General features: G+C 40.0%; 1 protein-coding gene and 1 non-coding gene across 5 annotated transcripts; one reads left to right on the forward strand and one right to left on the reverse strand.

Annotated features, from left to right (window-relative positions):
* Positions 1-6,144: 6,144 nt before the first annotated feature.
* On the forward strand, positions 6,145-37,910 carry PAPOLG (poly(A) polymerase gamma). 4 transcript variants are annotated; one of them, XM_047852652.1, is made up of 22 exons: positions 6,145-6,390; positions 9,488-9,649; positions 11,118-11,184; positions 14,908-14,989; positions 15,219-15,328; positions 16,592-16,645; positions 18,450-18,561; positions 20,588-20,677; positions 22,880-23,018; positions 23,732-23,804; positions 24,571-24,691; positions 25,029-25,113; positions 25,502-25,555; positions 27,108-27,227; positions 28,175-28,284; positions 29,905-30,026; positions 30,270-30,445; positions 30,830-30,918; positions 30,999-31,219; positions 31,709-31,774; positions 31,960-32,016; positions 33,885-37,910. In XM_047852652.1, exons 1-22 carry the CDS (start codon positions 6,374-6,376, stop codon positions 33,981-33,983), a joined length of 2,226 nt encoding a protein of 741 aa, XP_047708608.1. In that variant the 5' UTR covers positions 6,145-6,373; the 3' UTR covers positions 33,984-37,910. The 4 variants fall into 4 exon arrangements, with proteins under 4 accessions (XP_047708608.1, XP_047708610.1, XP_047708609.1 ...); XM_047852654.1 differs by lacking the exons at positions 30,270-30,445; positions 30,830-30,918; positions 30,999-31,219; ... (1 more) ...; positions 31,960-32,016; positions 33,885-37,910 and adding an exon at positions 28,985-29,068; XM_047852653.1 differs by lacking the exons at positions 30,270-30,445; positions 30,830-30,918; positions 30,999-31,219; ... (1 more) ...; positions 31,960-32,016; positions 33,885-37,910 and having other exon boundaries at positions 28,985-29,942.
* LOC125163208 (U6 spliceosomal RNA) lies at positions 13,220-13,324 on the reverse strand. The gene has a single exon (XR_007151353.1). It is a non-coding gene; the product is annotated as a U6 spliceosomal RNA (small nuclear RNA).
* Positions 37,911-72,089: the final 34,179 nt, after the last annotated feature.

Here is a 72,089-nt window from a genome sequence, read left to right on the forward strand (position 1 = left end):
CTCTCTCTCCCTCTCAAAAATAAATAAACATGAAAAAAAAAAAGAAGTTGCAGCCCCTTATGCAAGGGGTAGAAACCCATCCCAGGAAGCTAAGTGTGGGCACAGCTGTTTCTGCTGGTAGAAAGAGAGACCCTAGTCCTTTCTGGCACAATATGTGGGCAACCCCAGTGTCATCTCCCAAGGTCATTTTTGGATGATCCTACCTGAAGCACCATACTCTTCTATTCATACTTTATTATTTATTTATTTTTTAAAAGTGTATTTATTTATTTTGAGAGAGACAGGGACAGCACAAGTGGGGGAAGGCAGAGAGAGGGAGAGGGAAAATCCTAAGCAGGCTTGACGTTATCAGTGCAGAGCCCAACACAGGGCTTGAACTCACGAACCGTGAGATCATGACCTGAGCCAAAACCAAGAGTTGGACATGTAACCAAATGAGCCACTTAGGCATCCCTATTCGTACTTTAAAAAGTGTTAGTTATAACCTGCAAATGACCAGTACGAACAATCCTATGCTACAACAATCTGCCAGAGAAAGGAAATGCTTTGAGCTAGTAAAGGTTGTTCAGAGATGAAAAGGTTCCAATAGAATACTTGTATAACATTCAGACACATCAGAATATTAAGTTGAAGGCAAAGTGGAGATTGTCTACCAATTGGGGCAAAAAGATGGAGAGATAATAAGATGAAGGAAGACATAAAGGAGAATAATATTTGAAATTAATTCCTGCAACAAATATTTATGTTTATGAAGTTCTGGGACTGAGCTGGTGAGCAAGACAGATATGCCCTACTTGTTCTACAGACAAGTAAACAGCCCAGTAGATGTTTAAAAAGCTAAAATAATTTTAAAAGATTTTTCCCCTGAATTACTTGCATGAACATTTTAAACTCTCCCAAGTTGCATTTCTGTTTACCTGAACAAACAAACAAAAAAGAGCTGATTGATGGAACACAAGGAATTTTCAAAGTTAAAAAAAAGGGGGGGGGGAACTTAACCTAATCTTTTAAAAAGTACTCAGGAAAAAAATGTTCAATGTTTACTATGTTCTAGACACATTTTAGGGAAAAGACCGTCATACAAAGGCCTATTTGGACAGAATTTTTAAACTTCAAAAATAAGAATTGTACAAGTGTTTAAGACTCACCAGGGAACAATAAAGCACCATCTACCAAGCTTTGAAGGGAATGTTATGATTTAGTAAAAGGGCATTTTCAAATATGCCAGAACTAGGAAAATGTACCCCCTTTCTAAATAACCTATTTCAAGACTCATTCTAGAGCAAGAGATGATCATAAAGAAAAACTCAAGGATAGGGAAGTTGTAGCTGGAAGAGACTGGCAGTAAGCACCAAAAACATTTCATTTGTAGGGGTGAGTCTTGATAATTGGTGTAAATACAGTTATACCACAAGGAAAGTAGACAAAACATGAATCCACAGAGTAGGAAATATAAATGGCTGGTGAAATACCACTGATCAGAGACATGTAAATTAAAACCACAAAAAAAATACCACTTTCCAACCTATCATACTGATTTAAAAAATTTTTTTTAATACTGGCAGAGGAACCAGCTTGATGGAGGAACCCACTGGCCAAAGCTGGGATAATTTTAGCATCAAAAGAACCATAACTGTAATTGATTGAAACATGCTGACTACATTAGAAAAATGAATCCATGTGATACTAAAAAAAAAAAGAGGAATAAAATAAGCAATCAAATAAATAAGAATTTCTTTGAATGGGCCATTATACCAAGTTCTTAACTCTGGAAGGAAAAGGAATATTTTTTTTCTTTGCAGTAGGAATCATATTGCAGGATAACTAACAGCCCTAGTTAATGAGAAAAAAAGCTCTTCTTTCTATAAAAATGCCAGCTATAAATGTAGACAGAATTGGAAATCACAATTTGCAACCCCTAAGGAAATAATTAAGCCAAGAGTATCAACAGATACTGAAACCATCAGGTGAATGGTTGATGGAGAGCTGGATATCCACCTAGTGCCAAAGTTATCACCCCACAGATTACTAGTTTGTTCCAAGATGACTGTCACTACATAAACCCTTAGTATCTTGGTATCACCAATGATAGGATAACCAGAGCTTCATAATGTGACTCCTGGTGTGATGCAGTGTTTAGCCTGAATCTAATCAAGCCTTCAGATCTAGCTTCCAATAATAGAAAATATGGCGCTTACTGTTAAATTACACCACAAGGGACCAGTCAGAAAAATCCAGAAATTGGGACATTCTAGGAAACAACTATCCTGGTCTTTCTGAATCAATGTCATTGGAAAAATAAAAAGCCGGGGGTGGGAGGTGAGGAGGAGATGAGAAGGGATAAGAAAGGGTGTGTCTCTTCTAAATCTAAATACACTTCAGAGACCCAGCAACCAAATACAATCATGGCTCTTAACTGGATCCTTATATGAACAAACTTGCTGCAAAAGACATTTGGGGGACAAGAGGGGGGAACTTGGGTGTTTTGGTATTATTGTGGTTATGCAGAAAAGTGTTCCTATTTATATATACATATCAAAATTTAGGAATAAAATGTCATGATATCTGTATTTACTTTAAATTTCTTCAAAAATAGGTGAAACATGACAAAATACTAAAATAATTGTTTAATCAATGTGATAAGCATATGGTGTTTATTATACTACTCTACTTTTACGTACGTTTATAATATTCATAATAAGTATAAAAAGTATTTTTAATATCTAGCATTTGTGAGGGTTTGAGGAAACAGACCATTCTATACATATTGTTGGTAGTAGTTAAATTGTTATAACCTTCTTAGAGAACAATTTAGAATATGTAAATATCATTTTAGAGGTGCCTGGGTGGCTCAGTCAGTTGAGCGTCCGACTTCAATTCAGGTCATGGTTTTGCAGTTCGTGAATTTGAGCCCCGTGTCGGGCTCTGTGCTAACAAAGGGCTCAGAGTGTGGAGCCTGCTTCAGATTCTGTCTGTCTGTCTGTCTCTCTCTCCCTCCCCTGCTCATGCTCTGCCTCTCTCTGTCTCTCAAAAATAAATAAATGTTAAAAAAAATAAATATTATTTTAAAATATACATACCCTTTAACATAGTAATCTCATCATTAAGAATCCATTCACGGGACACCTGGGTGGCTTAGCTGGTTAAGCGTCTGACTCTTCGTTTCAGCTCTGGTCATGATCTCTCAGTTTTGTGAGTTCGAGCCCCGAGTCGGACTCTGCACTGGCAGCACGGAGCCTTTGTGGGATTCTGTCTCTCTCCCTCTCTCTGTCCCCCACCCCCACTCGCTCTGTCTCTCTCAAAATAAATAAATAAACTTGCAAAAACAATAATCCAGGGGTGCGTGGGTGGCTCAGTCAACCAATTAAGTAATCCAACTTTGGCTCAGGTCATGATCTCACGGTTGGTGAGTTCTAGCCCCACAGCGGGCTCTCTGCTTATCAGCACAGAGCCTACTTCGGACCTTCTGTCCGCCCCCCTCCTCAAAAATAAACATTTTTTTTAAAACTTAAAAAAAAGAATCCATTCAATAACTAGTGACAGAAGAATAGAGGATGTATTATAAAGATATTTATTATAGCATATTGATAATATAAACAAATATGAGACAATAGAAAATGGTTAAGTATATTTCGACAATATATATTATCTATGACAAAGAACACCATGTTACTGTTAAAAAGGACAAAGTAGGTGCACATTTACTGTTCTGGTTTGCTAGAGCTTCCTGACAAAGTACCACTGACTGGGTGGGTGGCTCAAACAACAGAAATGTATTTTGTCACAATTCTGGAGGCCACAAGACTGAGACACGGTGTGTGCACGGCTGGTTTCTTCTGGGGCCTCTCTCCTTGGCTTATAGGTGGCCGTCTTCTCCCAGTGCCTTCACATGGCCTTCCCTGTGTACCCAGCTGTGTCCAAATTTCCTCTTCTTACAAGAACACCTGTCATCTTGGAGTAGAGGCCACACTAATAACTTCATTTAAACTTAATTATCTTGGGGAGCCTGGGTGGCTCAGTCGGTTGAGTGTCCAACTCTTGATTTCGGCTTAGGCCATGATCTCACGGTTCTGTGAATTTGAGCCCCATGTCAGCATGCTGACCCACACTGTCAGCACAGAGCCTGCTTGGGATTCTCTCTCTCCCCCTCTCTCTCTGTTCCTCCCCAGCTCGTGCACACATTCTCTCTCTCTCTCTTAAAATAAATCAATAAATAAAAACAAAAAAAATTAATTTAATTCTCTCTGTAAAGACCCTGTCTCCAGGTACAGTCACATTCTGAGGTACTGGGAGTTGGGGCTCCAACATATGAAACTTTAGGGGCACACATCATAACATTTACTGACATGGAAAGATGTGCATGACTTTTAGGCTAAAAAAAATTAAGAAGCAGAACAACATGTACAGTATCCCTTTTTCTCAAAATTTAAAAATAACAAAAGCAAACCTCTGGTACATATTTATACATAGCTTGGGATATATTGAAAACATACCTATCTGAAAGGATAGATATCCACCTGTTACAAAGGCTCCCTGGGGAATAAAATGGAGCTGGGAATGAAAGGGAAGGACATATTTCCACTCTTTCTTTATAAGCATAGGTTACTTTTGTAATTAGAAAATTTTAGCTTAAAAAAAAAAAAAGACCCTTACAATGAGCTCCGGACAAGACCTGGAGGCATCAGAGATTCTCCAGTCCCAAGTGCCATGAGGCCAGGAAAGTAGACTTAGCCGCGCCGAGGACCAGATGTGCACAATCTGTCCTACCTCCGCTAATACATTGGCACCATCTCAAGAATTGGGGAAGGGTGACCAAGATTGTCTTTGTCTGCCAGCTCAGAAGAATGAGGGATTCAGGGTCAAAAATTCAGTTTTAGAAAATAAAGTGATATTTCTTGCATGTCTGAACTTTTAGACTGAGATCCATATGGCTACACATACTGTACTCATTTAATTCTCTCACAATCTTACTATCTTCATTTTACAAATGAAGACAGGGCTTTTTAAGGTTAATTTTCCTGAGTATGTAGCAAAACTGGAACTCAAATTTGGGCCTCCCTTGCACTGAAGCCCACACTACCTACTACTCTATGCTGCATGGAATAGGTTTTGCCTCTTCTCTCCACCACCTGTACCCAATCCCGACTACCAAACCTTGCTAATTCAGGCGGCATCCTCTCTTCTAGGAAGCCACTTTCCAACATCTCCCCTAACTTTAGGTGGCCTCTTAGGCCTCCCTAAATCCCTATCTGTATTTCCATGATCTCTGTGTATGTTTGTCCTCCTCCACAAGACTGTGAAGGGCAGGAGTTAAATATCTCTAGTGCCTGACACACAGTAGGTGCTTTAGTTCTACGACAGAAGAACATCACTTACATTTTATTGTTTCCTCACTAAACTCTGAATTTCATAAGGTTAAAGAATACATCCGGTTTTATGCACCATTAAGCCACTGGTACCTAACAGCATTTGGTTTTCAGTAAATATTTTTGAAAGAATGAATGGATAATTTTATAAGCAATCGCCTCTATTTCCTGGGACTCTGAGTCACATTCCGAGAAAAAGCAGCTTCCTGACATCCTTTTCCTTGTAATGGTTTAGTGTATTAAATTATTTCTTGGATTTCCTTCCATTGCAAACTGCTAGCGATTCTCACTTAACTGACAGAATGTCATGAATCAAGGGAGGTAGAGGTGAAGTGAACAGGTTAGCCTCCAATTTACAAGCTTGCTTTCCACTGGTTTAATTGTAAAGGCACACGTTCCTCGGTGTGACCCTCTCACGACAAAATCTCCACGAGTGGATTGATCACGTAGAACTCTGACTAATTAAAGATGTAGGATAACAGAAGAGTTAAAATTGTATTTGCTAGGCAAGGTTGTGATCTTTTAAAAAATGTTATAGTCTTTCATTGGTGAAACAAGGAAAATATGGTCCAAATTACCTTCCAAGCGGTTTGCCTAGATTGACAGTCCCACGGACAAAGGAGGGGACAAAACACTCCTTCCGACCGGCGTTTGAGGCCAGAGCCGGCGCCCCCTGTGGGCGGGACCACTCGAGCCTCCGGGGACCCAAAGGAGGAGGGGGCGGGGTCGAAGGCGGGTCCAGGCCTCCGGGGGCGGGGCCGCAGCGGGCGAGGGGCAGGCTGGGAAGCGGCGCCATATTGGCGTCGGCCGCGCTGTATTGTCATAAATAGAGCCGGTTTTGTGGTGTTTTCACTACTCGGTTGGATGCCTCGGCCGTAGTAAGTGAGAAAGTGAGCGAGCAAGCGAGCTACAAGCAACCGGAGGAAAGTGGACAGGAGGAGAAGGAAAGAGCAAGAACTTGACTCCAGAGCGAAAGATACTCGGCGGTGAGGGAGACGCAGGAAGCGATGAAAGAGATGTCTGCGTAAGTGATGGGGGGCGGCGGTTGGGGGCGAAGCGGAGAGGGGTGGTTTGGGTGGTCGGCCAGGACCCCGTTTCCGTTCCCTGTCCCTCGCACCCTGCCCATAGCTCGCCGGAGTGGTCTCCTTCCCCGCTCCTGGCCGGTCGGCAAGGGCACCTCCCCTACACCGGGCGGCTCACCTGGCCACCCCTGAACAGACTGGGGGACTCTTGGAGCCCCCATCTGCCCTCGCCTGTCCCGCCTGTGAGGATGCCCCCAGGCAGATAAGCAGCCGGAGAGGCGCGGGTGTCCGTGGGGAGAAATTGTCGGTCACTCTCCTGCCCCCAGCGCTGTCTGAGCCCGTCTCTGCTCCTGTCTGCATTGGCGCAAATACCATCCCCCTACCTCCCCCTCCTCCCTCCCGACCGGCTGTCTCCTGGTCTTCAGGAGTGAATGACCTATCCTAGCCCATGGGTTTCTTTTTAATAAAGACTATGATCTTTTCGCTCTCCCCCAGCCTCCCCCACCTACCCATAGTATATCTACCAGTCTGGACCTCCTGCTCACACTTTGATAAGTCACAAACGGTTTCCGTGCTTGGCAAGATTTTGTTGTGGCTTCTAACATTTTGGCTTATTAGGAAGTAATTTAAGCAGAAAAATGCAGAGAATAACATAAGCATCATTTGTGTAGTCACCATCCATCTCTCTCAAAGCATAACATTCTGTATGTGTGGAGAGTGTGTGTGTGTGTGTGTACATAAATACCTTTATTTAGAAGAAATCAACTATTACAGATGTGTTTGAAGGATTCTCCTACCTCCTCTGGTTCCATTCACCTCCCTCCCCATAGTACCCCACAGTCCTGAATTTGATGTTTATTGCTGCATTTTTAAAAATGCTCTTACAACATATGTACATAATAATTGGCATTGTTTTACTTGTTTTTAAGCTTTGTATAACTGGTGTCACACTTGTCATTCTGCATCTTCTTTAAGTGCAACGTAGTTAGTATCTTTGAACTTTGTCCCTGTTAATATTTTCAACTCTAATGAATTCATAATAAGTACTATATTGTATTCCATTGTAGTGATACACCTTAGTTTAGGTTTTTTTTTTTTTTCCTGTTTTGACTATTTCAGGTTGTTTTGAAGTTTTTTTTTTAACTTTATTTAGAGAGAGTGCTCACACAAGCAGGGAAGAGGGGCTGAGAGAGAATCTTTTTTTTTTTTTTTGTTAATGTTTTTAAATGTATTTTGGAGAGAGAGAGTGCGCAAGCGGACAAGGGGCAGAGAGAGAGAGAGAGAGAGACAGAGGATTGTGAGCCTGATGTGGGGCTCAAACTCACAAAATGTGAGATCATGACCTGAGCCAAAGTCCAAGTCAGATGCCCAACCAGTTGAGCCACCCAGGCACCCCATGTTTCTAAGTTCTTAATGGTACAGTGTGGCAGTAAACATTCTTGTACATGTTTCCTTGTACACTTGTACTAGAATTTCTCTAGAGTGTTTACTTGTAAGTGAAATTGATGCATTGAAGGGAATGTGGAATTCCTTTGCTTGCTTTTTCTTCCCCCCCTCTAGATGAGGGAGTTTCAGAATCATAGATTTAGAATTTTAGTGCTGGTAGGCATGTTCTTAGCTAACTTTTTCAGCATACAGATGAGAAAGTGGGACCCAGGATCATAGTATCGGAACTGAAGTACTTGTTGAAGGGAGAATGGAGTGGTGGAAAGATCTTGGGTTTTGGAGTTCAGATTCTGGCTCTTCGTATCCCTTGGATCTTGGGTACCTATCTGTAAGATGGCACTTATTCACTACCTACCTCTTACAGTTATTGTTGAGATTAATTGATCATATATACTCTGTCCCATCCATTTACCATACACTTATAAACACATTTTGTTTGTTCAACAGGAAAATTGATACCAGAAAGAAATTAAAGTCACTAATACTGATGTTTCCCTTTTGTGTCTCTTAATCATTTCAGAAGATACATAGGCTATTGTATCTTTCATTTGCTTCTCCTCCCTGCCTAATCAAATCTTTACCCAAGGAGCATGCCTTACTGTATGAACTTAGTGAATAAGACACTGTTTTGACCAGTTAAAATTCAAAACAATCACTACTGTATTTTGGTGTGTTATGGTTTACAGGGCTGATGTATTATTTAAAAGACTGTTCTTTTATATTTTGAGATTACATTCTTAACTGTTGTTGTTGATGGTCCTTACTGTTGAATGGTAAAGATAGATGGTAGGGTTACTTGGTTATCGTGTATGTTTATTTTTACTTTACTTTCTTAGCAGAATAAAAAGTTATACCAACCCATGGTGGTCCCAAGATTTATTTTGAAATTATTGGCCTGTGTAAATACAAAATCAGAAATTGAGCTGTACTTTATTCAAAACTGTAATTCCCTGTTAGGATCTTTTGGAGGCTAGCTTATATTGTATCTATAAAAGTATAAAGAATTTGATAATTATTTAGTGTGACAATGGACTGGGTACCAATCTAAATAAAGAGAACAATTAACCAGAGTCAATGTTAGGACTGTAACTTCTGATTTGAGCAAAGGATGTTAATGTAGGTTTCTCAAGGACAAATCCTAGTTGTGATTTCTTTTTAAAAGCGAGTCACAAGGACCTACCTTCTAATGTGATGTTTTGTTTCTTTCCTGGGGGGGGGGGGGAACATTGTTCTTACTCAGAGCTTTCTTTTCAAGTGGCTGACTGCTCTTCAAAGATTGAATATAGATGGTACTTGACTTAAGTCCACAGGGTGTAGTGGAGGTGGCCCTGGCCCAGCTCCCATTCAGGCTCTTTGCCTTTGAGCTAAGTGGTGCTGGCACAGTTGTCCTGATGCCAACACATGCTGCTTTTGGCTTGAAAAGACATCCTAACCATGAAAGCTGGAGGCAGTATGAATAGCCCTTCATCAAAATAAACACAAAATACCCTTTTTTCCCTTAAAAAAAAAGAAAGTGCCTGCCCCAACTGTTAGTACTAAACTAACAGTACTAAACTTTTAAAGTAGCTAAATTAATGAGTGGATTGAGAGATCCATGTATCAGTATGATATGATACTTTAAATTTTTTCTGCTGTTTCATTTTTCTTGAACAGAAACACCATGCTGGACAGCCAGCGTCAACAAAAGCATTATGGAATCACTTCTCCAATTAGTTTGGCATGTCCAAAAGAAATTGATCATATTTACACACAGAAATTGATTGATGCCATGAAACCATTTGGAGTGTTTGAAGATGAAGAAGAACTGAACCACAGGTATGTCATATAAAAATGCAAAATATTTAATAGCACATTAAATATTTAATCATTAATTCTGCAAATATATATCAGGTACTTACCATTATCCTGCCTAGGGATACAAAAATGACCAAATGTAGAGAAATTTTGGCCCTCCTAGAGCTTCTGTTTTTAGGTGGTTAGGGGAAAAGACAATTAGCCAAATAAGTACAATAAATACAATGTTACACATAAGAAGTGCTGCTGAGAAAAATGAAGCTGGAAGTGGAGTTGTCAGGAAGGCCTCATTAACATTTGAGGAAAAATTTGAGAGGGAGGGAACTATGTAGATATTTGAGGGAAGAGCATTCTAGGCAGAAGTTTTCAGGTGGGAGTGTACCTGGTATATTTAAGGAATATATAGTAAGGTAACCAAAGTGTCCAAACAGGGGGATATGGTCTTAAAGAATATGAGGTGGGAAGGAGCTTGGAGAGCTAGGTCACTTAGGACCTTATAAGCCATTATAAAAGTTTTGGCTTTAACTCTGAGTGAAATAGGAAGCCATTACGTTTTTGAGCAGAAAATGGACATGATTTACTCATGCCTTAAGACAGTCAGTCTGGCTGTTATATTGAGAATAGCCTGAAGAGGGATCAAGGGAAGAAATGGGGAAACGAGTTAGAAGGCTATTACAAGAACCCAGGGAGGAAAGGACGGTGAGTTGAACTAGGGCGATGGTAGTGGAAGTGATAAGTAGTAGAGTTCTGAATATATTTTAAAGGTAGGGTTGTTCAATGACTGGAATGTGTGTGAGAGAGAGGTTAAGGATGATGTCAAGGGTTTGGATGTTAGCACCTCAAAGGATGGAATTTCATTACCTGGAGAAGGCTGAGGGAGAAGCACGTTTGGACGTCTCAGGAATTCCATTTTTCATGTCATCTTTGAGATGCCTAAACTCTACTCTTCCCCAACCTCTTTTTTTTTTTTTTTTTTTAATGTGGATTTGGATATGCTGTTGGTTGAAAGTTTGGTTTAATATCAAATTCTTTTATTAAGTAATATTATTTCATAAAAATTAGCCAGTATTTAATTTACTCATTTTAATTATCCGAAGACCTATGACTGTCAGTGAGACAATGCTAACCTCTATCACCACGTTCAATTGATTTTATTCCATAGTAAGGCCAAGAAAGTTGACAATTCAGTTGGCCTCTGCAGACTTATTGAAGGTAATTTTGATTTTTTATTAGGCTTTTTGAATTTTGAAAATAGCTCAAAGACCAAAATACTGTCATCACATTTGTCATTTCTTTGGAACTCTTAGGGACCTAAGAATGCCAAAGAGATGTGCCATGTACCAACAGATGCGACAGCATTAGCCCATGTATAATGTGCTTTTACTCTAGCACCAACACAAAGGTTCTGCCTATATGTTTAACTACTTTTTTAAATACTGGTTTTGGGTTTTCTTAGTTTTAATCTAAAGCATGTTATTTTTTATTATAGGCTGGTTGTTCTTGGTAAATTGAACAATTTAGTAAAAGAATGGATTTCAGATGTCAGTGAGAGTAAGGTAAGACTCTAAACTGCATTGAATTCATAGTTCATTATGTCCTGGTCCTTAGTCCTAGTTAATAAGATGTAGAAATTGAGAATAATCTGAAATATATTAAAACTAGGCTTTTTGCTCTGCTTGGTAATGAATTGGTCTAGATAGTTGAGTCTCTAAGTGGGAATTTCACTAGTGTCTAGCTATAGATCTACATAGATTTCTTACTTGAATTATATATAGTGGGCCAAAGTGTAAATATCAAGGGATTTTAGCTTAAAAGCCAGATTTCAGACATCTTGTGAAATACCAGGTCTGGCAACGTTGGACCTGCCTTTGGGCAAAGCAGGAAGAGGCTTCAGTGGATTGGGCTCCTGCCTTCCAGTGCCTCGTGGCCCCCACCAATGCCTGGTCTCTCTGACACAGCACTTGTCACTTATCAATCAATTTTGTGTTTCTTATGTATACTTCCCTCCATTTGCATACCTGCCTGGCCCCTGAGACATAAGAGTTTGCAAATCCTAATTTGTAATTATACAACTTTTTTTTCCCCTTCCGGTAGCTTAACTATTTTTCTTCTAAAATAAGTTACATTTTCTTACTTTCTTAGAGTATTTTGAATGTAATTGAATTTTCATTTGAAAATCACTGAATATTATTTTACTGAGTATACTAAATTGAAATAGGGTGTGTGCGACTGGGTGATACCATTTTCCCCTTCACTATGTGGTCCAGACTGTTGTATTTTAAGTTTTTTGTTTGTTTTTATAATTTTTCCATTTCTCCCTTAACAATAATCAGTTGAAAGTTAATGTCTCACAGCAGTCAGTGTGTCTCTCTAAATTCTTTCTGCCCCTTACTCTGCCTGATTTTAGAAATTAGATAAACACCTGTCAGAATTCTTTCTTTTGTAAGTTTTATTTATTTCTGTACCTATGATACATGTTTAAAATTGGTTCTTTTAGACTCATGCGCTCTCAAAAATAAATAAAAAAACATTTAAAAAAATTTTTTGATTTCCAAAATTGGTTCTTTTAGACTCTGAATAAGGTCATGAGGGACTCTGGTAAGTCTTCAGTCATTGAGTTTAAATAAATGGTCTTTATGTTGTTTATTTTTGCTGCCAGATAGCTATCTGACTCGTTTCTGAGCTCTCAGCAGGATTATCAGTAGTTGAGATTTTCAGATAAGTTGAATTCTGAGCAGGTGAAATGCTAGTCATGAGTAACAAAAAAAAAATTCACTTTTGTTTTTCTGCTACTAGGTGATCAACTCCTTAAGAAAAAAGACCTGTCTTGGTCATCTGCCTAACTTCAAGACAGAACTCAGGCATTAAATAAATGTTAAAGGAATCCATTGTCCCTTTCTAATCAGCCTATAATTGTTACAAATGTCCAAACCAAATACTCACTAGAATTATTTTAAAATCATAATAACAAGCTTTATGATTTATTGTGTGTGGTCTTTATGTCAGCTATTATGGTTGTACTAAGGTCTTTGTTTCCATCCCCATTCTATGATGCATTCAAGATAAATCAAGTGGTATTATCCACAAAAGAGGCTATAATAATTTGTTGAGAGATGTACCTAGTTTTCTTCACAATTTCTTTGCACTTAACTGAAAAATCCAGTAGAATTCTGTTTCTAGGTCAAAAGGTGTTTGTTTTTTATTAAATTGCTTTTTCTCCCATGTTAACTCACATCAGTAGTTTAATCTGCATAAAGCAATCACTGGTTTACATTTAATTTTTAGGCATAAAAATTTAAGACTGCCACAATTTGGCTTTTTGTAGGCACAGTAAGTAAAATATCTAATTATGAAAAAAATTTTTAATTGGTTTTGACATCTTCCATTGTGTGGATAGAGTGATTTTTCATTTTCTGTATCAACTATTCCTTTTATCTATGCATATTTTAGTTTGGAAAATATTGGAAGAATTTGAGTTAGATCAAAGCTCATTAAATATTCTACACACAGTTCGGATATTTTTAGATTGTAAACAATCTAAAACTCAAATTAGATCATTTTAATTACTGTGGTTTGTGATGGAATTTTGTTTCTGATGTGGAACGCTTCACAAATCAGTGTGTCATCCTTGCGCAGGGGCCATGCTAATCTTCTCTGTATCGTTGCAGTTTTAGTATTTGTTGCTGAAGCGAGCACTGTAATGAAAATATTGTACCCTGGTTAAGTGTATCATTTTCTCATAAAATCTGTAAGAATCTTGCTTTTCAAAGTAGAAAAGTAAAAAATAGAAAGTAGGAAGGTAAGCTAAAAGTTCCCTATCTTCTCTTCTCTACCTTTTTGGTTCATATTAGTCATCAGTATCTTTACTGACTTCTTGCTCTAAAATTACGTGTGGTACTCTTGAAACATTAATATCCATTAAACAGGGAATAACAAACATATCTTGTTACACAGATAATTTCATTCAAGTGAATCAAGGATATTCTTTGGAACTTGCACTGGGCATTATAAAAACTAAGAGAAGTAGTAGAGACAATTCTCATTTTTAAGGAATTTATAGTTGAAGAGATGGGACATATATTCAGCAAAGAAAGGTCAATAAATGTATAATAGAGGAGCAGAGAGGGAAAAGAGCTTGTTATGGAAGAGAGGGGGATCACCAGAGAAGGCTTCATGAAAAAAGGTAGAACTTGAAATGAATTTTGAAAAAATAGTTGGTACTGAGATACCCAGAGAAGGATGGACAAGTGCGATGGAAAGGAGACTAGATTGTGTAACATGTTGGCAGTTGGGGCTTTAAAAGGATCCAGGGATCCTTACCTCAGTAGTCAGAGAAGAGTGCATTAGTAAGTTTTGAGCAGAAGAGTTATATAGTAAGAACATCAGCAAGTGAGTTTTGTACAAAAAGAAATAGAAAATACAGACGAAAGGCAAGAAAGTAGCTTAAGATCCTAGAATTAAGGATTAAATTAGAACCTAGAATTAAGGGGGTAGTAGTTGAATAGGAAGGAGGTGACATGTGAGGGATATAAACTACAAATTGGTAAGCCAAGAAGAATAATGACTATAGGTAACAGGTGGTAAGGAGAATGAGGAACAGAAAGAGAAATCAGACAGGATACCTGTTTATCATAGGAAGAATATTTTGTTTCAAGCATGGCTATTGAAGTGGATCAGAATGTCTGAGTGAAAATACCGAAGGGGAAGTTAGAATTGGCTCGAGAGAGAGGTGAAAAGTAGCCTTATAATTCTGGTACAGTCTAAAAGATTTTATTAAAGTTGTTAGATTCGGTCATAAGGAGATCATGTCAAGAATGGCTCCACTTTCTTACAGAAAGGTTGCAAAGCTAGGATAAAGAAATTAAGCATATTTGTCGCAATAACTAAAGGGGAAATGGAGTCAGTTAAGTGTATGGTACTGGAAAGAACTGAAAGTGCATTAGTTTGGTGCTTAAGACCTCCTTGGTGACTTCTGAGTGATGGAGCCATTGAAAGACAGGCCATTGGAAGGGGACAAGTAGGGTCAAGTGATAAAAAATGTTTTTCATTGAGATTTGTGCATGCATGAATTTGTTTTATCTTCCCTCAGGAAATACTCTGATTACTTCAAGCTATAGCCCAAAAGAGCTCTGAAGTACTTTCACAAATCTCATTTACCTAAGTTGACAAATGTAGTATATATCACTAGTATTTAGGCAATTTTTATGCTAAAAATTTTGAAAAATGGAATGCCATTTGTTTAATTTAATTTAATTTAATTTAATTTAATTTAATTTTAGAATCTCCCACCTTCTGTCGTGGCTACTGTTGGTGGTAAAATTTTCACATTTGGCTCCTACAGGCTTGGAGTACACACCAAAGGTAATTGCTTTTCTGTGTTCTACTGATAAGAACTTTCAGTAACAAGCTCTTATTTATTCATAATTTGAAAGTAAAGAAGAGGAAAATACCCATTATCTCACTACTCAGCTAATCATTGTTAACGCTTTCCTATATTCATTTTACATATTTTCTTCTGTACATGTTTGAATATACTTTAACAAAAACATACTTTACTCTTGTTGAGTAAATCAATAACTTTGATTTGCAGGAGCTGATATTGATGCACTTTGTGTAGCTCCAAGACATGTGGAGAGATCTGATTTTTTTCAGTCTTTTTTTGAAAAATTGAAACATCAAGATGGCATTAGAAACTTAAGAGTAAGTATCCTTTAGTATTTAATATTTTGAACTTATTAAGAAAAGCTAGGGCTTACGGTTGTCAAAATATTTAAGAAGTCACTACATCTGGGGGACCTGAGTGACTTAGTCGGTTACACATCCGACTTTGGCCCAGGTCATGGTCTCGCAGTTGGTGAGTTCAAGCCCTGCCATGGGCTCTATGTTGACATCTCAAAGCCTGGAGCCTGCTTTGGATTCTGTGTCTCCCTCTCTCTATGCCCCTCTGCCACTTGCGCTCTCTCTCTCAAATAAATAAACATTAAAAATTTTTTTTTAATTTAAAAAAAAAGGAAGCCGCTACATTTTATTAAAATAACAAATGATTGAAAACATGGGCTTTACAGTTATACAGACCTGGGTTTGAATCTGGAATCTACCACATATTAACTTTTAGATTTTAAGTTACCTATTCTCTTTGAGCCTAGTTTCCTCAGCTGTAAAATGGAGATGTAGTGATAACTTGTTACAAGGTTTTTCTGAGGATCAGTGAGATAATTGACATAAACATTTACTATAAGATCTGATAAATGGTTGATGCATATCAAACGATGGCTATTATTATGTATAAGATTAATAGTAACTTTGTGTATATGTAGCCATTCATTCAGCAAATGAAATTTCAGCACCAGTGATTTGTCAGATACTGTCCTTAGTCCCACAAATACAGTAGTGAATAAGACCGTTTATGGGAGGGAGGGATTGGGGAAATTAAACAGATAGCTTCAATACTATCTGAAGTGCTAGGATAAGGTGAAGTTGAAAGGATCTGCATTATTTGGGTATCTGGGAATGGAGAAGGAGGTTAAGAATTTGTTAGGCTGAGGGATTAAGGAAAGCTCAGAAAGACATCGGTTTCTACTAAATCAAATTATATTGATTGTATTTTTCTAACAGATTAAATCATGAGCTCTGGTCATGTTTTTATTTCCAGTACTAGTGCCCTTTGTAAATAATCAGTTTTCAATTTAATCTCAACAAATAGTACCCAGATGATAGCAGTTCTGCCTGCTAGTTTCTGATGAAGATTTTTAGGAGGATAATAAATTTGGTAACTATGGTCTTGACATTTTGTGTGTCTTAAATAACACAAGCACAGAGTAGAAGTATTTTTCTAGAATGTGAGACCCAAGAATATTTTTGCTTTTTAGCAAAATTATTCACATTGGCACTTTAGGAAGGATAAAGAAAGGATTACACCTTTGAAGGGATTACTTATGTGTTGTCTTTGTTGTCCTCTTGTAGGCTGTAGAAGATGCCTTTGTACCTGTTATAAAGTTTGAATTTGATGGAATTGAAGTAAGTGTTTAATATTTTTCTGACTTTGTAATTGAACTGTTTAATACATAAGGTTTTTTTCAGTTTTGTTTTCTTTTTTAAGTCAGACTCACACAGACACATATTTTAAAGAATCAAATAGTCTTTAAATAGTTCCTCACCTATCTTTCTCCTGTATCTATTGACTTCTCACTGTGGAAAATGAACCAGCTTCCATCCCTACCCCCATGATTTTTATACACACCCTTTGCATTCCCATAATCTAAAATAATTGTATTACTATAATTTTGGTTGGAACATATTCAATATTTACATTATAATGATCTTATAAATGATGTTCAAAACTGAGCATAACGTGTACTAGATTACCATTCTTTGCTCTGTGGCACTGTGTTTCTTGGGAGTCAATAATTGTTTTTGCATTTTGTTTGCTTGGTTTTTATACATAACACTATTTCAAACTCAGTCTCTGCTAGCTGTCTAAATCTCCAAATAGATTTAGATTTCTCAGGTGTTCTGTCATTATCAACTTAAAAAGATATCTGACTCTTCTCACCTGTTCGAATCCACACCCAATTCTCCATGAATGATATACAACTAGCATCCTGGCATCTTTCTTTACTATCATCCCGGGATTTCCTTTCACTTCTCTCTAGAGGTTTCTTCTTTTTTGACTTCCTGTCATTTTACGGGCACTCATCCACTAGCTTCCTGAAAAAGAGCACATATTTTTGAGATCTTGCATGTTTAAAAGTGACTTTATTTTGTTCTCACACCAAAATAATAGTTTGGCTGAGTATAGAGCTCTAGGTGGGAAATAATGTATCTCAGAATTTTGAAGACCTTACTTCATTGTCTTCTACCTTCCATGCTTTGTTGAAAAGTGTGATGCCATTTTGATTTCACATCCTTTGCTTGTGACCTGTTTTATCTCTTTGGACACTTAATGTGATCTTTTTTTTCCTGGGCTTCATAGTTGTTAAATTCATGGCAATAATATACTTTGGTATATCTTTTCAACCAAATATGCTAGGCACTAATAGTCCTCTTAAGCACTTTGGAAACTCCTGTCCTTCTGTTCTTGGAAATTGTATTGAATTCTGTTGGGATTTCTTACCTTTGTTTTCTCTCGTTTTTCTGTGTATTAGACCTCCACATCCCTATATTTTTGTTCTGCTTTTGGGGTTTTCTCATCTTCCAAACTTCCTATTGTCCTCCCTTTCTGCTGTCATATTTTTAAGAATAACTTTTTTATTCTCTAAATGTTCCTTTCTATTTATGTATGTGTTTATTTACAGCCTCCTTCTTTCCTGGTTATAATATTTTTTATCTCTTAAATCTGCTGAGTCAGTTACCACTCATCCCCATCTGCTTTCATCATTTTTGCTGTTGTCTCTTTATTACCTTTGTCCTAGTGGGTGATGCCTTCAAAAACAAAATAATATAAAAAACAAAATGAAATTATGCTGGTATTTTAATGGGGTTTCAGTAGGGAGTGAATGTAAATGTGTGTTGGATCTGCCATATTTTCTAGAAGTTCACTCATAAGATTTTGATGTTCTTTTTAATGCTCGGCATATATGCTAAATTAAAATGCTTTCTCTTAATTTGCAAACTTAATTACCATCACAGAACTTTGGTGATTTTCCCATGTGAGATTGCCTAGATAGGCTTTTTGAAGTTTTGGTAGACCTTCCCAAACTAATAATTAGAACTTTATACTTTTAAGGTTGCGGGGGGGAGAATGGACTAGAAGGAGAAAAAGTAATATTTTTCTCTTTTTTTTCTTTTATTCTCTTTTTTTTTTTTTTTCATCTTTCCAAAGATTGATCTAGTCTTTGCAAGACTGGCAATACAAACCATATCAGATAATTTAGATCTAAGAGACGACTCTCGACTGAGAAGCCTTGATATAAGGTGTATTCGCAGCCTAAATGGTAAGCTTCTAAAAAGAAATCTCAGATACCTGCTTGAAAACAATTAGACAAAGAGATCTTTTTGCAGAACTATTAATGGACTTTTCAAGGGATTGGACTAAGTCAGTTAAAAATGATGTGATTTTCTTTATATAGATCATCTGACCACATTTAGGCGTTTTAAAAGATACATTTATTTGAAATGTTGTTTGTAGTAATGGTGCACAAACCTAATGGTCTCAGGACCCCTTTGCACTTTGAAAATTTATTGAGGACCCCAAAATCTTCCATTTATGTGGGTTATATCTGTCAGTATTTACTGTATTAGAAGTAAAAACAGAAAATTTTAAAGTATGAGTTTATTTCAAAATAATAAACCCATTCTAAGTGAATATAAATGCATCTTTTCTGTGAGAATGGCATTTTTTGCATTTTTGCAAATCTCTTTAATATTTCCAATATTTAATATTGGAAAAAGGAAGAGAATTTTAATAGCTTTTTCAGAAAATTATGGATATTCTTTGATGCTACACCAAAACTTGACCAGCGACAGTGTCTTTTTTTTTTTTCTCCAACAGCTCTATTAAGGTATAATTATATGCCATAAAATTTGTCCCTTTTGGGGTACAATTCCATAGTCTTTACTGTATTCACAGAGTTGTCCACCACAGTCCAATTTTAGAACATTTCATCATCTTCAAAAGATCCCTCTTACACATTTACGGTCATTCTCCTTTCCAACCCCCAGTCCTAGGCAACCACTAATCTACCTTCTGTCTATAAATTTGCTTTTTCTGGACATTTCATATAAATGGGATCATACAATATGTGGTCTTTTGTGTCTGACTTCTTTCACTTAGCATAATGTTTGTGAGGTTCATCCATGTTTGTAACATGTATCAGTAGTTCCCTTTTGTTTCTAAATAAAAGACTTTTTTTTAAGGTTAATTTGAATATCAGTTAACTTTTTATACTCTTATATTAAAATCTATTGGTCTGTTTTGTTCTTTGAATGGATCTTTTACCCATACATGATTTTATATACAGTCATGCCTTAGTTGTTTGGAAAACACTGGTTCACAAAGTTATTTGGATCTTCTAAATGTTAACACACAATTTCCTTATAAGGTACCCCAAAAAATCACATTCATTAATGTCCCCACCAATCTCACCAGACAAGTCTTTAAATACTGGAAAGCTGCCAGGCTCACAGCAGATACTGGTTGTCCAAAATTTTAGTTTTTACTTGAAAGCTCCAATTTTATTGTTGGTAGCAAGTTTTGTTGTTTGTTTTCCTTGAAGTGAAGGACTCACTTTGTTTGTTCATTGTTTTAGAATCTAAGTAAAACTGTCCCTTGAGAAAAGCAGGTCATTCAGCTTTCTTCAAACTTTTCAGACACTGCAGGGTTCCTTTACTGTTTTCTAACTGCAAATGTGTAGTGGTGAAGATACACTGTTTACTAGTACAGCTTTGGTACCAGCACTTTTACCCACCACTGCTTTTGCACCATCAGTGCAAATGTTAACACAGTAAAAGAGGCAAAACCTTATTGTTATTATAAGAACAGGTTTGACGAACTTTGGAGGAAAAAAAATAGGTTGACCTGACAGATTCCCCGGGGATCCACAGACTGCACTTCCGAGAACCGCTGGCTTATAGCATCTTTTATTTAATCATTGCATTTTTGTTGTACTTCAGGGTCCAACAGTAAATCACAGTGTTTGTGAAATAAGGTTTACTTTAAAGGAAAAAGTTTTGTAAGTTGGGGACATTGGATTAACAGTAAAGTCAAATGTTGGAGAAAGCTAAAGATACTCAGACCCACGTCTTCCTTTAATGTTGAATTACGTTACCCATGTGCTTTTTAATTCTTTAAAAGCAAAGTGATTCCTCATAAAAGTGCTAAATTTCAAATACATAGAGAAAATAAACCCTCGCATTTTATTATCTTTGATTTTTTAACCTTTGAGAGTCTGGAAATTAGAAGCCGTCTGAATTAACTGGATGTTGTTGCATAATGAAAAATGAATGCTTTATCTTTTTCAGGATGTAGAGTTACTGATGAAATTTTGCATTTAGTGCCAAATAAAGAAACTTTCAGACTCACCCTAAGAGCAGTCAAATTATGGGCAAAACGTAAGTATCCCAGATCTTTTAAGTTTACACTGTAAAATTACCGCTTTCAGTTACTAATGATAGAAGCACATATGAAAATTCCTGAACCTATTGATACTGTTAGGGATTGAGGTCCAGTAAGTTTTGGAGAATCTGTTTCTTTTTCAGGTACAGTGGTTATGGTGATCTGATATGTGACTATACCTCCTTCTTGCTTGATTGAAAACTAAAAACTCCTGACTTCCCATCTTGGGTTTTAGCCAGCCAGTCAGAATGAGTTAGAACTTGAGGAGTGAAACCTTCGTTGTTCTTCATGCTCTCTATGGGGCAGGACCATCTTATTCATCTTTGTCTCCCCATTACCATCAGAGTATAATTTATAGTAGGTATTCGGTAAAGTTATTAAGTGGAGAGCCTATAGTGATAGTTTCAGCTTCTTTCTGTTTTTGCCTTGTAACACTTTTCTAGTAAAGCCTGGAACTAATTTATATATATACATAGGGTATGGTTCATAAAAGGCCCAAACCTAAGCTGGCACAGCACATTTTTCATAATTTGTAATTATATTTAAGTAGTGCTATACTTCTGGCACCACGTTTTACATAGTCTAAAAATGCACTCGCCGATAAAATTTTTTGTGATGATGGAAATGTTTTCTGTGCTGTCCAAAAGTAACCATGTGGCTATTGATCACTTGAAATGTGCAACTGAGAAACCGAATTTTTTAATCAAATTAAAATTTAAGAGAAGTGAGAGCATATATTCATGTAAAAATTTGTACACAGATGTTCATAGCATTCTTCATAATGTCTCCAAAAAGTAGAGACAACCTCATGTTCATGAATTGATGAATGGATAAACTAAAGGTGATAGGTATAGCCATAATGTGGAATATTACTTGGCAATAAAAAGGACTGAAGTAAATTCCATTTATATAAAATGTTCACATTAGGCAAATGTAGAGAGAGAAAAAGTAGATGAGTATTTGCCTAGGTCTGGGAAGACTGGGAGCAGATAGGAGGGGAGCAACTGCTAAAGGTTTCTTTTTGGGGTGGTGAAAGGGTTCCAGAATTAATTATGGTGATGATTACACAACTCTGTGAATATACTAAAAGCCATTAATTTTAATCTGTTACATGGATGAATCTTATGGTATGTGAATGATATTTCAATAAAACTATTACAAAAAAAAAAAAAGTACATATGACTTGTGGCTACCATGTTGGAAGTACATATCTAAAAAGACCTCAGGCAAGTAGGAGTTGTCCTTGGACTCAGTTACCTGGTATAGTCAGGATAAAGTAAGTTGCAAGAAAGGGGTATCACAATTTTTTTTCCTTACAAATTAAATTACATAACATGTTTTGTCAATCCTTAGATGTATATTTTACCCATTTAACATATCTAAAATTGAAATTTTTGTATCTTTTTCTCTTGCTTGCTTAGTGGGACATAAAATAACACTATGTTGGGGCACCTGGGTGGCTCAGTTGGTTAAGCATCCGACTCTTGATTTTGGCTCAGGTCACAGTCTCCTAGTTCATGGGATCAAGCTCCACGTCGAGCTCTTCTGCACTGACAGCTCAGAGCCTGCTTGGGATTCTCTCTCTGCCCATCCCCTACTTGTGCACGTGCTCTCTCTCAAAATAAAAACATTAAAAAAAAAATGTCCTATTATGTAATTGAGGACTTAGTAGTTTTGATCAAATATGGTAATATTTTATAGATTGCTACAAGAAACAATCATAAGAAAAATGAGTACTATCAATGGTGTATTGTACTTTATGGAGAGGTACCCAAAGTCTGCAAAATTAGTCCAGCTTTACACTTGATTTTTAAATGCCCGTGAATATAACTAATGAAATGTTTATTCTTCCTACTTGTAGTCCCTCCAGATATCTTTTCTCTTTGTTTTCATTTTTTTCTCAACCATGGCTATTGAAAAGTGGGAAATTCCAATGTTTTATAGTAGAGCCTGCTTGGGCAGTCAGAACTGGGGCAGAGAACTGAGGGGTCTGTTTTTGGAGGGCAAAATAGGGGGATAGGATGCAGTTAATGGCTTACTAATAGAACTGTGGGCCTAGCATGAAGGTCTGCTTATTGATAGTAATGTTATTTCAATAACTAAGCAACAATCTTAGGAACTAAGTTATCCTATTCCTTAGAGTTGAATGTCATGGATAGTAGATCCTAACAATAGTTAACAAAACATTAATTTTCTAGGACGTGGTATTTATTCCAACATGCTGGGATTTCTTGGTGGTGTCTCCTGGGCAATGCTGGTTGCAAGAACTTGCCAATTATATCCAAATGCAGCAGCTTCTACTTTAGTTCATAAGTTCTTTTTAGTTTTTTCCAAATGGTAAGTATTTATGGGCATACTTTCACTATCTTATTAACTTCTCCCTGTATGTAAATTTGTTTGGCAATTTAAGAGTGATGCAGAGACGTTTTCTCTTGTCTTACATTCTTTTTAAGTTAAAAGTTTAAAAATGTCAAATTTGAGACAATGATGAGACACCAGATGGTGCTGTCTTCTGGCATTGAGGGTTTCTATAAATGTAGGCTTTTAGCTTGAGAGTGGTCATGATAGATTTTGCTCTGCTGACTACTAGCTATGTAGAGGTTAACATATCCTATGTAAAATGGAGGTGATAATCATAGCTACTGCATGGATTTATTAGGAGTATTTTCAGTTAATGTCAGCTCTTAACTGCTATTAAATTATCAGTTAAATCCATAAAAGCAAATAGAAGGAAGGGGAAAATTCAGATTTAAATTAGCTACAGCTTAATGAGCAAAACAGTATTTGTTTTGCCCTTTCAGAAGATACATTTAAAATAAGCAGCTTTTAAAAAAATAAAATAAAATAAAACAAAATAAAATAATAAAAAATAAATAAAATAAGCAGCTTTTTCCTTTGTGTACTTCCTTCCCTTGCCCACTTTTTTTTTTTTTTTAATACCAAATACCCAGCCATAATGTTTGCCATATGAAAGTTGAAACAGAGTCTAACGACTTTTATGGTTCCTGAAGTGAGGTCCTATGTCAGTTAATTTGCCTTATTCATGTTAGGGAATGGCCAAATCCTGTCCTGCTGAAGCAACCAGAAGAAAGCAATTTGAATTTGCCTGTTTGGGATCCTCGGGTATGTGACTTATTATGGAAATTAATTAAACCTTTTAGGAAAAGGACGATTCTCTAAACTGCAATCTAAAGATAATTTCTCTTGTTTCTGCTCATCTTCCTTCTGTATAGCTATAGTTCTTTCCTTCTGTCTGCTGTGTCTTTTGGTGAAGATGACCTGTATTCCAAATTCTGATCCAAATGTTATGTCATTAAAAATCACCCACATAAGACTAGATGAGTGAGTGTATCAACCAAAATGTTGTAATCTGTTGCTAAAAACTTACAAGTAATTAATTACTAAAAGTGCTGAAGTATATAAAAGATTTACTTTGCAGTGCAATTTAAAGCAGACTCATGGTTCTAAGCTAGCATAACTCTCACCTTGCATTTTAATTTGCTTTTAGATTGAGTGCTCATTCCTCTGAGTTACCTAGGGGAAATTACCCATTGAGTAGGTGCAGAAAGAGGAGTGACAAACCATTGGATTAATGCTTTTTGCAGCTCTGATACTGTGTTTCCTTGGTTTTAAGAGACCATCGTTTATAAGATGCACCATCCATTTAACAGCTTTTCAGGGGAAAAATAAACTTCTGCAGAGTTTCCTTTGACTATCAGACACATCTGACTTCAGAAATAAATGTAGTTGGGGAGGGAAAATGTACTTCTTAGAATTGAGGAACTGTAGTATTAAATTTATATTTCATATTCTTCAGACTTTTGGGGAAATGAAGTGAGGACAACTGAAATAGGAGAATAGATCAATTATTCTGCTTCTAATTTCACAGGTAAATCCATCAGATAGGTATCATCTCATGCCCATAATCACCCCTGCCTACCCACAGCAGAATTCTACGTATAATGTGTCCACCTCAACTCGAACAGTAATGGTAGAAGAATTTAAACAAGGTAAACTTGTTGGCCCTTTGCCCTTTATGTATTCCCACAAGTTTTTGGTTTACAACAGTTTTATTCTAAAGTTTAGTTATGCCTATTATTTCTAAAAATTCTTTCAAATATGTATTTTTTCAGTAGTTAGTTTTCTAAAATATAATATTAAGTCCAAAATGGAGCCAGCCCAATCTGTTTGAAATTGATTTTTGTGTTATGAGAAATTCCTTTTTTTTGTTTTGTTTTTTTACTCAAGAGTTTGTTGAGGTTAGAGATTTTGGGGGTAGGTTGATACAGAAACTGATAATAAAATAGCCAGTTTTCAAAATCAGTCTCTGTCTCGTTTTTAATTTAGGTCTTGCAGTCACAGATGAAATCCTTCAAGGGAAATCAGACTGGTCCAAACTACTTGAGCCACCAAATTTTTTTCAAAAGTATAGGTATTTGAAATTTTTCATTTTGTGTGTGTGTTTAAGGAAGAATGTTAAATTTACAAAGTTAATATATGATGGGTGACTGTTGTCCCTTACATTTCAAGTGAGGTAGAGAATAGGTTAGCAGAAATCCTAAATGATGAGTTTGTGTATTCTAGTAGTATCTCACCCAGTATTAGTGGTGTTTTTGCTTTTAGTGAATTGATTTTTGATTATAGTGTCTAGAATTGATTTTGTGAAAATCAGAGCGTGCTCTAATTTTCATAAGCTATGTGTCTGCATTAGTTCTTATGTTCATTGGGAGGAAGAAAGAAAAAATAATGATGGAAAAGCAGACCTAACAATGTTTCTGGCTTTTTTTTTTTCCATGACTGTTGCTAAAAATTCTTCACAGACATTATATAGTATTGACTGCCAGTGCATCAACAGAAGAAAACCATCTAGAGTGGTAAGTGATATTCAAGTTCTGTACTTAAATTTGTAGTGATAACACTTATATGATGCTTTAGGTTTATAAAATACTTTATCACTAAAATTATTAAATCTTATTAGTGACTGTTATACATGACCACGGAGCATCAGTGTTTAAGAAATGCCATCAAATGAATGTTTCAGAATTAGAGGTAATACAGGATAAGGATATATGTATGTTCTTTGCCTTTGCCACTTCTGAGATTTAAGCAAAATTGTGAGGCACTTCAAACAATTCTGATACCTAGGCTCAAGTTTTCCATCCTTGCCATCATGTTTCCCCTTCAAAACTAAAAGGAAAAGATATTTTATATATTCTTTTAATTTAGGAGATTAGGGACATGAAAGCTTCTGTCAACAGAGAGGCATTTTTGGTCAAGGAGCAGTGCTTTCTTTCTAGTACATCTAAGTTCATGCCCTTTGCCTCCAGTGTATAGACATCCCTAACTCTATTAGGCAGAAGCTATTAGGCCACCAGAGATGGTTGTGCTTTCCTTGGGTCTGACTTCTGGGAAAGAAAAACACAACACTGTCTTACTTTTGCTTCCAAAGTTTAGTGCTTATTTTATTGATAATTAAAGAGGCACTGAAAAGAATCCTTTCACTAAAACAACGTATTTCATTTGTCTAGATTGGGAATCAGGAAACTATGATCTGGGCCAAACCTAGTCTGCCACATGTTTTTATAAATAGTTTTATTGAAATACGGCCACACTCACTCATTTATATGTTGTGTATGACTGCTTTCCTGCTATATGGCAGGGTTGAATAGTTACAACAGAAACTATAGCCACAAAGCCCAAAATACTTACTCTCTGACCAACACTGAGTAGTAACTCAGTGTTTCATAAATGTGCTGTTGAAGCACACACAATTACAACGTATAAGCTTTTTCAAGTGTTTGAATAATTAAAAATGTTCTTGTAGTTTTTCTAATTAATAAAATCATTGTAAATTTACATAGCTGACAGCAGTCACATGTGTTAAATGAGATAGAAAATAAAGTTGCAGATACCTGATGAAACTTTCTATATTTTAGTAGTATCTGTTCTGACTTTACTGAATTCTGTTTTAAATGTAATATCTAGTACCAATTTTATGAAAATCAGCATGTTTTATTTCATTTAGTGCCAGTTATTAGCTTTTTTTGTTCACATGATTTAAACATATCTTAGCCTTACAGTTTAGATACAAGATTTGAAAGTGAAAAAAATCAACAGTTTTTGTTCATACTGAGATCATGACTATTTTATGGTCTAAACAGGCAGGGTAGTTTAGATTAGGAATTCATTAAGTAGATCATTTCTTTTAAGGGGGGGGGGGGGACACAGAAATTGACAAAGTAACTTGTCATTTACTTAAATGGTATTTTAAACAGTCCCTAATATATTAGACTGAAATTTTTTTTTTTTTTTTTTTTTTTTTTTTTTTTTTATTGAGCATGTAAAGCATCATATGCCTTTTTGGGTTACTTAGGTGTAGTTTCCAAATTTCATATGGAAAAATTTTGTCCACTCTTTCTATTTCAGGGTTGGATTAGTAGAATCTAAAATCCGTGTGCTTGTTGGAAACTTGGAACGGAACGAATTTATTACTCTTGCCCATGTAAATCCCCAGTCATTCCCAGGAAATAAGGAACATCATAAAGAGTAAGTTAAATATTTTTTAATACTATGTTTCTTAAATAATGTTATTTGACAACAGGCATGATTTAAGATCAGTTGTGACATTGTCATTTAACAAACATTGATGGGGGATGATGATACATTATGTATTTGAACATGAGTGGTCCTACATTAAAACTAGTATATGCTATGTCGGTAGCCCACAGACTCCAGCAGAAACTCCCATCACAAGTTTGGAGCATCTTTATGAATATATTTGATACGTTACTTTCAAAGCCATTTAATCCTCTTTATTGCAACACAGGGTAACTGATCAGTGTTTTTTGGTGTCAATGTTAAGAATTTAGCCAAACCAGGGTGGGGGGCCACCTGGGTGGCACAGCCAAGCATCCAACTCTTGATCTCAGCTCAGGTCATGATCTCACAGTTCCTGAGTTTGAGCCCCACATGGGGCTCTATGCTGATGGTGCAGAGCCTGCTTGGGATTCTGTCTCTCCTCTCTGCCCCTCCCCTGCTTGTATGTATGTACACTTTCTCTCTCTCAAAATAAATAAATAAATAAGCTTAAAAAAAAAAAGAATTTAGCCAAACCAGGGAGACTGGGTGGCTCAGTCAGTTAAGCATCTGACTCTTGATTTCAACTCTGGTCATGATCTCCTAGTTTATGAGTTTGAGCCTTTGGGCAGAGCCTGCTTGGGATTCTCTCCCTCTCTCTCTGCGCCTCTCCTGCTCATGCTCGCTCGCTCTCTAAATAAATAAATAAATAAATAAATAAACAAACAAACAAACTAACTAACTAACAAACTAACTAACTAACTAAAAAAAGAATTTAGCCAAACCATTGCAAGTTGTTTATGTTTCCATGGAGATTGAGTTTGAATTACCAAATGACATCTGTAAAATTATAATTAATAAATAAATAAATAAATAAATAAATAAATAAATGGAAATTAAATTTTTTTATTTTATAGCAACAATTACGTGTCAATGTGGTTCCTTGGAATAATTTTTCGGAGAGTTGAAAATGCAGAAAGTGTTAACATAGACCTGACCTATGATATACAGTCGTTTACTGATACAGGTAAGACTTTGTCATCATGGAGCTATGGTTCTCAAGTTTGGTTGTAACACAGTATCATCTGCCATGGATCTGGCTGGCTAGATTTGTTAATTGGTTAAATGAATGTGTACATCCATATTATGAAAACCTATGCTGCTATTTTAAAAAGGCATAGTGAAATAATTTCCAAGACATTAAGTGGGGCTAAAGTTGCAAAACAGTATGTATAGTATGCTACAATTTCTGTAAATAAATAAACACATTTGCTTGTAAGTACCTAGAATATCTTTGGAAGGATATATAGTTTTAAAAAAAAGAAGGTGGTAGAACTGGTTGCTTTTTAGGTCAAGGAACCAGGTGTGTCTAGGGGATAATGTGAGGAGACTTCTTTGAACTGCTTGAGTTTTGTACCAAGTGATGGCATTATCTATTTCAGAACAAAAAGAAGACTAAAGAAACTGTACAGGTTATTTTTATTTTCAGTGTGCGCAGATATGTGCACTTGATAGCCTTGATTAGGTTTCAGAATCAGAGAAAGAGTGTCTTTTACATCTAGCTCCCTAATAACAGCTCTCTGGAATATCTTAACGTATCTTTTATAAATTTGGAGTTGTATTAATCTGGAATAGTGTACATTCATACTATTAATATTTTTGGCTTGGCTTATCTGAGTTTTCTAAATTCTTCTAAACTAGCTTTCACATTTATCATGAAAATGCAGATTCCTGTACATCACGTCGGCACTACCGAATCCCACACTCTGGGAGTGGAGCCAGAGAATCTGCAAGTTGAACAAGCACTCCTGGTGATGCTTTTATAAGCAATCTGGAATGAAAACATGGATATACATTTTTCCATTCTAATTTGGGCTCATTTTTCCAAAAGCAGGAGATTGGGAAGCTCTGTTTGTTGTAGATTTATAGAATGTTCTTCTCCAGATAGAGATTCTGAGACCCCAAGCGAGGAGATAATGTACCACATTTCACAGTAGTTAACTATGCAAAAGAAGCCTCTCCTCTGTGTCTTCAGTAAGCTTATGATCTAATTTGGTATTCACAGTTAAACGTACATTAAATAATTCGTGTTAATAAAACTGACTTTGTTACAAGATGTGAAAAGTGCTAGAAAGGGACTCTAGGGCTGTGTGTATTCCACCATCAGCAAGTATTCAGGGCTTTTGAGCCTCATTTCCCCACCTGTACAATAAGGATGTACTTCTGGATAGTTCCTGACAGTCCAATATTCTATGATTAGTGTAGTAAAAGAAACATCATGGTGGATGACAACTTGTATTGCATCTTGGATCTTTAGTATAAGGATTAGCTTAGACTTGGGTAATTATGAGAAGAGATTGTCTTTTGGGAAAATAACAGAAAACAGGATTTGGAAAAAACTTTTTTCATGCATTTTAATGAGATTTGATTATTGGAAAGTCTTAGAAGTTGGACATGGGAAAACTAGTTGGTACTTAAATAGGATTGTGAAATGAAAATGTTTTAAAAATACTTGTTCTGTAAGCAGAGTGGGTATGTATGTTTGTGAGATTATGGGGACATATCAAATACATGCATTTTGGAAAAAGAAAACAGACTTCCTGGTTGAGGAAGAAGTTGCCCATTTAACATACTAACATTGTTACAGTGTACAGACAGGCAAACAATATAAACATGCTAAAGGAAGGGATGAAAATTGAAGCAACTCATGTTAAAAAAAAGCAACTTCATCACTACCTTCCCGCAGAGATTCTTCAAAAGAAGAAAAAGGTGAGTTTGTAATGTTGACTCTCCAGTATGGTTCCCCTCAGACAGATGTTCCTGGGATCAGATTGGCATTCTCACAGCTCCCAAACCTATTAAGAAAAAAAAGGAAAGAAAAGTACATTTCAGTCTAGAACTAAAATCTCCCCTTCATTCATCACAAAAGATTCATTTTATGTACTTCAGAATTGAAACCAGTAATTATTCTCATTTGCTTTTTGAAATCCTAACTGCTTTTCCCTCTTTCAGCAAAGTCTTTCTGATGTCAGTAGAAGTTCAGGTGGACCTCCATCCAAAAGATCATCTCTGGATAGCAATTGTTTGGATAGCTCCAGAGACACTGATAATGGAACTCCTTTTAATTCCCCAGTGTCTGCAAACAAACCTTCCAAGCCTGACGTTCTTCCTTCAGGAGAAACGGAAAGGTCTGCACTTCAGAATTTTCCTTTCAGTCTTCAGTTTGAGGATGATGTAAACTTTTCTGTACTTAGCTAAGTATCTTAACTGTTAAAATGCCTTAGCAGTTACTAGTCATTTTCTGACTAGAAATACTTGACAATGCGTTGTAATCCTGTGGAACGTGGTATCGGCTCATGAATATGTAGGACTTTAAAAGTACGCAGAAATGCCCAGGTCTTTGCAGTTTTTTCTCATTTTCCACTCAGTCCTCTGCCTTTTTTCCGCTTTTCTCTTCCTCCAATGGAACATTAAAGTAGGAGTACTTGAAAGAAGTCATCCTGAATGTTAGAATATGAGTGTTTTAAATAAGTCACACAAAGTATTTAATGATAATTCAACACTTTTAATAGGAATAATACTGAGCCTGCTGCTGTAATTGCGGAAAAGCCACTGAGTGTGCCACAAGCTCAAGGACTGTCTATCCCAGTCATTGGTGCAAGTAGGTATCTGCACTTCTGTTAATAACCATTCTACTATGTATATATTTAATTGCTAGAATTTTTCTTTTTTCCTTTTCAGAAGTTGATTCTGCAGTAAAAGCCGTATCGCCCCCAGCTGTGTGCACCATTCCTACTGTAGTCGGACGAAATGTCATTCCTAGAATCCCAACACCCCACAACCCTGCCCAGGGACAGCCACATCTTAATGGAATGTCAAACATAACTAAGAATGTTGCACATAAGAGGTCCCATTCCCCATCCGTAGATGGGTCGTCTAAGAGGTTGAAAGAAATAGAAAAGGTAAAGTTACAACCTTAGTGGTAGTCCCTTTTTTTAAGTTAAACTAGCACTAAAGAAATTCACAACTCTCCATAGCTGTCTTAGTGTTCTGTTAGGATTTGTTTAAAAAGAATATTTACCCAAACCCTAAAGGAATAATACTGATTGTTCATCCTAAATTCAGATTACTAAAACTTGATCTGAAAACTTGAGTAATTGGTCTGAGTTTCTCTTTGACTTACACAGAAGTTACTATTGGTAACCAGTCATATTTATTGTGTTATAATGTTGATGTTTTCTGCCTCCAGTAGGTGGTGGTAAAACTATTATCATCTGAATTGATTTAACCGAAAAGGTCACTCAAGTTAAAGTTAAAGGTGGCAGCTAAATTTAGTCTAATTTAAGTTGCAGTAGTTTTGACAGTAGCCTTATCATTAGCCTCTCAGTTTATATAGATTGTATGGGTTTTGTAGGTGATAATAGCAATTCATCTTAGTATTTATATTCCAGTTTATTCGACTTGAATCAACATTTAAGGAATCACGTGCTCCTGAAGACAGAAAAAGAAAAGCAATGGTAAATACGTTAACAATGTGCTTCAAAATATTACTTTCAAAGAGCCATAGATCAGGAAAAGGACTGTATATTTGAAAATGGATCATATTAGATAGGTCTGTGAAGTTTGGGTTATGTTTTATTTTGTGTAGACATAAGCATACATAGGAAGGAAAGTTTTCATTTGTATATAATTCTATTTTTAGGATGCCATTGGAGGAGAATGTATGCCTATTCCAACTATTGATACATCACGCAAAAAGGTAAAGTCTTACTCGTAGATAATCTACAGGTACAAAAAGCTTAAGAGCCATGCACTGGGTGAAAGAAAAGGGTAATAAGATTTTGTCCCTGTCCTCAAAGATGAGCAGTATAGTTTGGAAGTACATACATTTAAGACCAGACCTTGCTTGCATTTCTACCCCAACTCCAAAGTCAGGAAAAGAGGAAGTTATTTAAGCTTAGCTATTTATTCACATTATGTTCAACCTTTGTTCCTTTTTCAAGCACAGTAATTTCTTACCAACGCTTGATAGATCTTTTGATGTATACCATTGCTTACTGTCAAAACTTAGGCTTGATACTTATTAATATTTTGGAAGAACCTAATGTAATGGAATACATAGTACCTTTAAAACATGAGCTAAAGAACCCCTAAATCTTAATTTCAAAATTTATTTTTCAAAGAATTGCCATTGAAACTAATAATACAGTATTATTAAGCATGGAAGGCTAATAAGTAGGTGCTGAAAACTCAGCCTTGTGTAGATCAGAGAAGTCCTTTTCTGAGCATTTACAGTCAACAAAATGGCTTATTTTCACCCCTATCAAAGAGTAAAGTACTTATCACAATCAACCAGGCTCCTCACAATGTAATAGCCATTTAATTTTATTTGTTAAAGTTATCACAATCAACCAGGCTCCTCACAATGTAATAGCCATTTAATTTTATTTGTTAAAGTTTATTTATTTTGGGAGAGTGCAAGTGGGGGAGGGACAGAGAGAGGGAGAGAGAGAATCCCAATGCAGGGCTCCATCTTCCAAACCGTGAGATGATGACCTGAGCCGAAGTCAAGAATCAGATGCTTAACCGACTGAGCCACCCAGGCACCCCTTTACTGGCTTTTGAAGCAAATAGTATCATACTTTCTATTATCTGTAGAATTCATAAAGTTCCTTTTAACATAAAGAGTACATTACAAAAAATATGAGTATGTGATTATATGTGATAATGGAAGAAAAAAATCTGATATGGTTATTAAGGTACAAGACCATGAAATGACAGGCTGGGTCTAGGTTGAAAATATTTCAAGTATAGAGGGTAAGGATATAAACCAAACAAATGTGGCAAATGTTTAATAATGTCTGAGTGTTAATTGTGGCATTAAAAAGTCTTCATTGTCGTATTCTCTACTTTTTTTGTATGTCTGAAATTTTTCATGTTTTTTGAATGGCTGTGGGTATGTAGGTTTGGCCAAGTTAGTGACATGAGAGAATTAACTCTCGCGTACTGTTTCCATCACACAACTATCTATAAGAGGTCTCCTTCTCAATTTCTCAGGATTTACCTTCATGATATAATCATCTTTAGTATCCTCAGAAGCCTTCATATAGACGTACCTGAGTTTCACTATCACTGAAGTTAACATTACCTGGTCTGACTACAAAGTCCATTTTCCTGAAAACTCATCTCACAAGTAGGATTTACAGTGTTGTTCTCCACGAATATATGACAGATCCTGTTTTTTTCTGTAGCACACTCATTTTTCACCCACCACCACTTTCCTGCTTAGTGACCCTGCTTTTCGTACTTCTCTTTACCATTGCCTGACTTTGTGCATTTCTCAATCCAGAAGTGGCGAGTGATTTAACAAAGCCCTTTTTCCTATACATACACTCCTCCCACTTGCACCCTTTCCCTGTGCCTCTGCTTTTCACCTCTGACTGCATAAAAAAAGTCCCCAAACCAAGGAAATGACTATGAACATTGGAAGAAAGTATTTAACACATATGTGAGTGTTTAAGAGCTTAAGGAATTTGAAGGAAAACTCAGTTTTGTGACTGATTTACTAGTTGAGGCTTTATAATATATGTTTGCTTTTCCTTCTTTATTTCTATTCCTTTCTAATAGAGACTACCCAGTAAAGAACTACCAGATTCATCATCTCCGGTTCCAGCAAATAACATTCGAGTCATCAAAAATTCCATTCGACTGACCCTTAATCGGTAAAAGCAGTGCCTCCTTACTTAAGTGAATATGCAATCATTTAGTGGCATAGAGCAGCCACTCTTTTTAAAATAGAAGTGGCTGTCACACATATAATAAGGTGAAAGTTACAGTCATCGGACTAACAAGCTTGAAGTGGTTTTGAACTCTCACACTTTGACCTGCAGATGCCGTAGCATTCTCTCATTGATTTGCTACGTACACTTCTGTGAGGATCATCTGCTATCAGATTGTCATCTACAATGTTATGGCTTTGCGTTGGAGGTTTTACTGCCTTAACTTTCGATGCTTGTTTCTCTGTTGTGGGAACCAGTTCTCGGCTCTTTGGACATGGATAAAACGAGTCCAGAACTTTTTTCTTTTTTTTTTTTTTTTAAGTCTTATGTTATAATCATTGTATAGAACTGAAAAAGTTGAAAACAAAAAAATTGTAATTTTCCAAATGTTAACACATTTACTTTAGCCTTGAAGCCACTTTGTGAAACCTGAGATAAGTGAATGTGAGGTATCTTTTCTGCTTTCCTCATTTGTGTAGATGTACTTATTGTCTATTCTGTTGATTTAAATTATTTTTTTCCAGAATGGCACATGGGAATATTTAAATTTTTATTTTTTTGTGCCTTTCTGTCCAAATGTTGCATAGTTACCAGGGAGGATTAGTCCAGTGATTACATAAGAGTTGGGCACCATAAATTCTCTATATTTTGCCTCCCATGGAGGCCTTCGAAATGCATCTTTATTAAGAATCAAAATGTAACCAAGATACTGAAAGTCAGTATATGAATGGTGAAATTGTTACATATCCTAGCTCATGCCATTCTTGTTAGTTGACTGGTGTTTTTTACCAAGGAGCAACTCATTCCAGCATCAACAATGAGATACCTTTAAATATGGCAGACTTGTATTCTTGAGGTGTAAAATTAACTCGGCATGATAATTCTTGACCATTACTTACCCCACAACTTCAAATAGTTTCTTCATGGACTAGGCATGCAGAAATAAGCAGTGGATTTTACTGAAACCTAAGGCATTTTTTGGACGACATTGTTACCAACCATTAATTGGCTCAGGACCTTTGTAATTTTTATTTAACGATATGAGTTGTCTTTTTTTACACTGCTTTTTTCAATGCATTTCTTAATATTTTTTAAGTTTCATGAACGCATGCTCAGTTTATTAAAATCCATAACCATGTAATTCTTGTAATATGTTGATTCAGTGTTTTGTAAATGAAGTCGTATGTATTTTCAGAGTATTTTTGTATGTACTGTAAGATACCATCTTTTCAAAGAGAAAACTTTAAAACCTTTACTGTCTCTCTTTAATTTTTTTAAATATGGATTATGCTTGAATTACTCTTAAAATGAAAATGTATAGATTGCACAGCCAGGAATGCTGGTATTTATTACTTTCTTCAGCTTTCACTCAGCAATTTAGTAGGTTCTGGTAGGAAAAACACAAATGGTACATTTGAATGGAGCAGGGAAAATACTTGGTTGTATATTTTATAGGACTCATGGGACCCGTTTAGCCCGTGGAATAATAGTCCATTTTCTCTCACAAGCCCCTTACCACAGAGTTGAAATGCTTGGAATCCTGATAGAGAGCAGTATCCTTCTCCCACTCCTGTTCCGTGATCCCTCGGTTGCTGAAACGGAAATTCTAGTATTTAATCTCTTACAAGGGACAACTTAGAAGAGCAAGGAAAAAATAGTTGTTGTTCTGTTACTCTCTTTTTACATAGTAAAAGGCAAAAGTGAAATCCTGTAACCAAGTTGTAGCTCACTTGGAAAGCTCTTCTTTTAGCCAACCCTTTCCTTTATTCAAATATTTTTAAATTTGTCCTATAAAAACTCTTTGAGCAGAAGTAAAAGATTATGAAAGTACTCAATAATTAAAAAATTCTTCAGTTAGGAAGATTTGATTAAATTTTCTGTATGTGCTATGTTTGCATTTCTGTGTTTAATATCTATTTTCCCCTTCTTTTATCAGTATTCAAGTCTCTAAGAATTCTGTTTGCCTTCCTATATAAACATTCTTTAGAATGACTAGTAGAGTTTTTCTTCAATAAGAAAGCAACAGGCCTAACCCTTATACCACAGTATAGTCATTTCTTGTCTGTTCAGCATGGGGTTGAGACACAGCCAAATCGGTTGAATGTTAGACACCTCAAAGATCACATTCTTCAACCTGTTTGATAACTTGGGAGTTGAAGAGATACTTTTGAGATGGTGGGTTTGGTCAGAAATGAAGTGTTTTCTATCCTAAACAGTAGATAGAATGTTCAGTACACTTTGTGAGCATATAGTAGGAAAGCTCCATTGTACTGGTTCCAAGTAAGTAAAAGGGGAAGGTTTGTATTGGGATTGTATGTTATGTTCAGAGGCACTAAATAAATGGGTCTTCAAGTTTGAAACTTACCCAGAAATATATTTTGTAAAGTTAATAACCTCCGGTATGTAGACACGTGTTCATTTTCCCAAGGGTATGAAATCTTAATCTCAGTGTTCAGGACTGGCTCTGAAGAATAGTATGTATCAAAGGAAAATACTTGTCTGCTAGCTTAAATCACAGGGACTTAATTCATTTGAGTGGGTACATGGCTTAAAACCTTGTAAAATTGGGGCAAAATGAATTTTTAAAGACTATTGGTGCTTACAATAACTGTCTTAAAGCGACAAGTAACCTTATTAAAATGCTTACTTTACTACAGTAGCAATAAAGTACAGATGAACAGTGTGGAAATGGGCTAAACTTATTTTGTGTTCCTCAGCTTTGAAATAGGAATTCCTAACTCGGGGATCATGGGCCTTTGGGAATCCTTTGCAAATGTATATAAGAAATTTGTTTATATGCGTTTTTGTTTTGTTCTTTTCTGGCAGGGACGGGGGAATTCATAAATTTGATCAGCTTCTCAAAGTGGTTCATGATCCTTAAAAAAAAAGGGATGATGGGGCATTCTTAGGAACCACAGCTTTGCAACATTGAATTATCCCAGACCCTTTGAGGTTTTTTCCCATAAGCTTTCTCTGTTGTAGATTTCTGAAAATGTAGTATGGCTCTTAACTAGTAAAGTGGGCTGTTGGAGGATTCTGGAATACCAAATTTCTCCGAATTTCTTTATATATTTCAGATGAACCAGTGTTTAGATGAATCAGTATTTAGAAGAATGCTTACTATTGAATTTATAAATGTCCTCATGTTTACATTCATTAACAGGGTCAAACTTTAATAACTTTCAACCTAAGACTGATCAGAGCAGAATAGCTCAGAATGATCTTTAGAAATAGTAAACAATAGAATTAATCAGTGAGGATCCTAATCCTTTGGTTTCAGCAGCATTAACGTTCTCTCTTGTTCCTTCAGGTTTGTGGTTCAGAGCAGAACAGTCTGAACAGAAAGATAAAGAGAGAACTTTAGTTTTAAAAAATAACGTGTTCTTAAATAACCATCAAATCTTCCAAAGCTTAGAATTTAGGTCATAATGATAGTGGTAAACAGTGCAGACAATGGAAGAAAACAGGTCTCAATAATGGTAACTATTTCCTTTGGGTTTTTTTAAAGAATTGTACAAGGTAAGATCCTCACCAGATTCCCTATTTTTTCTGAATTTTACTGATACCATTTTATATCTGTAGTTGAACATAAGATTATCATCGGGTTTGCTACAATTTTTAAGCCATTGCTGCATTTCAGCAAAGAGTCACATAATTACCTTATAAAGAACTTAAGATATCTTTGAGGTAAATGGTGCTACATCATTCCACAGTATTATGTAAAATGAATGCAGCTGCCGTTCCTTTGTAGATAGCTGTTTGTGTAGTTCATACTAATATTTCCTGCCTTTTATTTGGATTGTCTTATTTCTTAGTTGTACACACAAGCCTCACTTGTCTGGAATAAGTAATCAAATAAACTTGCTTTGCTAAATAGGTGTTGATGATTGATATTATTTGGGAGCAAGTCAAAATATCTTAGTTATTTTTCAAACCAACAGCCAATTTGGGTCATTTATCACCAAGACTCTTTCTAGCAGATAATCGTATCCAGTATCTGCTTAATATGAAAGCAAAGCTCATACTCAATTTGTCTCACAAACGTTAATTAAACATCAGCAAGCAGTAGCACATGGTGGCATCTGCCTCAAGAACTGGGGGCAAAATCTGTCACTTGTGGTCAATAGAAGGTGACCAGAATTCTCTACTAATGACAGAGGTGCATTTCACAATCAGGCCTTGGGTACTGTTTACAGAAGTACAAGTTACAGAGTTGATTACATTCTTGTTACTTTAACAGTAACTTGTTTTTAGCCAAGCCACATATCTTGAATACTAGTACTGAATTCACAAATAACCTGTGTCTACAACATTAAGATTATTAGCTAGCCATTCATGGCACCAATGGAAATACATTTGACATTAAGCTAATTAGCAAAGCCTCCTGTATTTATTGATCTATGGGTGACAACAGTAGGGCTTCTAAACAGTTACTTGGGATTTCTAATGTCTTGCTGATTGGACTGCCAGCTGACCATCCCTGGAGTGAATTTATGGAACAACCTCTTGCTCCTAGGATATAACTTTTAACACGATTATCACACTGCTGAAATGTTCTCAAGAAAATTGGCAGGTACTGTATGGATCCCAGTGCCTTAAGGTATTAAGGCAAAATAGAATTGAATTTATTGCTGTTAAAGCACATATTCTAAAACCTATCTTTCAAACCACATGATCTAGCCAAACTTTTACTTCTTGGTCCCCAAAATGACATACTTCTAAACCCTTCCTTACCAGTGTCCAGTTGCTGGCCTTTCAGGCCTAATGGCTGCATAAAGCCTTCTGTTAACAGAATGGCCAGCGTGAATCACCCTACCTTCCTAACATACACCTTTTAACATTTCAATTATTCTAACTTGTGAAATGTTCAGTTGTTTCTCCTAAAGAGGTTGTAGGTTTGAGAGTAGTAACCTTTAGCCAAGAATCTATATGTAGTGGGTGCCCAGAAGATGCTGAAGAGGAGTCCTGTTTGGTTGGCTGGTTTTTTGATTTGTGTTTTGTTTCTTATTTGATTAAGATTATCTAGGAGACCTGATGAAGGATCTCAATCACAGAGGCAAACAAAAGCCAGTGAAAATCCTTGTTTTACAAACCTTTTCAACCGTTAATGCTAAGAAGTACATTTTATATTGCAAGCTAGCACGTGTACATACACCAATGTGTCCGTATATATATATATATAATTTATATGCAAATTATGTATGTACACATACATAATTAATTCTCACACACACCCCCAAAAAAATGCTTTCCTTGGTGTGATACAGGTTATTTTTAAGTGCTAGTGTTGAAGTTCTCTCTCTAAAAGCTGGAGGGTGGGCTGGGATAAACTGAAGAAGAACAAGCATGCCTTACTAACCAAGTGTCACTCCAGTAAGGTGCAGAAATTACTCACTTTGAATATTACATGGTGCTGGGGAAATGACAGCTGCATGCAAAAAAAAAAAAAAAGAAGAAGAAGAAAGAAAGAAAAACTGCACCACTTTCTTACACTATACACAAACTCAAAATGGATTAAAGGCCTAAATGTGAGACCTAAAACCATAAATCTCAAAGAAAACATAAAGCAGTAATCTCTTGGACATCATCCTTAACAACGTTTTTCAGATATGTCTCCTCAGGCAAGAAACACAAAAATAAACTATTGGGACTACACCAAACTAAAAAGTTTTTACATAGCAAAGGTAACAAAACAAAAAGGTAACCTACGAGATGGGAGAAGATATTTGCAAATGATGTATCTGATAAGAAGTTAGTATCCAAAGTATATAAAGAACTTCTCCAACTCAACATCAAAAAACCCCAAATAACTTAATTGAAAAATGGGCATGTATGTCTTCCAAAAAAGACATGGATTGCAAATAGTCACGTGACAAGATGCTCAACAGGGAAATGCAAATCAAAGCTACCATGAGGTATCACCTCCCTCCTGTCAGGATGGGTAAAATAAAAATCACAAGAAATAGCAAGTGTTGACAAGGATGTGGAGGAAAAGGAATCCTTATGCACTGTTTGTTGGTGGGGATGCAAACTGGTGCAGCCAAGAGAACAGCAGTTTGGAGAGTCCTCAAAAACTCAAAATAGAACTACCATATGATCTAGTAATTCCACTACTGGACATTAATGCAAAGAAAATGAAAATACTAGTTCAAAAGAATATTATTTTTTTGTTTACTGTAGCATAATTTACAATAAGCAACTGTGAAAGCTACCCAAGTGTCCATCAATGGACAAAGAAGATGTGGTATATGTATGTACACACACTGGAATATTACTCAGCCATAAAAAATAATGAAATCTTGCCATTCATGACAACATGGATGGATCTAGAGGCTATTATGTTAAATAAGGCAGAGAGAGCCAAATACCATATGATTTCACTTATATGTGGACTCTAAAAAGCAAACAAAAAAGCAGAAACAGACTCATCAATATAGAGAACTGGTAGTCAGAGAAGAAGGGGTAAGGGGATGGGCAAAACTGGGTGAAGGGGAGAGGGAGGCCCAGGCTTCCAGTTATGAATAAGTCACAGAGATGAAAGGTATAACAGGGAATATAGTCGATGAAACTGTGATGACATTGTGTGATGACGGATGGCAACCATACTTGCGGTAAGCACAGCATAACATATCCAGACTTGTCGAATTACTGTGTTGTACACCTGAAACTAATGTAACATTGTGTCTCAGACTATACTTCAGTAAAAATACCTCTTTGGCAGGAAAAAAAAATTTTATTGTACACAGCCATCATATAATATCCCAGTGTGGTCCAGGAACTTAAGGATACAAGAGAATTGGGATTAAACAGTAAAAGTATTACTATCTCCTGAGAAATTCTAGACCATCATTATGAGTGTTTAACATTTACTAAGCATTTAGGATATGCCTTTTAAAACATTGTAGTGCTTAATCTTTACGATGATCCTATGAGGTAGCACTGTTAATTATTTTACAGATGAGGAAATTGAGGCTTAGAGAGATTATGCGATCAGCTCCAAATTGCATGACTATTTCTTGGCATTCTCAGGAAATATGATTCAAAGCCTAGTGTTCAACTGTATCTCCCACTTAGGAAAGTAGATGGAGGTGTGGGGCAAATCTCTGCCTCCTTGCACTCTTCCGTGGAGTCTGGAACTTTTGAGGTTAGCCTGGCCAGCAGCAACAATGATCATCTGTGCCAGGCTGCAGGGGGCACTGTAGCTTCCTGCAGGGAGCCCGTGGCTAAGTCAGGACAGCCCAGTTCCAGCCCAGCTCTGCCACTTACATCTGTGTAAGTATGACACTCAATCCCCACCCTGCTTTGTTTTCTCCCATCTGAAACACTTGCCCTTCAAGCCTCACAGGGAACAGAGAAGACCCCGAATAGCCAAAGTAATGTTGAAAAAGAAAACCAAAGCTGGAGGCATCACAATTCTGGACTTCAAGCTGTATTACAAAGCTATAATCATCAAGACAGTATGGTGCTGACACAAAAACAGACACATAGATCAATGGAACAGAATAAAAAATCCAGAAATGGACCCACAAATGTATGGCCAACTAGTCTTTGACAAAGCAGGAAAGAATATCCAATGGAAAAGACAGTCTCAGAGTACCCAGGTGGCTCAGTCGGGTAAGCGTCTGACTGGCTCAGGTCATGATCTCATGGTTCATGAGTTCGAGCCCCACGTCAACTCTCTGCTGTCAGCACAGAGCCCACTTTGGATCCTCTGTCCTCCCCTCTCTGCCCCTCCCCTGCTTGTACTCTGTCTCTAAAATAAATAAATAAACTTTAAAAAATAAAAGAAAAAAGACAGTCTCTTTAACAAATGGTGCTGGGAGAACTAGACAGCAACATGCAGAAGAATGAACCTGGACCACTTTCTTACACCATAAACAAAAATAAACTCAAAATGGATGAAAGACCTAAATGTGAGACAGGAAACCAACAAAATCCTGCAGGAGAAGACAGGCAATAACCTCTTTGACCTCGGCCACAGCAACTTCTTAACTTGACATTTCTCCAGAGGCAAGGGAAACAAAAGCAAAAATGAGCTATTGGGACTTCATCAAGATAAAAAGCTCCTGCACAGTGAAGGAAATAATCGACAAAATTAAAAGGCAACCTTTAGAATGGGAGAAGATATTTGCAAATGACATATCTTGATAAAGGGTTCGTATCCAAAATATAGAAAGAACTTATCAAATTCAACACCTCCCCCCAAAAAATAGCCCAATTAAAAAATGGGCAGAAGACATGAACAGACACATTTCCAAAGAAGACATCCAGATGGCTACCAGACACATGAAAATATACTCAGCATCACTCATCATCAGGGAAATACAAATCAAAACCACAATGAGATACCACCTCACACCTGTCAGAAGGGCTAATAGTAACCACAAGAAGAAACAAGAAATGTTGGTGATGATGTGGAGAAAGGGAAACCCTTTTATACTGTTGGTAGGAATGCAAACTGGTACAGCCACTCTGGAAAACAGTGTGGAGGTTCCTCAAAAAACTAAAAATAGAACTACCCTATGACCCAGCAATTGCACTACTAGGTATTTATCCAAAGGATACAAAAATGCTGATTCAAAGGGGCACATGCACCCCAATGTTTATAGCAGTGCTATCAACAATAGCCAAATTGTGGAGAGTCCAAATGTCCATCAACTGACAAATGGATAAAGAAGATGTGGAATATTACAATGGACTATTACTTGGTGATCAAAAAGAATGAAATCTTGGAGCACCTTGGTGGCTCAGTCGGTTAAGCGTCCAACTTTGGCTCAGGTCATGATCTCACGGTTCGTGGGTTCGAGCCCAGCGTCAGGCTCTGTGCTGAAAGCTCAGAGCCTGGAGACTGCTTTGGATTCTGTGTCTCCCTCTCTCTCTGCTCCTCCCCCACTCACACTCTGTCTCTCTTTATCAAAAATAAACATTAAAAAAAATTATTAAAAAAAAAGAATGAAATCTTGCCGTTTGCAACAACATGGATGAAAATAGAGTGGATTATGCTAAGTGAAATAAATCAGTCAGAGAAAGACAAATATATGATTTCACTCGTGGAATTTAAGAAACACAACAGATGAACATAGAGGAGAAGGAAAAATATGATAAAAACAGGCAGGCAAACCATAAGAGACTCTTAAATACAGAAAAAAAACAGGGTTGCTGGAGGGGTGTTGGGTGGGGGGAAGGGCTAAGTGGGTGATGGGCATTAAGGAGGGCACTTGTTGGGATGAGCACTAGGTGTTATATATAAGTGATGAATCACTAAATTCTACTCCCGAAATTTAAAAAAATAGGCAATAATAAAATCCAGAAGGCTAAAAAAAAAAAAAATGACCATCATAGGGAAGCCGCAACGTGAAATTATTCCAACAGATTGGCAAGGTTCTACAATTAGGATGGACAGACAGACAGAATCTCCCAGAATAACATCCATGTAGCATTCCTTAGCCATCAATCTAGACTGGAGCAGGAAGAAAATGAATCCAGGAGAGCTATCACCAAGAAAAGCAAAGTGAAAATGAAGGTTCATCTGATAGGCTTAATCACAATGAGAGGATATTAACATTTCTCTCAGAGTTTGAGAGCAATCAAGTAAACTCTTAAGTGACACATTAATTTCGGGGAAATGAAAAAGCTAAATGAAAAGGAAATGTAACTAGGAGCGCATGGGTGGCTCAGTCGGTTAAGCGTCTGACTTTGGCTCAGGTCATGATCTCACGGTTTGTGGGTTCAAGCCCCAAGTCGGCTCTCTGCTGTCCGCCCAGAGCCTGCTTTGGATCCTCTGTCCCCGCTCTCTCTCTGCCCTTTGCCCCCTCCCTTTCAAAAATAAACATTTTAAAAAAGGGAAATATAACTAGAGTGTATCACACGGCTCAGCTGTGAAGATTCACAGTCATAATAATATAAGTAGATAATTGAACTAGCCCCAAATTGTAAGTACATTGAGAAGTGGGATGAGGGAGGAAGGGGAAGGCAGAAGACAGTGAAATCCTCATCTTTAGTGTAGTTAAGTAGAAATATCTAAACCCAAAATGTGTAGCAGAATGTAAGCATATTATTTAGAAATAACAGAAATGTCTTAAAAAGTTGAAAATCATTGCCTGTAGGGAGCAGAAATCAGGAATGGGGAAGAAGAAAGAGGAGGATTTAAAAAAAATTTTTTTTTTAAAGGAAGATTTCTGGGACTTTTTGACTTTCTAACCGGCACGCAGTAAGAGAATGTTGTAAGCTTTGGAACAGACAGATCTCAGCTGCGCCTCCTACTGCTTGTGGGACGTTGGGCCAGTTGCTTAAACTCCTGGGGCTCCAGTTACTCATCTGTAAAGTGGGACCATCAACACCTATCTCACAGGAGAGGAAGTATAGGGAAGTGGTTAAGAGACCCTACAGTCACACCGCCTAGACTCAGATTCCATCCAGCTCTTACCGATGGACTGTGGGGAGCTGTGAAAATTACTTAATTTCTCTGGGCCTGTTTTTCTCTTTGCGAGAATGGTGAGTATAATAGAACCTACCTCAAAGAGTTGCTAAATGGATTAAGAGAGACAATCCAGAAGCTCCCAGCACACAGTGGAGTTCAGTAAATAACTCTGAGGCATTACAAGGGTTACACAAAATAACACACCAGGAGCTATCCGGAGCACTTGACCCACAATGGGCATCCCCTTCGCCTAAAAACACATCAGGAGAACCCAGGAGGAGAGCCGCTGTTGATCTCCAGCCAGACTAAAGTAACATGTCCAGCTCCCCATGCAATGATGCCAAGGTAAGTGCTCCTTGACCCATCACCAAGCCCGGCTTGTCAGAACAGCCGTTTTATTTGGAGGAAGTGTGTAAGACTCCTTTAACGCTGATGGAGTTTCACCAGCTTGTTCTTACAGTCTACTTACACATGGGAGAGCCTGTCAAGGCCGTCACTGCCAGGCCAGGACTCAGACTGCCCAGCACAGCAGGTACACCACGAATGTGCAACACACGCTCTACAGCTTGAACAGCCTTCCCCTGACGCCAGATCAGACTCCCTCTGGAAAACCGGCCACAGGAATGCTCTAAAGCCACACCCATACTCCAATCGATGCCCCTAACCCTCATTACTCCCACCTCGCCCGGGAGCAAGACACCTAACCCAAATCCCAAGTCACTTCCTGCCAAGGCTTCTCAGCAATTCAGAGAACTTCTAAGTGCAGGTTCTTTCCAAATAGATCAGTTTCTTGAAACTCACAAGGAGTCAAACACCAGAAGAGAGGGGATTTCTGAAAACCACCCACTAGGATGGCAACTGGTGCTTGGTAGTTTCAAATATTAAGAAAAGAAGAAACAAGCGACGTTGATTAGGCCGTATCTAATCTCCCTGAGCACAGGAAGTGAGTGAAGGCGAGTGAGTCTGATTTGCAGGAGGCCCTGAGGTTGCACAAAGCAGCCGCTCCTCCATCAAGGCCCACTCACTGCGGAGACAAGACACCCGCTTTGCCTGCCTCCAGCTGAGCACACCAGAGGGAAAGCACCACTAAATTCCCTGTGAACTTTGAGCCAATTAGCTGCAACAAGGTCACCAGGTGAAGGGGAAGGGAAGGGGGAAGGAGGGAAGACATGGGTTTGACAGGACTAATCTGACGGGGCCGATGGAAGACAGTAGCCAGGATGCCGCTCATTTCTAAATGTTTATAGAGCCCCTACCATTCACTAGGCACTAAATCAGGCACCCAGGACACACAGAATAAACTCGTCCCCACACTGAAGGACCCCACAGACTAGCAGGGAAGCTGGCTGACATCCTGGTTAGCTGCACTGTGGGAGGCACAGATGGTGTTAGGGAAGAATAACCTCAGGGTTGAATGCTGTAGGGCAGTTAGGGGTTGTCCGGGCAGACAGACAGCTGGGGGAGGTGGGCGGAAGTAGAAAGAGAAAACCTCATGTTTCAAGGATGAAGATTCTGGATATTAGATGTTGTTGTAGGGGTGTGTGAAAGGAGTATTAGATGCATTTTGGGGAACAGGTGTAGGAAGAAGCTGGAAATGTAGGCAGAGTCTCGCTACCCGGGGATGGGAGGGGCAGAGGCAGGGAGATGGGTCCTGGTAGGGTACAGCGGACCAGGAGAGTAGACAGTGGGAAATACTGGCCCGGAGCCCAGGAGGGAGGCCTTGTCTGGATGTCCAGATGTCACAGCGCAGCAGGGTTGTCTTCAGAGATATTTATTTGTTAGAGGGCAACGAGCCTCATGAAAGGGGTTCTTCCACTAGAGAAACAGGGAGGAAGAAGATTATCTGATCCCCCATAGTGTGCCTGGGGAAGGAATGCGCATGCACAGCCTGGCCCCACGCACTCAGACCCTCCTCATGTGTTGGGCCGTGTGCAGGTGGCTCCCCGGGGACTGTAGCAGGTTGGTCTGTAGAGTGAACTGCTCAGAGCAAACCCAAAGCCATGGTCTCCAATCAGCTTTATCCATAATAAAGTTAAAGTTTTGATCTCCATCTATCTCCTACAAACTCATGAGGGAGAAAGTGTTATTCATTGAAGCTACTGCCAAACTCCTAACAATACTAACGTATGTTTTGTCCACTGTGCTTTTCTATCCCCGCATTCCAAGCTGGTGGTCGGGCATGCAGGAGTCCCTTTCCTAACACGCCTTCTCAGGGTGAAAAAGCAATCACTCACTGGTTGTCTGTGCTTGGTGTCCTGGGGTAGGGACTGTGAGAGCCTCACAAGGAGAGAGAAGAGATTGGCCCCTGGAACTGAGAAGAGGGGAAATATCAGGTCCCTGGGGGCTGGGGCCTAGACGCTGCCCTTGTCAAGTCCTCAGAGAGGGCAGCTGATCAGTGTCATTAGGAAGGCTGGACCCCAAGCCCAGGAGAACTTCCCTTGAAAAAGACTCCTCTGTTCCAAGTAGCAAGGGCACTGGACCTGAAGGGCCTGTGTGGCCGGACAAGGGAACACCTCAGCAGTGATCAGCCAGAACCAAAGAGCAATGACTTTGCCTGGAAGGGCGATAGTGACATAACCCCTGGGTGGAGGGGCAGGCATTCCACAATCAGAGATCAATTTCCTGCCAGCTCAGTAGAATGGGGGCTCTGGGCAGCCTGAAGCTAATTTAAACAAAACCAAGAAGTGTGTTTCCTTCACCTCAGCATTGGACGACTAACATTCACAGCTCCAACAACAGTCATCAGGACACAGAGGGTCTGGGAGTGCTCAGCATGGGAATTCGGGAGTGAAGCCAAGGCATGTGGGCAAAGCCCAGACAATCTCAGACTTGGCGGTAAGTGAAGAAAGAAGGGGCTGAAAAAAATGCAGTCGGCAAGGCAAGAGACACTAAAGAGGAGAGTTAACAGCGTGAAATATTGCAGAGGTCAATTGAGGAAAGGAGTGAAAAGGTAACCCTGTGATCTGGCATTTGGGGTGACCTTAGAGCAGAGCTGTGGTTGTGGAAGTGAATGCAGGGAATAAAGGTCGCATTCTCAAGAAGAGCAGCAGGGGGAAGAAGGAGAGAGCAGGGGTCATAGATCAAGATGGAAGAAAGGCTTATTTTTAACTCAGGAGATTTCCAAACGTGCCTACGGTTGAGGGGAAGGAGCCAACGGAACAATGGTAGATACTTTATAGAGCTAGATGGGGAGAACAGGAACATTTGCACGTGTTAAGAACTAGCCCCGGCACAGAAGAAGTGGAAAGGAGTGGAGAAGAGCGGTAGACAGTTTCCCACTGATTTCTGCCTCCTGGTGCTCATGCCCTTGGGTAATCCCCTCCCCTTAAATGGGGGTCGGGCTTGTTGACTCACTTCTAACAAACAGAATGCTGTAGCAGTGATGATATGCCACTTCAAATATCAGGTTATGAAAAGACTGTGGCTTCTATCTTGGGCCCTCTTGTCTTGCTCTCCCTTGGATCATTTCTCCAGGGAGACATCAGCTGCCAGATTGGAAGGCAGCCTTATGTAAAGGCCCACATGGGTGCCCTCAGAAGAGCATCCTTCAGGCCAGTCAAGCCTTGAGGCGACTGCAGCCCCAGCCAATCACTTGATTGCAATCTTATGAGAAACCTTAAAGGAGAGGCACCCAACTAAACCACAGCCAGAGTCCACATACTGTAAGATAATAAGTGTTACTTTAAGCCACGAAGTTTTGAATGCAGCAATAGGTAACTAGTAAGAAGTAGATAAGCTGGTGTGCAGGGCAGACAAACATTTTAGAGAGCATGTGCCCAAAGGCCTTCCGTTTTCTGTGCCAAGAACAAGTTGAAAAGAGGGACAGAAGTTTGGCATGGCCACAGTGGAAGATGGGAAATTTAGTTGGACAAGGATGCATGAAAGAATGGACCACTACTCTTAAAAACCCAGCTGAGATTGGCGACAACAGTGTTGAGGCTACTGCAATATGCAGGTAAGGAGCTGTCGTCCAGCTATCCCCACACCCTGAAATAGAAGAGGTTGTTGCAATGACCAGGATTGGGAGTTTATAAGATGATGGAGTAGAAAGCCAAAGAGGCAACTTAGGAAGATGCTAGCCAGACATGGGCTACAGTGAAGGAACCACAGGAGGGGAACAAGAGGTGGTTGGAAGGTCATGGTTAGATGGGCAGAAAATGGCAGTCTCTGTAAAGCTGATGAGCTGACGTCGTAAGTTAAAGAGTGAGAAAACCAAAAGGCCCCAGGTCTGGGTTGAGAGGGGAAGCAGTTCTAAGGTGACCAGATGACTCAGGGTGTATGCATGGGTGGGGTTCTTAAAATGGAATGCCCTCTGCCAACTCTCCCCATCCAACCCAAGCCACTCTGAGCTCCCTCTAACCCATCTCCCTGAATGCCATGCTCTCCCCAAAAAGGAATCCTATGGTTCTGTTCTTGCCATGTCTGCCTGGACAGCCCTCCATTCCATTCCCATCTCCCCCCTTCCAATGTATTCCTTTCATTTTCCCCCAACATATTCCTTTTCAACTCTCAAGCTCCAGCTCACATCCTGCTTCCTTAGTGAGATCCTCCCCCAAATCTCCAGTCTGAATTAACATCTCCCCAGCCTAGTGTTGCACCTGTTACAGCCCTACAGCTTGTCACACGTTATCATTAGGTTGATGGGGTTTTTGGTTTTCTCCATTGGAAGGCACATCCTTGGAGGGTAGAAAGTGTGACCCGGGATCTTTAAGTGGCTGATGTTCTTGACAGAGTGGCTGATTCACGGTCAGTGCTCAGTCCTGAACCATGTAAAGTAGTTAAATAATAAAGCTGAAGACACCAAGCTGTAATAGGTCTGCCTGAGGAACTCTGAGATCAGAGAGGCAGTGAGCACTTTATCCACTGTGCTTCTGCCAACACTCCCAACAATGGTGCAAGAGTAGACCTTCCACCGTTTGGGAAACTAAGGCTCAGAGGTTCAGATACTTGTCCATGATGGGTGTTTTCACACCTCGCTAGGCTCTCATCCAGTCTCAAGGCTAAGTTCCATGATTATGCTGATGACCCCCAGATTTCATCTCCAGCCCAAGCCATTCCCATACTGGAAACAATTCCCAACTGCCTATGCTGCATCTCTAACAGACTTCTTAATCCGCTGTCTTCATCCTGGTAAATGGCAGCTTCCCTCTACCAGCTAGGACTAAAGCCGGCTCCTCGCTTTCACACACCCATACCCAGCCATCCTATCGGCACCTGTCAGCTCCACCACCAAAGGCTGTCTAAATTTGACCACCCACTCCCACTTCAGCACCTGCTGGGAGCCCCCAGCACTGCCCACCTGAATTATTTCAAGCTCCTTACTATCTCCCTGCTTCCACACCTGCACCCTACAGCCTGTTCTCCGCACAGTAGCAGAGAGGATCTTGCCAAATGTAAATCCAACCAGTTCACCCTTCTGCTTAACACCTTCCAGCAGTGTGCCCATCTGAGTAAAAGCACAAGTCCACACAAGGGCCCACGGGCCCTACATGATTCAGGCTCCTGTCAGTCGCTGCTCAGATTGTTAAAATAGCTTCTTCAGGTGTAATTCACATGCATACAGTTTACTTAATGTGTGTGGTTGTGTGGCTTTCAACATATCCTTAGAGCTGTGCAGCCACCCTTTCAGAGAATTTTGGAGCACTTTCGTCATTTCAAAGAGAAATCCTGCCTCTTGCAGCTGGCACTCCTCAGCCTCCCCTCTCCCTGGCCTAGGCAACTTGTTTTCTGCCTCCACAGATTTGCCTACTGCAGAGATTTCCTATAAACCTGTCTGATTTTATCACCTACTTCTGTCCCCCTTCCCCAGACACCTCCTACCTCTCCCCGCGCTTCCCACACCTGAACACCCCCCAGCACACTCCCTTCCCAGGGCCCTTGCCCTGCAGCTCTTGCGCTGAAAGCCACACTGCACAGCCACACCTTCCCCTCTTCAGGTCTCTGGTCAAAATGCCACCTTCTCAGGGAAGCCTTCCCTGACTTCTGCACAAAACAACCCTCCCACCGTTCCTGAACCACTCCCCGCTCTACTTAATTTTGTCCATGTCACTAATCATTATATCACAGTATATATCATAATTATATATATTATATATTTGATATTTGTTATATATATATTTTTTAAATTGTGCCCCCTCCGACACCCATGGAATATAAGTTCCAGAGGCAGAGATATCATCACTTTTGTACCCTCAGTGCCTTGAGCAGCATGTGAAATATACTCTATAAATATTGCCAAATGAATGGCAACAATAGTTTTCCAACAGGAGCCTATCAGACTCCAAAATCCATACCCTTGGTGGTGCCTGGGTGGCTCAGTCAGTTGAGCGTCCATCGTCAGTTCAGGTCATGATCTCGTGGTTAGTGAGTTTGAGTCCCCCGTTGTGCTCTGTGCTGACAGCTCAGAGCCTGGAGCCTGCTTCAGATTCTATGTCTCCCTCTCTCTCTGCCCCTCCCTTGCTCTCACTCTCTCTCATTCTCTCTCTCTCAAAAATAAATACTTTTAAAAATCTATACCCTTAAACATTATGCTCTGCAGATCTTAGAGAACAGGGAGGATTTGAACAGATGGTAAAAGGCCAAGATCTACCGCCCACGCTCAGTGTGGTGGATGCTGAGGTACATTGCCCAGCTCTCCCCTCAGGACAGGGCATACATTACCCCAGCTGCAGCTCACAGTTGCATCTTTAGGGCTTGCCCTGGCCTAAAGAGACTGCCCTACCCAAGACCACTTCCCCTTTTCAGCACAGCCTGTATTCAATGGTCAATGCAGGGGCAGAAAGCCTACCCTGAGCTCCGGTTTTAAAAGGCCATCCTATATGATCCAATAATTCCACTATGGGGTATTTATCCAAAGTAAACTAAAAAACTAACCTGAAAAGATATATACACCCTTATGTTTATTGCAGCATTATTTATAATAGCCAAGATATTGAAGTAGGCCAAGTGTCCATCCATAGATGAACAGATAAAGAAGAGGCAGGGTGTATGGGTGTGTGTGTGTGTGTGTGTGTGTGTGTGTGTGTGTGTAATGGAATATTACTCAGCCATAAAAAAGAGTGAGATCTTGCCATTTGTGACAACATGCATGGGCCTAGAGGGTATTATGCTAAGTGAAATAAGTCAGACAAATACCATATGATTTCATTCATATGTAGAATATAAGAAACAAAAGCAAACAAGAGACAAACAAGAACCAGACTCTGAAATACAGAGAACTAAGGGGAGGTGTGTGGAAGGATGGGTGAAATGAGAGGATTAAAGAACACACTTAATCACGATGAGCACTGAGTAATGTATAGAATTGTTGAATCATTTACATTGTACATCTGAAATCAATATAACACTGCATGTTAATTATACTTGAACAAAAGAATCTTTTTTTAAATATGGCATATACATACAACGGAATGTTATTCAGCCTTAAAAAGGTATGAATTTTTGATGCATGCTGCAACATGGATGAAACTTGAAAGCCTTTTGTTAAGTGAAATAAACCAAACACATAAGGAAAAACTAATAATAAAAAAAATGAAGGACCATCCTAGCTTCTGAGCTCCTTGTGGTACTGGCTGAAGCCTTTGTTGTGACAGCATCAAAGTTCAACTTTTCTCTGTGTCCATCCTGTTTCCTTCCCTCCCCCCGAAGGCGTCCATCTTGCGAACACTCCCCAATAAGCTTTGTTGTGCACACAAATCTCACAGGGCCTGCCTCCTGGGGAGCTCAACCTGTGATGCTCTGAACAAATCATCTGATGGCTTTTTAGAAAGGACGAAGGATCTTTGGGAAATTGGACACCGAACAAGCTGGGCCTCTGAAATCCACACCAACAACCAGATGAACCAGTCCCACCTGTATCTGCATGAACCTAGTTCTCATCATGGCCCTTTTAACAAAAATAACATGGAAAGGAAAAGAAGCTGGTATGCATAGCCCACGATCAGCTCCACTGCTCTGAAGTGTCCCTCACGTGAAAAACAGCCCCATCTTGGTCAAGCACAGCTGAGCTTGGGCTGTCTGTGCTGTGACCTCACTCTGCTGAGCCAAGTGTACAATGACTCATAAGTCATCCGGCTCAATCAAAATTTCCTCTTGGCTACATACCCCGCCCCACCACAAGGCCCGTGGTTATCTCCACCTCCCCCTTCTGGAGCGTGGCTGCTGAGTGGGAGAGAAGTGGGAAGTGGGAAATCAGTCAGTCAAGAAGTGACAACCCCAAGGGGGCAGCAATATCCCTGCCTGAAGTCTAGAGAGGAATAAGCAAAAATGATTAAAATCATACTTGCCTGTCAGTCTTTTAGTAGAATAAGAAATTAGAGGGGCGCCTGGCTGGCTCAGTCAGTAGCATATACAGCTCTTGATCTCGGGGTTGAGTCTGAGCCCCACTTTGGGTGTAGAGATTACTTAAAAATAAAATCTTTAAAAAAATTTTTTAAGTGTTTATTTATTTTTGAGAGAGAGATAAAGAGCAAGCGAGCAGGGGAGGGGCAGAGAGAGAGGGAAACACAGAGTCCAAAGCAGGCTCCAGGCTCTGAGCTGTCAGCACAGAGCCCAATGTGGGGTTCAAAACCACAAACCGTGAGATCATGACCTGAGCTGAAGTCAGACGCTTAACTGACTGAGCCACCCAGGCACCCCATATAATCTTTTTTTTTTAAAGAAAGAAATTAGAGGGTGCAACCCTCCCTAGTGTGGGAGCAACTTGAGGGCAGGTATCGATTATCGACGTAATAGTAAAGGTCAATGCTCACATTGGAGAGACAGTGTGCCAAGCGTTGTTTCTGAGCACTTCACATATATTCACTAGTTTCATCCTCATAACAACACTAGGAGGTAGGTACATTATCACCCCCCATTCTGCATATGAGGACACTGCAGCTCAGAAGACCTAAGAAGGGTGTGAAACTGACGAGGGCCATACAGATCATAAGTGGGTTTAGCCAGTATACTACACAGCTGGTGTGTGTACTTCAGGACTAAAGGCAGTGCCTGGGGCTCTGCGGGTTACACCGCCCCATTGCCCTTCTCACAGCTGACCACATACACCTCAGGAGCAAGCGAACCTGGTTATAGACAACACAGGTTAAGAAGTACCACAGGGGCTGCTCTCAGAGCCCCCCTTCTTCCCGCCTGATGTCCAAGGGGCCACTCGCATCTCCCCTTGGCTTGATTTGTGGTGTCTGCTTTCTGTATGATGCATTCATTCTTTCCAGATTTTTTACTTTCTTTCCATTTGCTCACAAGGGAAGGCCTGCTGGGGTGGAAACATCACGCCTGAGTTAAAGGAGAACAATGGCCGCTGGGGTGCTGAGGAAGCCCTGAGTGTGGTGGCTGTATTGTGGTTCCTGAGCTTCCTCCAGGCAAGATCTGATCACACATTACACCCAGCAGGGCTGATGGAGACATTTATCACTTCCTCCCTCAACAAAAGGTGCTAATCAAAGAAACTTTTGCTCTCAGGGGCCAGTTGGCCCCTGTGCTGACTACAGCAAGAGCTGTACAGACTCTGGTTACTTACTTGTCCTTTCAGAATGGGACTGTGTCCTTATACCTACAAGCCCCAGCCCCTCCCAGTACACACACAGGTGCTCAGCTGCGTTCTTCCTTGGGCATCTCTGAGTAGCATTGCTTATTCTCGACTTATCCTCCTTGACCAAAAAGCAAAGGGATCCCCTGAGGTTCCAGATTTTGGAGATCGGAGACTGTCTAGATTGAGCTAGACCAATGTTGCTCAAGCTGTTTTCATTATCACTCCCTAAGGAGCCTTGACAGGTATTTTTTCCCCTAATCACCCTTCTTCCCATGGCATTATTATGTATCAGTATTTCCCAGATATTACAATGGTTTGTGTCCCTAAGTTTTTTGTCCCTACACTCCGTCCCCTCAAGAAACGATTTTCACCTCCTTGGGAGCAATACTACCTATTGAGAATACTTGAGATAGAATCAGTCCCCCACCCTGGCATTCTCTTCCTTTGGGTGGTGACTGTTGACATCCTGCCCCGACACTGCATGTCATGTTCATGGTTGAATATAAACTCCCATCTATCTCTCACAGTGGAACCTAAAGCCTAAAGCAATTTCCCTCCCAGGTGATAATGACCCAAGAGAAACTGAGTGCCTTTGTCCACCAAAAGACCAGTTCAAGAACATTCATAGCAGCTTTATTGATAAAAGCCGAAAACTGGAAACAACTTAAGTGATCTTCGATAAAAGAATTATGATATGTTTACACAATGGAATACTACCAGCAATAAAAAGGAACAAACTATTGCCACATATGACAACACAAATAAATTGCAAAAACATACTGTGAGTGAAAGGAAAACAGACACAGAAGAGTACACACCATTTGACTCCGTATCTGTGAGGTTCAAGAAAGGCAAAACTAGCCCACAGGTAATGGTCTGAAAAGCACGTACTGCTGGGAAGCCTCAAGATCTACCTTGATCTGAATTGTTGCACAGGTACATACAGGTTCAAATGTGAGTACTTGCATAAAAATTCTAGCTATACATTTAATATTTGTGCCCTGGACTCTAAGTAAATTATACCTTAAAATTTTAAACAAGTCCTTGAAAGCTCTTTAAGAAAAATTCAACTAGGGGTGCTTGATTAAGATACAGATTTCCGGAGTGGCTCAGTTGGTTAAGCCTCTGACTTCAGCTCAGGTCACAATCTTGCGGTTCAAGCCCTGCGTCAGGCGCTGTGCTGACAACTCAGAGCCTGGAACCTGCTTTGGAGTCTGTGTCTCCCTCTCTCTCTGCCCCTCCCCCACTCGTGCTCTGTCTCTCTGTCTCACTCTCAAAAATAAACATTAAAAAAAAAATTTAAAAAAAATTAAAAAGATACAGATTTCAGAGTCCTTCCCAGAGACCTAGCCTATGGGGCAGGGCTGAGAAACAGAATCTTACCCAGCCCCCCAGGTAATTCTGGTACAGGTTGTCCTGGAACAGTGCTCTAAGACACAGTGGTCAAGAGTTTCCACAGATCTCTCCTGGCTCCATTAGCTTCCCCGCACATGTTCCCATTCTGTAAACCTAAACAACTTGAAGTGAATTTAACAAACGTTGCAAAATGTTCCCTGAAAACCTGTAAGGAGTACAACAGAAATAGACCCCAGTGTCCTATAAGTTTAAATTGAATCTCTGTACAAACCGGCCCCTAGGAATAAAGGCTGTGATGTTGGAAGCAAGGAAAAAAAGCAAAGATACGAACACTTATACGAAACGGTTTTTGAACTGCTGCGATTGAATACTCTGGTTTGAGCCCATCCTACATTACTGGGTGGAGAAAGGCACAGATCCTAGCTCCTCCTGTTGTGAGCTGTGTGACTTTGGGTGAATTACTTAACAACTCTGATCTCCAGGTCCTGCTCTGTAAAATGGGAATAATAGGGTTTCCTTTCTGTGGTTGTTGTAAGGCTTAAAAGAGATTTTTAAAAGGGGGCGGGGCACCTGGATGGCTCAGTCGGTTAAGCATCCGACTTTGACTGAGGTCATGATCTCATGGCTCATAAGTCTGAGCCCCACGTCGGGCTCCCTGCTGTCAGCTCAGAGCCTGCTTTAGATCCTCTGTCTCCCTTTCTCTCTGCCACTCCCCAGCTTGTTTTCTCTCTCAAAATAAATAAATAAACTTAAAAAAGAAAAGAAAAGAAAAAAAATGTAAGGACCATATGTAGGGGAGGAAAAAAAATCTTTCACTCTGCCGTTTTCAATTTTCTGCCTGGAGCCCTGCAAGTTAGACTGACAAAAGACAAAGTAACAAGAGAAAAAGAAACAGAAGTTTAGAAGTTTACTAACAAATGCAGTGCCTATGTGCAGGGGTACCAAGTGATGAGGGTATGAAGCACAGGGGTGGTTAAAACTTAGCTTATATAGCATCTCTACAAGAAAGAGAAAGAGACTTTTAGACAATTGATGGGAAAAGGAAGAGAATTTTGAGTTCCTAGGGCAGCAAACTGTGGGAAGGGAAACGGAGGAGGGAAACTAACGGAAGATAAGGGCTAGTACTAAGGTTTGTGATGTAGGCCCTTCTCTGGGGACCGCCTCGGGCTGATATAAGCCTATAGTTGTCTTTAGTGATTAACGTCCCTCCTTTCTGGTAAAGAGGGGAGGCGGACACATTTATAAACTTTTTCCGGCTTTTAGACAAATGGGGGAGAGCAGAGAAGTTTTCTTGTATCTGTTTCTTCTCAACTGTCTTCAGCTCAAAATAATTTTTACACAAAAGTGGCATACTTTGGGGTGGTGTAGTCACCACCATTTAGACGCATGCAGATGGAGCTTTTTAAGAGTAGCTTTCTCCAATCTTTCCTGAAATTTAAGTTCCTGTGTGCACTAGCTTCAGCCCCGTATTCACACATTAAATATTTATTGGGGTGGGGGGCGGGGGGCACCTGGGTGGCTCAGTCCGTTGAGCGTCCGACTTTGGTTCAGGTCGTGATCTCACAGTTTGTGAGTTTGAGCCCTGCATCCAGCTCGCTGCTGTCAGCGTGGAGCCCGCTTCGGATCCTCTGTCCACCTCCCCCACTCACACTGTCTGTCTTGAAAATAAACATTAAAAATAATAATAATAATAAAATAAAAAATAAATATTTATTGGGCATTTAATGCCAAACACTGTGCCAAGGGTGGGGGTTAAAGGGATGAATGAGATGTGGACACTCACATTAGATGGGGTGGGTAGAACGACCTGGGAGGACAGGTACTGAGGATACCCTGCATAGTTGCAGGCATCCCCCCCATCTCTGGGAACTAGGGAAGTCCTCTCAGAGTTCCCCTGAGCTGACTTTAGCGGGATACATAGAAGTTGCCAAAAAGGAAAACCAAAAAAATGGAGAAACAAAGGCTTGGAGTGAGGAGGAGATATAGCTGTGTAAGCTTTCTGGGTTCTCTTTCATGGGGTACACTCATTCGAAAGTCAGCATCTAGTGAGAGGCAACAGGTCAGATACCGTGAGAAACATGGGGATGACTAAGACAGTCCATGGTCTCAGGAGGCTCACCATCGGAATCAAACCTTCCCAGAACTATTTGGGTGGTAGAAAGCAGACAATCAGAATTATACACATAATTCTATTTGTCCTATGTTACTAACCAAGTGCTGGTCTTCAGAAGGGTGGGAAGGGGTCTTTGGTGCCTTTAGTACTTGTCCCCGGGATCTGGGGAGAGTCTCTGACCATGAGGGAGTCAGCAAGCAGTGATGACTGGCCACTTCCAACCACCTCTATCGCCCTCAAATTATAGCATTTAGGAAGCCCTGCCCTTGAAAGTCAACTTCCAGGGAACATTCACAAATAACAGAAATCACACTCCATCTCAGGTGGATCAGAAGCATCTTTTCCCAGCTCTCTCCAGATCCAAAGGCTACCATGTCACTTTGCCATAAATCCAGCCCTTTCAAGAAGACTTGTGATGCTCAGTGAAACTGGTAACTTCTCGAGAGGTCTGTGAGAGGTCCTTCATGCTCAGTGGCATGCTAGTAAGTGGTCAACGTCGGCTCTCCAGGAGAAAAAGCCCTGATCTGTTGGGCAATTTTTCTAGTGTAAATGCTCCCACCATGACCGAACCACCAGTGTGAGGCCACTGAACATAGAGTTGGGAGAGACATGTGTCATTAGCTCACAAGCAGAGAGGACCTGCTCTGACACACCACCATGCCATGCTCTCCCATAGCCCTGAGAGATGACTTCCAGAATATCTACAAATGTTACCCCAGTGATGAACAACAGCACACTTTTTTTAACTTTTTTTTTTTTTCAAGTGAGCTCTATCCTCAACATGGGGCTTGAACTTACAACACCAAGATCAAGAGTTGCATGCTCCACAACTGAGCCAGCCAGGTACCCCAACAACAACATATTCTTACCAGCCCCAAAGCATTTTTGAAACAGCTTCAGGCACCATAGTGACCTGCATTCAGAGCTGGGTCCAGGCCTCAGGGACCAGGCCACCTCCCACAACAGGTCCCATCCTTTCTCTGCCTGGTCACCTCCTACTCAGCCTTCCCATTCTCAGCTTGAGTCACTTCCTCAAGGAAATCTTTCCAACACCCCACCCCAGCCTAGGTCAAATCCTCCTACCAGGAGCTCCCAAAGCCCCACCCACCTCTCCTTCCTGGGCTCATCACAGTTTAATGGTAGATCTTGTAGGTGTGATTATTTGATTTGCATCTCTCTCCGTTTAGACTAATCTCCCAATGGATACAGACTGGTCACCACTAATCCCTCCCTGGCACATTACAGAAACTCAGCATATACTTGTGAGACAATGAAGACATGATGTGACGAAGTGACTAAACCCAAAAAGCACGGACACTGGGCAGAGCCAGAACTACCTTTCAGGGTTACCCTGCGGTGTTCTCTCGCCTTTACCTTCAGTCAGTTTCAAGGTTTGGGGCTCTGATATCAACTTAGCCACTCAGTCATCATCCAGTAGAGGAGGTAATTTTCTAGCTCTGAGGAGGAGGCCAGCTAGCCACAGGCCACCACCAGCCTGAATGGCTGTGTTCAAAGTAAACAAAGATCTCCCCTCTAGCCAGATGCAACTGCAAGAACTCTTGGATTTGCTACAGAATGTCCTTTGGGGACCAAAAAATGCACCTTTTCTCAGAGCATACAGCTTGGTGGGCACATGGGGACTGAATTTCAAATTGCAGCCTGGCATCTGTGCCAGGGCAAAGCGCATAGTGTTCACAGCCGCCCTGCTGGCTTGGCCTCCTCCAGAGCCAGTCTTGCCAGGATCTAGGGGCAGAGAGTTCCAGACAGAATGGCAGTTTGAATCCCCTGAGGCAGGTCTGAGCTCAGGCAGTTCGAAAAATGAGGCCAGAGTGGCTGGAACACAATGAAGGCAAAAAGGAACGGGGAACGGGGGAAGAAGGGGGTCAGAGAGGGTGGCAGGGGCCAGAAAGGGAAGAAGGGCTTTAAGTGGAGAACTTGTATTTTCAGTGTTTGTTGACTTGAAGTCATAAGATTGGATAAAACAAAGTTTTTCGTTCTTTTTTTTTTTTTAATGTTTATTTTTGAGAGAGTGCAACCGGGAGAGGGGTAAAGAGAAAGGGCGACAGACGATCTGAAGCAGGTTCTGCACTGACAGCAGTGACAGCAATGAGCCTGATGTGGGGCTGGAATCCATGAACCATGAGATCATGACCTGAGCTGAAACCAAATCAAGAGTCGGATGCTCAACTGACTGAGCCATCCAGCTACACCCCAAAGTTTTTCATTCTTATTGTCCTTATCTATTGACAGTGCATGAAGAATAGGCCCTAGGAAATGTATCAAGGTCATCCCCTTACTACATACAAGAGTTTGGGGACAAGGCCCTCCCCCAGGACATGTGAGACCTGAGCCAAATTATAACATGAACTTCCTTACTCCACTTTCCCCTCCAGGTAAAATCAGACCACAATAAGCATCAAGGATGGCCTAAAGGGGTAGATATTTATTGTTGCATGTATCTACCTCCTCGCCTCTCTTTGGGGATTGTTTCTTTCCCTACTCCAAACATGTAGTTTGAACAGGGACTTCCATGTTCTCACAGACCCTGCTCCCAGCCACAGTGCCGAGATGGAAACTTGGCCCTAGCTAAGCCAGTCAGAATTCTCCTCTGGGATTTTTATTATAGTATGGACCAGGGGTCCTCAGGAAGTCCTTTCTGGTGCTTTCACTTAGCCGTTTTTCATTTGTGGGGTGAGCACTTATAAAAACTATACTTAGGTATTAGGGATACACTGGTAATAAAAGGAAAGGACACAGTCCCTGGCTCCCTAAAGCTTTCAGTCTGGTGGGAGGGACAGAGGAGAGTCCTTCCTGCTGGCCTGTAAAATTCCAGTGGGGACAGTGATTACAAGGGACAGGCAGGTGGTGCTCTGAGGACCTATGAGAGGAATCTTCCTGGTGAAGCAGGTCAAGGACAGCTCCCAGGAGGCAGTAAAGCTGAAGCAGAGATCTAGGCATCTGGAATGGCTTGTGAGAACCTAAGTGGCAGGATATGGCGAGCCTAAGGAGAGAAGACAAGAAGGAGAAGGGTAAAGTAGCATCTGGTGCCCAACGAGGATGAAGTGCAGAAGGAGCACACTTTATCTGTTAGGTTCTAGTTAGAGAAAGGAATGGCTTCAAAAAGATAGAAAGTCTTCATTTCTCCCCTGAAAGTGATCTACAGAAAGTAGGCCTCTTCATCCCAGGCCCCTTTCACCATTTTCTCTGCCAGTTTTAGTGCTCGTTTTCATCTTCAGGTTTTCCTCACTCTCTCAAGATGACCACTGTAGCACCAGCTATCATATCCCCTTTCAAGGCAGAAGGAGGAGGAAGCCTTAAGAGCAATAACGGCAAAACTTCCAGCTGAGTCAGCCTTTTGTAAAGGACTTTCCCAGGAAGCTCAATTTCATTACTTCTGCATACACTTCACTGTCCATCCCTGGCTGAAAGGGCTGGAAACTGTAGTCTTTTCGGCTGGGTACATTGCTACTTCCAACAACATGGAAATTCTGTCACCAAGAAATAAGGGGAAAGTTTCAGATGCCCTTGGGATACCCAAGAGTAGATGCCAGCTAGGCATTTGGGTACACTGCAAAGTTGGAAAAAGGTCTGTGTTGGAGAATTAATTAGTGAATCCTCTAAGTAGAGATAGTGATTGCATGAATGAAATCACTGAGAAAGGGAGTAAGAGCACCTTGGACACCTGAGGAACTCCAATAGTGGACAGCCAGCTCAGGGGCTGAGCCTGCCAAGGAGACAGAGAAAGAGAAGGTTGGAAACTGGGAAATGTGAGGCTGTGGCCCCACCATCATGGGGAAGACCCCTATCTGCAGAGTTAGAGAAGAAAGCGTCCTTTGCAAAGAGTTAGCTGGAGAAGAAGAAGAATTATAGGATGGGGAGGAAGGGTGAGGGGGGAAAAGGATTCCCTGGTTCCCTCATAGCTGATGCCCTGCCCTTCCTGTGACTGTGTTGAACTTTCTTCCTGTTATCTGAGCCTTTTAATACATCTTCTCTCTTGTCGAAGTCACTGGGAGTCTCTCCCTTTATAGTTTATTAATGTAGACAAGTTGAGGCCTGAGGAGTGTGGAAAGTAACACCATCCACTGGGTAATGTGAAAGAGGAAGCAGCAGCTAATGGTAGATGAGTCTCAGGTCTTTTCAGCACATTTGCTGGGCCCACTTTGGGATGAGTCCTAAGTGTGAACTCTCAAGGTCAGACCTTGTGCCTTTATGGCTCATAAAAGGCTCCTTGTGTTTGAATGAATAAATGTTTGTGGGATGAGAACCACCACGGTATGATCATTGCTCAAGCACTCTTGAAACCACTGGCTTAAGAGTTGGTTCATTTAGTCATTCACTTCCCTTCTCCTCTTTCACTCCATCACTCTTTCAATGATCCCAAGGCAGAAGCCCCACATCACATTTCTTCTAGCTACAGTGACAAGTAGACCCAATGGCAACAGAGAAACAAACAAGGATAAAAATGTGTTGCTAATAGTTGTGTTTTTGACTACAACATTTATCTGAAGGGCAGGGGCAGCTTATGTCCTGATGAAAAAAAAAAAGTGTTAATCATTATGTAAATGACATTCCTGAATTTTCAAGATGATGAATCACCTAATTATCTATATAAAAATTCAACAAGCAGAAGTTGTTAACCAAGCTCTCTATCCACAAAGCTTGAGAGGAAAAACAAGATCAGTTATGACCAAGTGGAAGAAGGAGCTTTGAATAGCAGGGAAAGGCCAGTAAAACTATTGCCCATTTTTTGGTGGGAGGATGGGGAATGTTGGAGTAGAGAGGTCCAACTGATATAAACCATATCTAGTTTCCATGTGATTTAAAGTTCTCTAGATACTGATATACAAGGATATGAAACACATGTCATCTCTTCTCAATTAACTAGACCAATATACTTATATTCACATTGGCTATTACTGGCCGTAAACTTCTCCAAAGCTCCTTTTCCAATCCAATCCAATTATACACACACAAACCATCAACTTTGTCAGTGCTAGAGATGAACAAGGAAAATAACTCAGTCTGAATCCACTTCTCTACAGGAGGGCTTAGAGATGAGCGTTTTAACTCAAGCCAGTCTTAGCAGGTAAAATCTTACCCATCCCCATCAACTCTCTTGAGAAGGAACTAAACAACTATGATGAACCTGGAAAAGTGAGCATTTGATTCAGGAAGGGTGGTATCCAATACTTTTCAAACTGAAATCTTTTTATTCTAGGAAGAATTAGTCCTAAACAAATGGTGGGTTTCTCACTGGCTCAAGGTTTAATCTAACTGGTGGGTAACTGTCCATGAGAGACCAGCTGGTCTTAAGAGTTTGTATCACCATATGCCATGCTTGGGTGAGCTGTACACACACACACTTTGCCACCTTGAAGTCTTTGCCCTCAACGTTTACGGCATTAAACCCTTTTGGCTTCCCCCTTACGGGGATATGAAGCTGTTGTTTGTTCTAGTTCAGTCACTGAATTAGACAAAACTCAGTGACCTCTGAATAAGCCAACTCACTTCTGGAGTCAACTTGAGCAATATTCACTTATGTCATTAGTACTGGGGCGGTGGGGGGGAACCTTCTAATGTGCAACTTTCAATAGCCTAAGTCATTCCCTAATAGAAAATTAAGAGTTCAGTGATTCATACCAACCCTTCTCAGCCAAAAAAGATGCCTCCAATATTATGACTCGGTAGTCCCTTATATACTTTTTCCCCTGGGGGACAAAGAGTGACCTACTACCACAAAATGTTTCCCTCTGTCCCACCCTACCAGTTAGGGTAGGACAAAACTTGTTGCCTTCCCTCCCAGGAACCTCCCTCTCCCATTTAAATGAAAACTCCCCTCAGAAGAGCAGTAGCTTTACTTTAATCTGATTCACACAGGAGAGCATGTGAGGGAGGGCAGGCTTTCTTTGGTAAAGATTTCCACTCAGACTTCCCACTAAATATCACTATCTCAATCTACTCTTTTCTCTTGGGGCCTCCAAGCCATTCCTGGGAAGAAGTTTGGAAAATGATCTCAAAGGCAGGATGGAAGGTAATATTGTGTCAGTTAAGGGAACACATACAGGTCTGCATTGGGATCTGCTACACACAGGCTGGATGACCCCAGGCAAGTTACTTTAACTTCTCAGTGCCTCAGTTCCCACATCTGTAAAATGAGGATAATAATGGCACCCACTTTGTGTACCTAAAGTATAAGATATGACGATGCTGAAAATCTCTCTCCATTCTTCTCTTCTCGATTCCAATAAGAATGAACTTCTTTTCAGTTCCCTAAAACCCTCTCCTGTCTCTGTGTCTTTCTCTCCTGATATGAGCCTTCTAGAATGCTTTCTCTTTTATTGGGACAACCCCTCCCCCAACTTTACCCCTCCAATTCACCTAACACAGTCAGGTTTTACCTTAGATATTACTTTCTCCTGGAAACTGTCCCTGACCAGCCACCCCCAAGTCCAAGGGGACTGTCTGTAAATATTCCTGCCACATCCTACATTTAGCTTATCCAGCACCCATCATACTGAACTGTAAGTGTTAGATTAGACTACACTTCCTGAGGACAGGCACTGTATCTATCTTGTCCAAGGACTGAGCACAGTTTTGATAAATATTTGTTGAATTAAGGAATGAATCAAGTGTTAGACAAAAGCTTACTAATACCAATTTATGGAAATTCCTATAGACATTTCAGTGGAGAGGGTATAAGAATGGAATTACCCAGAGAAGGGATCCTTGCCATCAAATAAAGATTTAGTGCCCAGACATTACTTCCTTGCCTTTTAAAAACTGATGGCATTTGATGCCAATGGCTCAAAAACTATTTATTGTTTCATTTAACTTATCTCCACATATGTAGTAGTAATATACTATCAGGATAACAATACCAAGAAGTTTCTTTTAGGTATTTCTTTTTTTATTTGAGCAGAGGACAAACAGGAAGAAAAAACAGGAATTGAATCCCCTAGCTTGTAGTCATGTGTTTCTGCTTCTCAGAGCCTTGGTTACAGTGAAGAGGTGAATGACATTTAGATATGAAGCTAGTGACTTCAGATCTCAGTCTCTGGTGAAGTAGGGTATTTCCATTTGGAAATCACTGCTCTAAAAACGGCAATAGTGTGTCGTCATTATGCTGAACAGAACTCCAGCCCAAAGGAATTTCCCTGGGAGCCCTACTTCAGCCATCTCTCTGGCCTCTGGAAGGGTTTGTCTGGTTTTTGTCGAGTGCTCCATATGAGGTCATCACCATCACTATTGCTTTTCAGGATGCTATTCCAGGCACTGAGAAACTGAAGGGTAGGAGCTGAACATAGTGCCCATCCAGGAAGCAAAGGGGACCCAAGGAAACACAGAGCCAGGGAAAGGAATGAGGCTTTACCCAGTAAATTAGTGACTAGACAGGCCAAGGAGTACATGAAGGAACATAAGAGGTGGTGAAACAGACATTCTCCTTTTTTTTTTTTTTAGTTTACTTATTTTTTGAAACAGAGTGAGCGAGTGAGCAGAGAGAGGGGGAGGGGGAGAGAGAGAATCCCAAGCAGGCTCCACATCGTCAGTACAGAACCCAATGTGTGGTTCAAACCCACAAACTACAAGATACTGACCTGATCTGAAAACAAGAGTCAGATGCTCAACCGACTGAGCCACCCAGACACCCCAGAGACACTCTTCCTTTTGACAGGCTGTGAGTGAAGCAAAGGAAGCAGGGCAGATGGAATGTGTATGCAGGGGAAGAAGGCACTTGGGAGGGGAAGCTGAGCCATGGGAGAGGGAGGGGATAGTTAATGGAGTGAAGTGCACTAGGGAACAAGAGGAAACCAAGATCAAGATGGGTGGGGGGAAACTTGGGGTTGAAATTACTTTCCTTCTTCCAAAACCTAGGAATCAAGACAGAGGCATTTTCAGAAGAAGAGAGAAGTACAGGGAGATGGCATACTAGAGATGGCAGTCCTGGGACCAAACACCTGCATTGACTTGGAAGAAGTGAAAGGCCTCTTTAAAGCTCTGGTTTCATCACGTGCAAAGCAGGGTTGTCTATACTCACCTTGCAGATGAAACACATATATGGCACCAACCTAGTGCTTGCGGCTGCTGCATAAATGATAGCAGCTGTGATTGTTACTCATCTCAGGAAAACAAGAGACAAGGCCATCTGCAGAAGGGAAGCAAGAGACAGGCCATCTGCCGAAGGGAAACGGGAGAAAATGGTTTGGGGCCTTGAGGGAAGTGAGCCACCATGGGAATAAGGCAGAGATACAATCAGTAGGTGACCAGAAGGAAGGTCAAGAGGACCAGCTGAGGTCAGAGGGCAGGAATTTGGGGCAGTCCATTGGCAACTCTGGGATTTGAACTAGTAGGGTTCAGCAGCATAGAAAGGTGTGGACATTTCCATCAACATTGCATTAACATCCACATTGTTGAGGGAAGTAGCTGATTGTTTTAGTTTGGGGGAAGCAGCTCTTTTGATTGGGAATGCCACAACAAAGCACCCCTGCGGTGCCTGGGATTCTCTTGTAGTGCTGAAGCCATTTGGAACCCAGGTCCTTCACCAAGGGGCAGACTCTGTTTCTCTGTTTCTCGCACATCGCTGCCTGCACCAGGTTTTCACTATTGTGTTTATTAGAGCCATTGTCCTGTAAGCCTTTGCATGTGTGTATGTGGGAGACAGGTGGTGGATAGGAGTGGAAGTTAGGAAAGAAGAGCCAGATACCTCCCGAAGATGGTTTATGGGGAAGACCAAACTGCAAAAACGCCTTTGAGAAGTTACCTTAGACTGTTTGCTGATTGTTCATTTTGACAACCTGAGTTGTCAGTGACCTGCAGTAAAAGGAATACCCTGGGAACAGGATTTTTCAACATCAGAACTACTGACATCTGGGGCCAGATACTTCTTTGTCATAGGGAGTTGTCCAGTGCACTGCAGGATATTTAGCAATATCACTGGCTTCCACCCCTAGATGCCAGTAGCAGCCCTCCACATCCCAACCCATTTGTGACAACCAGACAGGTCTCCAGATGCTGCCAAATGTCTCTTGGGGGAAGGGGGTGTAAGGGTTAAATTGTAGTATAGGGCTAACCTGTAGCTTTAAGAAACAACAGCTTTAACAGTATAGGTTAAGAGATAACAGCCTTATCCTATCAATCAAGGGACAGATTAGTGTTTGATTGGATTGGGGCAAGGGCCTGTTTGAACTGTTTCCACCTGGGAACTATTCCTTTGTTCTGTTCCCAGGTGATAATAAGACGATGTGGTCGGCTATAAAAACTCTGTACCCTGGCTGTTCAAGACCGCACTCTGGTCAAGAGTGTCGGTCCTGATCGATCGGTTTGCCTTACCTCTCATTGTAATAAACTTTGTTGTGACTGTCACTGGTGCCCGTAGCATTCTGTTTCAGGAGTCGTGTGGATGCAACAGGGGGGAATCACCAGTGGTTGAGAATCCCCACCCTAGAAGGAAAGGACAGTCCTTGAAGGAAGCCATCCTAGCCTCTGCATTTCATCACTTTAAACTCCGCTGTGGTGGTTTCTCCCCTCCCGGCAGTTCTCCTGGGCCCTTCTTCCTCATCATCACATCCCCTACTCAATCATCACAGCATCACCTTCTTGGCAAGGTGGGACTACATGACTGCAAAATAGTCCATCCGGAAGGCAAGAGCAACAGAACGAGAGAGAGGCATTTCATCAGGAGCAGATTGAGAGGGCCTGAAACTTACATAATTTGGGTAACCCATTTATGAACACTAATGCAAAATTACAAACACAAAATTGCCAGGGTCCCTCTTGGGGCTCTGGAAGAGTCTGTACATTAGGGTGGAGCCCCGTATCTCAGGCTTCATTACTTTCACCACAAACCCTCTTCTACACATCATGCAAACCTGAGTCTTTCCTCAATTTTCTTCTCTTGCCTGAACTTTTATTCCCAGAATACTATATGTCGGGTGACCTCACATAGGACATCCAGTGTGTTGTTCTCTTGTAAACAGATACGTAAGACATTATCCCTTTTACTTCCCCCCCCCCCCCCATAAGGTATTTAAGCTGAAACCGTACTGCTTTCGGCAAAAGAGGTACAGAGTTGACCAGAGATTGTATAAAAGGAACCATCTAGATTTTATTTCCTAGGCTGCATGGAAAATGAAATTGTCCTACTTATTAAAATAGCCTTTCTTCAAATTCTTGTGACTTACTAAAAATGACCATTAACATTTTCAGTTGGTTCCATTTTGGTTTTGGTCAGAGTTTCTTCTGAATTGAGTTTCACTGACAACTTTAGTGACATTTATCCTTCACTTCCTTTTTTTTTTTTTTTTCTGATGCCTTCTGGGACTGAGGCTAAGGGATGTGCTGCTCTTGTGGGCACAGCAGCTTTCCTCTCTGGATAGGACTGAGACCTGATGCTCCAATTATGGCAATAAATCATATTTTTCTTTCCAAAGCACTTGTTTACTCTCCTTAATGTTCTGTGTAAGAACCTCTTGTGAGCACAACATAAACCCAGGCTTATTTGGGAATCAATCCAACAGCAAATAAAGCCCTCTCCTCATCTCAAAGAGATCTAATAGGAATGACATAAGTATATATAAACAATAACAACAATAACAGTAATGGTATTAGTAATACAGTTGGCCTTTGAATAATGTGGAGGGTAGGGGCACTGACTCCCGCACAACTGAAAATCTGCATATAATTTTTGACTCCCCCAAAAACTCAACTACTGATAGCCTGTTGACCAGAAGCCTCACCAATAATATAATACATATACAAAATATGTGTCATTTATATATTGTATTCTTATAATATAGCAAGCCAGAGAAAAGAAAATGCTATCGAAGGGCACCTAGGTGACTCGGTTAAGCATCCAACTCTTGATCTCAACTCAGGTTGTGACCTCATGGTTGCTGAATTCAAGCCCAGCATCAGGCTCTGTGCTGACAGTGTGGAGCCTGCTTGGATTCTTTCTCTCTCCCTCTCTCTCTGCCCCTACCCCACTCTCTCTCTCTCAAAATAAATAAACTCTAAAAAAAAAAAAAAAAAAAGAAATAAAAAAGAAAAAAAGGGGCACCTGGGTGGCTCAGTTTGTTAAGTGTCTGACTTTGGCTCAGGTCATGATCTTGCAGTTCATGAATGTGAGCCTTGTGTTGGGCTCTGTGGGGACAGCTTGGAGCCTGGAGCCTGCTTCGGCTTCTGTGTCTCCCTCTCTCTGGCCACCCCCCCCCCCCCCTTGCTCACTTACTCTCTGTCTCTCTCAAAAATAATAAACATTTAAAAAAAAAAGAAAATGCTATTGAGAAAATCATGATAAAGAGAAAACACACAGTACTGTAAAAAAAAAAAATCCACTTTTGTACAAGCAGAACTTCACTGTTAAAACCTGTTTTTCAAGGGTCAACTATAATTTGAGTATGCTCCTATACAGTTCAAGCACTCTACAAACATTAACTCACAAAATCCTGGGAAATACTGGATATATGTTATAATAATAAATGACAAATAATGTTATCTGAGGCATGTTAATTACAGCTATGGTGGAGAGCTGCCAGGAAATCTTCACAGAGAAGGAGGGATTTGACCTGAGCCCCTGAAATCACCATGCTTTCTATAAGCCGAGAGACTCCCAGGCATCAATCACATACTTATTTCTTATCAACTCTTATCTTCTCACACAGTATTTGAAGCTACTTATAATAAAAAATGCAGTCACAACAGAATTGTTAACCCAAGACTTAAAACACAAAGATCACTTGGAGAAGGGAGAGCTATATGAGAGAACCCAAACTAGTTCTCAGAATTGAGGTAAAATCAGAGTCTCCTGGCAACTTAGGTATAATGAGTTTCATAACTTCAACTCCCATGTAAAAACAAACAAACAAACAAAAAACAACAGACAATACACTTGCTCTAAACGCTAAGAAAATTGACAGGGTGAATCTTTATCCGACGGCAGGATACGGGAGCAGGAGATGGGAGGTGGGAGGGTGGTAATAGCAACATAAATTGTTTTCCACAGATACAGAAAGATCTTTCACACATGTGTTTCTCACACTTAAATTACTGTCTTGTGTTGGCACTTCTGTGGGGGGCTGAGAAGCTGCGATCCAAGAATGCACATGTCCTGTGTTCTAATTCTGACCAGATAGAGGGAAAGAGCTTAGAGCTGTGCTTTTCAAACTCCAATGTGATCGCAGGGACATGGGATTCTAATTCAGTTGGCCTAAGTTGGGGCCTGAGGGTCTGCATTTCTCATAAGCCTGTGAAACACTGGCACAGAGCAGCAGTTCTCAGATGTGAGTGTGAACCAGAACGCACAGATGTCTAGGTCCTATCTCCTGAGTTTCTGACACAGAAGTTCTGAGGTGGAGCCCAACAGTTTGCATTTCTTAAAAAAACAAACAAAAAACAAAAACACCCCCACCACTTTATGGAAGTGTGATTGACATACAAAAAGCCGTCGAATTTTACATATACAATTTGATGAGTTTGGAGAGAAGTATACACTTGTGGACCTGTCGCCACAATCTATGCTGTAAACATATCCATCACCTCCAAAAGTTTCCTCCTGCCCTCTTTTTTATTAAGTCTTGTGGTGATAGGAGTTTGCATTTCTAACATGTTCCCGGGTGACACTCATGCTGCTGACACATCTCTCCCCAGCCACCACATTTTAAGGACCACTGGCTTAGAACATCCCCCATGAGTGTTCAGTGGTCCCTCCTGGGCTTTGCAGGAAAGTTGGGGGGTAGACAATTCAAGATAAAACAACCAAGATGGGCCTTCCAAGTAGGTATTTTGTGAGCTTAAAATGAAAAGGGGTCCGCACGTTTCAGATAATGAAGGTAAGGATAGCTGGCATTTGTTGACATTTTCTCTGTGCACCAAAGGGTTTAACTCACATCATCTCAGCATCCGGTACGGGCAGCAGAGTTGGCGTCTGAGGTGCAGTGGAAGGGCCGGCGGCCCTGTGTGCGTGCCAGGAGGTAGTGTCGCATCTTCTGTGCATTGCTGTGGTCTGCAGAGGTACCTGCAACGCAAGGCCAAACCGGCTCTCAGGAAACATCTTTAGATCTGGACAAGCAGACGCTGGAGGCCTGAGTTCTGCTTCACAGGGCTTGCAGGAAACAACCAGAAGAATTTGGGGGCAGGTGTTAACAATCATCTGTCTCGACCACAAAAGTACCTGAATATAGAACAGAGTTTATCAGCCCTGGCGCACACCAGAAGCACCTGGATGCCCAGGACCCATCTGGGGAGATGCAGTTTTAAAGGCTTTCCAGCCAGGGTTGAGAACTACTGGTGTAGCTGTGATTTCGGGAAAGATGAGTGGGCCAAGGACGAGAGCAAACACCAAATTTATCAAAGAAATCACCTATTCCCAGAGTGGGTCACTTAGGGGCTTGCCTAACTGGCCACACTGGTTTCATGCTCTTCTTTAGAGCAGAAGTCATCCAATTTCCGGACAGACCAGCATCACCTGGAAGGTTTGTGAAGGCAGGTTGCTGGGCCCATGCGTGGAGTTTCTAATTCAGCAAGTCTGGAGCGGGCCCGGGAATTCAATTTGTAACACGTTCTCAGGCAATGCTGATTCTCCAGATTCTAGAAGTTTAGCTGGTTTGCTGTTAAGACTTTAACTACTACATAGAGAGGGATGCTTGTATTTCAGATTTTCTATTTTTTTCTCAGCCTTTTTTTTTTTTTTTTTTACTGGAGCAAAAGGAAAAATGAAGATAGACAAAATAAGCAACAACCTTTTTTCCCTACACCCTAAATATGTATATACACAAATTTTCCAAGAAATAATAACAATTATATGAGGAACATTATTAGATCTAGAAAGATAAATATACACTCAATGTCCCTTATATAAAAATCTATACAATAGGGGCACCTGGGTGGCTCAGTTGGTTGAGCATCCAACTTTGGTTTAGGTCATTATCTCACAGTTTGTAAGTTTCAGCTCCACATCAGGCTTGCTAGTGTCAGTGCAGAGCTAGCTTCGGATCCTCTGTCTCCCTCTCCCTGCCCCTTCCCCACTTGTACTCTCAAAAATAAATAAACATTTTTTTTTTAATCTATACAATAAAATTTGCTTTGGGGTACTTGACTGGCTCGGTTGGTAGAGTATGTGACTCTTGATTTTGAGGTTGTGAGTTTTTAAGCCCTATGTTGGGTGTAGAGGTTACTTAAAAATAAAATCTTGTGGGGCACCTGGGTAGCTCAGTGGTTTAGCATCTGACTTCAGCTCAGGTCATGATTTCACAGTTCATGAGTTCAAGCCCCACATTGGGCTTCCTGCTGTCAGTGCAGAGCCCACCTGGGATCCTCTGTCCCCCTCTCTCTCTGCCCCTCCCCCACTCATACTCTCTCTTGAAAATAAACAATAAAATAAGATCTTCAATAAAATACAATTTGCCTTGAGTTTAGAGCTATAACAAAGTTTATTTCCTTTGATAATGAATTAAATGTCTTATAATTAAACATAGTTTTAGAAAAGCTATATCCAGCTATTTAAATAAAGGTTTAAAAGGCTACTATAGCCTTGTTAAAATGCTATTTAAGGTTGAACTGTAGAAGTATTATTTTGCTAAAGCCTCTGAAGAAATGCATAAAGTGTAGGATCTCTATCAAGCTACAGAGTTTGGCCCATAAA

The sequence above is a fragment of the Prionailurus viverrinus genome, chromosome A3 (genome assembly GCF_022837055.1).
Source record: "Prionailurus viverrinus isolate Anna chromosome A3, UM_Priviv_1.0, whole genome shotgun sequence".
NCBI lineage: Eukaryota > Metazoa > Chordata > Mammalia > Carnivora > Felidae > Prionailurus > Prionailurus viverrinus.

Bases quoted from the DNA above. Each gene is read 5' to 3' on its own strand.
- PAPOLG (XM_047852652.1), top strand. The intron at 9,650-11,117 runs GTATGTCATATA...TTTTTATTATAG, and splicing joins GAAGAAGAACTGAACCACAG to GCTGGTTGTTCTTGGTAAAT. The intron at 16,646-18,449 runs GTAAGTGTTTAA...ATCTTTCCAAAG, and splicing joins TTGAATTTGATGGAATTGAA to ATTGATCTAGTCTTTGCAAG.